The 67,642-nt window shown below is 49.2% G+C and overlaps 2 protein-coding genes across 2 annotated transcripts; one reads left to right on the plus strand and one right to left on the minus strand.

The window, feature by feature from the left end:
- Window positions 1–8,176: 8,176 nt before the first annotated feature.
- LOC135278548 (ribosomal RNA processing protein 1 homolog) lies at window positions 8,177–9,226 on the minus strand. The gene is made up of 3 exons (XM_064385114.1): window positions 9,067–9,226; window positions 8,744–8,951; window positions 8,177–8,426 (listed from the first exon to the last, which is right to left on the minus strand). The coding sequence occupies exons 1-2, from the start codon at window positions 9,088–9,090 to the stop codon at window positions 8,748–8,750; spliced, it is 228 nt and encodes a 75-aa protein (XP_064241184.1). The 5' UTR covers window positions 9,091–9,226; the 3' UTR covers window positions 8,177–8,426; window positions 8,744–8,747.
- A 24,378-nt stretch (window positions 9,227–33,604) lies between these two features.
- On the plus strand, window positions 33,605–60,155 carry LOC135278283 (cyclin-dependent kinase 11B-like). The gene is made up of 23 exons (XM_064384839.1): window positions 33,605–34,138; window positions 34,933–34,970; window positions 36,345–36,448; window positions 37,379–37,517; window positions 37,670–37,863; window positions 39,213–39,340; window positions 39,539–39,708; window positions 40,522–40,593; window positions 40,924–41,046; window positions 41,326–41,451; window positions 42,027–42,168; window positions 44,350–44,413; window positions 45,225–45,273; window positions 46,515–46,624; window positions 47,452–47,569; window positions 48,404–48,503; window positions 48,930–49,126; window positions 49,457–49,591; window positions 54,384–54,675; window positions 57,439–57,505; window positions 58,997–59,168; window positions 59,623–59,667; window positions 59,807–60,155. The coding sequence occupies exons 1-23, from the start codon at window positions 34,063–34,065 to the stop codon at window positions 59,903–59,905; spliced, it is 2,760 nt and encodes a 919-aa protein (XP_064240909.1). The 5' UTR covers window positions 33,605–34,062; the 3' UTR covers window positions 59,906–60,155.
- Window positions 60,156–67,642: the final 7,487 nt, after the last annotated feature.

Below are 67,642 nucleotides of genomic sequence, written 5' to 3' on the forward strand. Positions count from 1 at the left end.
CCTGCTGGGGTTGGTGCTCCAGAGCAGGCAGCAGGAAAAGCCCAGGCAGCAGCAGCAACAGCTGAGTGCTGACGGGCAGAGCGCAGAGCGAGAGCCAACTGAGCGCTGGCAGCAGGCAGAGTGTCTGCTGTGGTGGTTTCCAGGTGCTGGACGTTCCACCTGGAACACTGTGGGGGCTGTGATGTCACAGAAGTTTCAGGGCTGCTCCACACTGGGAGGTGGGCATGGTGGAATGATGAAATCCTTGAATGGTTTGGCTAGGAAGGGACCCTAAAGATCATCTGGTTCCAAGCTGAGCAGCCTCCCAACACAGCAGGTTGCTGCGGCCCCTGTCCAAGCTGGCCTTGGATGTTGATGGGCATGGGGCATGCACAGCCTCTCTGCGCTGGTCCCTGTGTCAGGGACAAGCACCCTGACAGGAAAGAACTTCTTGCCATCATGGAATGGATTCCAGCTCTTGCAGTTTCATCCCATTCCCCCTTGTTCTGTCACTTCAGTTGCTGACAAAGAGTCCTCTCCCACTTCCCTGTAGGTCAGGATGTTCCTGCAGGGTCACACATGTGGCTGAAGCTGCAGCCAGGAGAGAGAGAAGCCAAGCTGCCAGAGAGAGGCAATGGGGAAAGTGACATGAGAGATGAGAGAAGAAGGAAAAAGTAGAGACATGCAAGGCATTGGGTTGGGTGGGCTGTGGCATTCATGCCTTTTATTAGAGGCCAGGTTCTCTGGTGCACTCAATGACTGTGTGATTGCGGCGTGTCCACAGTGAGCCCGTGTGAGCGAGCTGCACTCCCAGAGGCCGGAGCACACTTGCTTCAAGTGCTGATGAATGAGGCCAGAGATGGGTCTTTGTGTGGAACTCCAAACGCTGTGCATTGCCATGAAGAGTGTTTTCCTGGGTTGACTATATGATGCTTTTATCCCCAATCGTCTTGTTCTGTTTACGCTGAATAATATGTTTTAAACCTTTAAGACTCTCTTCCAGACAGTGAGGACGGGAGGGAAGAAGCGCACAGTTTGTTTTCAGACTGCTCTCACTCCTCCACATTCCTGCTCCTGGACTGTGTTGTCTGCGGATGGACAGACAGCCGGACAAAGCTCCTTTTTTCCCTTTTTCTTTTTTTTAGTTAGTTTTAGCTGGCTGAGGTAAAGAAGTTCTCCAGATTGTGATTTTTTTCCTTTTTTCTTGGACCTGTTCAAGCCTGCTCTGCACTGAACACCCAGAAGAGCACCGGCAGCTCCACCTGTAGCCCCTGGCCAGGCCTAGGCCGCGGCGTTTCCAGCACCAGAGACTGATCAGAGACTGAGTGAGCCAAGCTGCAACCAGGAGAGAGGACTGTTCTGAGTTTGCTTTCCTTGGATCAGTGAGAAGTTTTATTGTTTAATATTGTTTGGTTTCTATTGTTTAATAAACAGGTTTCTTTCCACTTTTCTCCAAAGAAATATTTTCTCCTGAACCGGTTGGAGGGTGGAGGGGCAATTGGATCTGCTTTTGTAGAGAAGCCCCTTTGGGAGTTATCTCCCAAACTTGCCCTAAACCAAGACAAATACAGCTAGTGGCGCCCAACGCGTGGCTTGAGAAAGTGGAAAAAAACCCTTTATTGATTGTAGGTTTGTTGTGCTTGGTGTGTAGTAGGTTAAAGTACCCAGTAGCCATGTTATTTGAATTTGTAATGTCTCTTGGGGAGGCCTTTATGTGGCTCTGGTCTCTAGACCTTTTTGAGGTTTCAATACCTTTCTGGTCACTAGGATTATTGTCCCTATCACGTAGTTTTTGCGGTAAAGGGGCATGGATTAGATTAGCTATTGTGTTAGCCTTGGTGATAATGATTTATAAGGCGTTTACAAAAATACTGGCGTCTGTTTACGATATGTATGGTTTATGGTTTCTTCGTCTTACCCTGCATCCCAGTTCTAGCAGTATGTTTTGGGAATTTATTAGTAATTGCACCCAGCTGGTTAGAGGAGGAGCAGGGAATGAGGCTTTCCAGCCTTTCCTTTCCTTCTTCTCCTTTGAATCTGTTATGTCACTTGTAGAGAATGTTCAGTTTCCCCTGAATATTAAAGAGACCATCTTTCTGGCATTTAATCTAGTAGGCTTCCTCTATATGGTCTGCAGCTTCTCTAGAATGAGGGCTGAGATGTCTAGAAGAGCTGATGAGACCCCTGACCCAGAAGTAGACCCACGTGTGGAGAATCCTGAGTGGGGTGGAGAATGGGAAAATATGAGCCAAATCCTGAAAGAATTCTCTGACCCTATAGTCTGGGACTTTCCCCATGAACAAATTCAGAACCCAGCTGAAGTGGGGAAATATCTGAAAGAGAAGTATCTCAATGATAGCCCTAAGGAGAAAAGGATCATTGCAGTGAGCTGGGCCCTAGCATATGCTTATCGTACACTGCTAGATACTCTAGGGCAGCAGACCGAGGAACGGGGGCAGGGAGATACATCAAGAGCTATCCCAATCGCTCAAGTTGCAACCAACACCCCAAGCTCAAAACCAGCAGCTAAACCACATAGTGAACCTAAGCCAGTGGTTAAACCAAACAATAAGCCTCAACCAATAGCTGTTGCTACTAGCACTAAAAGTAAGAAGTGCACAGACAAGACCGATCTACCAATAGATGATAATGATGATGATGCAAAAGAAAGACCCTCAACATTTCCTAACATAAAATCAGGAGTCAAAGCAACTAACACAAAATCAGAAGCCAATATTAAGTCCTTCTCCCTAAAAGACCTGCGTGGCCTAAGGAAGGATTACACCCGACGATCTGATAAATCCATAATTAGCTGGTTAGTCTGTCTTTAAAATGCTGCAAGCGAAGCTACAATTCTGAATAACACAGAAGCGAAGCATTTGAGATCCCTGTCACATGATCCTGTCATTGACCAAAGCATGATGAGGGGGGCTAACCCTCACAGCCTCTGGGTACGGGTCTTAAACAGTGTAGCGCAAAGATACCTGTGTGCCGATGATCTCTACATGCAGCAAACACAGTAAAAAACCATAGAACAAAAGATTCAACGCTTGAAAAAAATAACAATAAGAGAAATTATATTCTCAGATGACATAACAACTAAAAATCCAGACTTAGTACCATGCACATCTGTGATGTGGCGAAAACTAGTACAACTTGAACCACATGAATATGCATCTGCTCTAGCTATCATAAAGCGAGATAACACGGATGAGACTGTGCTTGACATGGCAAAGAAACTCCGAGCTTATGCAGATGCTGTGCATAGCCCCACACATGCCAGAATCGCAGCGGTGGAAACACGTCTGCAGAGATTAGAAGATAAGATAAAAAAGAATCATAAGAAGCTTAGAAAAGAGATTAAAGAAAACCTTCTCCAAATCTCAGCAGTACAGATCAGAGGTTCTAGTACCCAATGCAGACGTTCCCCAGATGGAGAAAGAAAGTACACCCCACGAGCTGAGCTGTGGTTCTTTCTGCGTAATTGTAGAGAAAACATGAAGCTATAAGATGAAAAATCCACCGCTGCTCTGGCCCGAAAAGTACGTGAATTAAAAGAAGACAAAGCTCAGAGAAGAAGTTCCACCACAAGGAAAGCAGCTCCAGTTACCCATAGCCAAACTGCCAGGTATGATAATAATAATGACATGTCTAATCCCCTTGAAAAAACCTCTAAGACATATGCCCAAAGAAAGAAAGATAACCAAGCTTAGAGGAGCCCTGCCGCTAGCCAAGTAGAAGCTAAAAAAAATCGTGTTTTCTGGACAGTATAGATTCGTTGGCCTGGCACATCAGAACCACAAAAGTATAAAGCTTTAGTCAACACTGGTGCACAGTGTACCATAATTCCATCAAGACACGTAGGGACAGAATCCGTTTCTATCGCTGGTGTGACAGGGAGATCACAAGACTTCACTTTAGTAGAAGCTGATGTGAGCTTGACTGAGAATGAGTAGAAGAAACATCCTATTGTGACTGGCCCAAAAGCCCCATGTATCCTGGGCATAGATTATCTGTGAAGTAGGTATTTCAAAGACCCAAAAGGACTGAAGTAAGCATTTAAGATAGCAACTATAGTAACAGAGGGCGTCCAGCAATTGAATACCTTGCCTAGACTGTCTGAAAATCCATCTACAATAAAGCTTCTAAAGAGAAAAGAACAACAAGTACCAATTGCCACTTCCACAGTACATCATCGACAATATAAAACCACTCGAGATGCTGTAATTCCCATCCATAAGATGATGCGAGAGCTAGAGAGCCAAAGAATAGTCAACAAAACCCACTCACCCTTCAACAGCCCCATCTAGCCTGTGCATAAATCTAAAAGAGAATAGAGACTGATGGTTAACTACCGTGCGTTAAATAAAGTGAGTCCACCACTGAGCGCTGCTGTACCAGACATATTAGAGCTCCAGTATGAGCTTGAGTCCAAAGCAGCGAAGTAGTATGCCACTATCAATATTGCCAATACATTTTTCTCCATTCTGCTGACAGCAGAATGCAAGCCTCAGTTTGCCTTCACCTAGAGAGGTGTGCAGTACACTTGAAACCGACTGCCCCAGGAGTAGAAGCACAGTCCTACCATCTGCCATAGACTGATCCAAAGTACACTAGAAAAAGGTAAAACTCCAGAACATCTGCAGTATATTGATGACATCATTATATAGGGGAAGACAGCAGCAGAAGTGTTTGAGAAAAGAGAGAAAATTATCCAAATTCTCCTGAAAGCCGGCTTTACCATCAAGAAGAGCAAAGTCAAAAGACCTGCTCAAGAAATCCAGTTTCTAAGAGTAAAGTAGCAAGACGAACAGCGTCAGATTCCCACTGATGTCATCAACAAGATAACAGCAATGTCTCCACCATCCAACAAGAAGGAAACACAAGCTTTCCTAAGTGCCATAGGTTTTTAGAAAATGCACATTCCTGAATATAGTCAAATCGTGAGCCCTCTCTATCTAGTCACCCATAAAAAGAACACTTTCCACTAGAGCCCTGAACAGCAACAAGCCTTCGTCCAAATTAAGCAAAAAATCGCTCATGCAGTAACCCTTAGCCCAGTCAAAACAAGACCAGATGTGAAAAATGTGCTCTATTCTACAGCCGGGAACCATGGTTTGTCCTAGAACTTGTAGCAGAAAGTCCCTGAAGAGACTCGAAGCCGACCACTGGGATTTTAGAGTCGAAACTACAGAAAGTCTGAAGCCAACTATACTCCAACAGAGAAAGAAATTTTAGCAACCTATAAAAGAGTCCAAACTGCCTCAGAAGTAATAAACACCGAAGCACAACTCCTCCTGGCACCCCGACTACCAGTACTGGGGTGGATGTTCAAAGCAAAAGTTCCCTCTACCCACCATGCCACCAGTGCTACATAAAATAAGTAGATTGCTCTCATAACACAGCGTGCCCGTATTAGAAAGCTGAATCGCCCTGAAATTCTAGAAATAATTACAAACTAGCCAGAAAGTAAAAACTTCAGTCTCACTGATAAAGAAGAACAAGAAGTGACACATGCTGAAGAAGCTCCTCCATATAACCAACTGCCAGCGGAAGAAACACAATATGCTCTTTTTACTGATGGTTCCTGTCGCATGGTAGGAATGAATCGGAAGTGGAAAGCAGCCGTATGGAGCCCCACACGACAGGTTGCAGAGGCCACTGAAGGAGAAGATGGATCAAGCCAACTTGCTGAACTCAAAGCTGTTCAACTGGCCTTGGACATTGCTGAAAGAGAGAAGTGGCCAAAGCTCTACCTCTACACTGATTCATGGATGGTAGCCAACACTCTGTGGGGATGGCTGGAGAGGTGGAAAGAGGCTAATTGGCAGCGTAGAGGAAAACCAGTTTGGGCTGTTGAAGAGTGGAAAGACATCGCTACCAGGGTAGGGAGGCTACCTGTGAAGGTCCGCCATGTAGATGCCCATGTCCTCAAGAGTAGAGCTAATGAGGAGCACAAGAACAATGAGCAGGTAGACCAGGCTGCAAAGATAGGGGTGTCCAAGACAAACCTAGATTGGGAGCATAAGGGAGAGTTATTCCTAGCTTGATGGGCCCATGATGCCTCAGGTCATCAGGGTAGAGATGCCACCTATAAGAGGGCACGAGACCGAGGAGTGGATTTAACCATGGACAGTATTTCTCAAGTTATCCACAACTGTGAGACGTGTGCTGCCGTCAAACAGGCCAAGCGGATGAAGCCCCTATGGTATGGTGGGCGGTGGTCCAAGTACAAGTATGGGGAGGCCTGGCAGATTGACTACATCACACTGCCCCACACACACCAAGGCAAGCGCTACGTGCTCACAATGGTAGAAGCCACCACAGGATGGTTGGAGACCTACCCTGTGCCTCATGCTACTGCCCAGAACACCATCCTGTGCCTGGAAAAGCAAGTCCTGTGGAGACATGGTACCCCTGAGAGGACTGAGTCAGACAACGGGACTCATTTCAAGAACAGCCTTATCAGCACCTGGGCCAGAGAACATGGCATTGAGTGGGTGTACCATAACCCCTACCATGCACCAGCTGCGGGAAAAGTGGAAAGGTACAATGGGCTGCTAAAAACCACCTTAAAAGCCTTAGGTGGGGGATCTTTCAAAAATTTGGAGCAGCATTTGGCAAAGGCCACCTGGTTAGTTAATACCCGAGGCTCTACTAACTGAGTGGGCCCTGCCCAATCTGAGCCTTTGCATAGAGTAGATGGAGACAAAGTCCCAGTGGTACATGTCAGGGGTTTGTTAGGGAAGACAGTTTGGATCAATCCTACCTTGAGTACAGACAAACCCATTTGCGGAGTTGTTTTTGCTCAGGGACCAGGTTGCACATGGTGGATAATGCAAAAAGATGGAAGAACAGGATGTGTACCTCAGGGAGATCTGATTGTTGGGTGAGAACTATGTATAAATATCACTGTTTGCTGAATGTTACCACCATTGTCTGTGTATAGCTGTATATTAGATGTATAATATATGTGTTTGTAGAGTAAGAATATATATTAGTTTTAGTAGTAAGCCGATGATATGGGGATAAGGGGTGGAATGTCCTGGGTTGACTATATGATGCTTTTATCCCCAATCGTCTTGTTCTGTTTATACTGAATAATATGTTTTACACCTTTAAGACTCTCTTCCAGACAGTGAAGAGGGGAGGGAAGAAGCGCACAGTTTGTTTTCAGACTGCTCTCACTCCTCCACATTCCTGCTCCTGGACTGTGTATTCTGCGGATGGACAGACAGCCGGACAGAGCTCCTTTTTCCCTATTTTCTTGCTTTTAGTTAGTTTTACCTAGCTGAAGCAAAGAAGTTCCCTGGACTGTGATTTTTTCCTTTTTTCTTGGACCTGTTCAAGCCTGCTCTGCACTGAACACCCAGAAGAGCACCAGCAGCTCCACCTGTAGCCCCCCTGTCTGGGCCTGGGCAGCAGCATTTCCAGCACCAGAGAGACTGATCAAAGACTGAGTGAGCCGAGCTGCAACCCAGGGAGGTGGCTGTTCTGAGTTTGCTTGTTTTTTTGGATCAGTGAAAAGTTTTGTTGTTTAATATTGTTTGGTTTCTATTGTTTAATAAACAGGTTTCTTTCCACTTTTTCTCCAAGGAGATATTTTCTCCCAAACTGGTTGGAGGGTGGAGGGGCAATTGAATCTGCTTTTGTAGAGAAGCCCCTTTGGGGGTTATCTCCCAAATTTTCCCTAAACCAGGACAAAGTCCAAGGGACAAATTTGTGCCAATGAACTTCACACCTTGAACTAGGAGGATCAATTCTTGTTGTGCTCAGCAGAGTCTGGGGACAGAGAGGGTTTCCAAAGGAAATCTTGGTCCATGTGGGGCTGAGGCTCCCTCCAGGCTGGCTCCAGCCCCTCAGGGTGCCCACAGCCCAGTTCCCCCTCCTTAGCCCTGGGGCTGCCCAGGGAAGAGCCATGGCTGAAGCTCTGCAGGAGCACACAGGCTCAGCCCTGCTCCAACATGGGATTCATGGGCCAGGGCACGCTGGGCTTTGCCCCTACAGCTCCCAAGTGTGTCCAGAGAAACTGCAAGGAGAGGCTCACCTCTGTCAGTGGGACCCCTCTGTGCACAGGGACCCCCACTCCTGGGGAGGCTGTGCCAGGGACCTCCAGCCCTGGGAACCTGGAGCAAGTGGAAAGCACAACTTGTCAAAATGCTGCCTGTGCCTGAAGCAAATGCAAGGAGAACTGAGATGTGAAAAATAAAATTTGTTTATTACAGAAGAACAGAAGCAAAAATACAGAAGATATTTACATTCTAAGAATGTTTGTAACAACAACAATTGATAGAACATATATAGAGAAAAACCTACCTAGCAAAACTATGTGAAATGTATTTACAGAAGTCCAAAATAGCCCTAAAATCTATATTCTAAAAAACAACAACAAAGTGTAAAACATATATACAAAAGGGTGGTGCCTCTGTCGGTGATGTCCATCGCACCTGGAAGAAAAGCAAATGGCATGGTCACTCCAGTCAGGCACAGAGGGCTCTTGCATGTGCCCCCAGGCTGGCACATGCTTACCCAGCAGCAGGACTCTGCTACCAGAACTGAGCCTGGCTGGGTCTGGCATGGAGCTTGTGTGGAGCAAAGCAGGCACAGGATGGGCTGTGGATGGCCACCAGAATCCAGTGGCCTGGCTACAATGTCCCTGAGCAGGGAGCACCCAGCCCAGCCCCAGCCTGGCAGCAGGAGACCCACTCTGCCTGTCCTGCTGCTGGCATTGCTCTTCATGCCAAGATCATGGCCGCTTCCTCACCTTCTTAATCAATATCCATGTCCTCAATGGACTCTTCCATATCCACATCCATCTCTTCGTCCTCATGCACATCCACGTCCATCTCTTCTTCATCATCCTCATCCACATCCATCTCTTCCTCTCCAGGGTCTTCTCCGTCTATTTCCATCTCCTCCTCCATATCAATCTTGGTATCTACCTCCATCTCCTCCTCTCTGTCTGGGACAGCCTGCAGAGGTAGGTAGCAAAAGCTCAGAGCGGGTCCCTGTCCCACTCCATGCCCACAGAGCTCCAGCCCACCCGGGCAGGTGGGGGGTGTCCACCTCCATGGAATGGCACCATACCTTCCTCAGAAGAAAGGGGAGCATCCTGCAGGGCTGGATGATGAAATCCAGGCACTCAGGAGCTGTCAGGAATGATCGAGGTGATCGGGGTATCGGGGGGATAAGAAGAGTGAAAGGCGAGGGCAGGAGCAAGGTGCAGAGCGTGTCAACACAGCGGCCAAGGGTTGTGTTGTGCCCTTTGCTGGGCGCTGGACGTTCCAGCTGGAGCGTGGGCTGTGACATCACAGTTCCCAGGCTCCATCTGAAGTGGACAGTGGAGACCATGGAATGATGGAGTCCCTGAACGGTTGGGCTTGCAAGGGAGCCTGAAGAACAACATCTTGTTCCCAGCTGAGCAGTCTTCCCCCAGAGCATGCTGCTGAGAGCCCTGTTGCCAAGGATGGGACATGCACAGCCTCTCTGCACAGCCTGGGCCAGTGCCCCACCACCCCCAGTGGAAAAGAGCAGCTTCCTTAGATGCAGCTTCCATCAACCTGCTGCAGTTGAAAGCCATCCCCCCTTGTCCTGTCAGCACAGGCCCTGCTGAACACTCTGTCCCCTTCTTTCCTGCGGGACCCTTCCAGTCCTGCAGAGCCGCAGTGAGGCTGCCCAGTGTCTCCTCTCTCCAGGCTGAGCATCCCCAGCCCCACTTGCCCAGCAGTCAGTCACATCAGGGCCAGTCAAGGCTGAAGGGTAGCAAATAGCATCAGGAACTGAGAGATGCAAGCTTTAGACCCAGGTGTCCTGGCTTGTAAAATAAGCATGTATTCTATTTTTGCCATCTGTTGGGGGTTAGGCAGTTTTTCTTATCTCTTTCAAGAACAATGACACTGCCTGGAAGATAATCTCCTGCTAATGGGCTATTGAATTACTCACTGTGGCTGGTAAGATTAGTTACATCATCCCATTGGGAGATGCTCCACCCAGAGGGAGGAGCCAAGCATCCCTGCCACCATAAAACAAGCGTTTCTGAGACCACAGACAGCCTTCTTCGCTGGATTTCCCAGAGGAATCAGGAACCAAGGCCCAGCTGCTCCTTCGCCGCATTTTCAGAAAGGATCTACACCCTTCTGCAGATCGCCGCTCCAGGAGGAGCAGCCACCATCTGGCTGGACTACTATCAACACCCTGACTTCTCAGGGTGTCAGGTTTTTCTCACTCTGCCAGTGGTTTTTTGCTTGTGCTAAATTACATTGTTATTTAGGGTTTTTTTTCTTCCTAGTAAAAAACTGTTATTCCCATTCCCATATCTTTGCCTGAGAGCCCTTTTAATTCTGAAATTGTGATAATTCGGAAGGAGGGGGTTTACCTTTTCCATTTCACAGGAGGCTTTTGCCTTCCTTCACAGACTCCTGTCTTTTCAAACCAAGACAGATTTTGGCGCCTGAACAGGGGCTCGAGGGCATTGAGAAAAAAAAAAAAAGGGATTAACAGTTCTTAGGTAGTTTAATTTTTAAGTACCACCATGTGGTCTAGTTTTCCCTGGTTTGGGTGGCATGTGGTCGCAAGTGTATTCTTCCCATTTACAGGCCCTTATCTAAATATGGGTCCTATAACTAAAGCCACTGTGTCTGTTATCAAGTTTGTCCTCTGGGTGAAGGATTCATGGATCTTTAATTTCCTCTGGATGGCAGGTACATGGATTCAGAGCTATCACACACTAACTGCATGTTTTTGGAGTTACTTTAATAATGGTACCTACTGTGTAGAAATGACACGGGGGGAAACTTTCTCCCAACCTTTTAACCATCTTTTTGGGTCTGCTCCACCAGTTTTCGAAGGGTTAAGATCCACTCTAAGTGCTAATGATATCATACAATGGATGGTGTTGCTGATATGCCTGTTATGTTTAGCACTCAGAGATAAGAGAAGATTAACCTGGATAACTACCCTGACACCTACACCAGAGACTAGGGATGCTGCTGCAGAGCCTGACACTACCCCAGAGACTGGAGATGCTGCTGCTCCAGAGCCTGACCCTGCCCCACAGCCTGCCTCAGAAACGAACCACCCAGATTGGGTGAGGGTGCTGGTTAAGGAGATGCAGGAGATGCAAGAGATGCTGAAGGAGTGCATTTCACCAGCTGGTGAGAAGCCCGCCTTTTGCCTTGAAGAGGGACAGTCTAATAGTACAGCTGTGGAACCCACAAATGTTACAACTGTCCAGGCTCCAGCTGAACCACAAAGGCAGTCACAGCCAGCAGCAGTTGCCCCGGTAGAAACAAGGAGGTCTGAGATGAAAGCAGAGCACCCAGATAGAGATAGGAATGGAGGAACCTCACAACCCACAGGGGAGCCAGGAGTTGCGATCATCACCGAGTCCCTGACGTACGAAAGTCTCCGTAATCTGCACAAAGACATTGTGCGACGAGGGCGTGAGGCTTATACTACCTGGCTACTCCGGGTCTGGGACCTTATGGGTACAGGCGTGCAGCTGGACGGTGGTGAGGCAAGGAACTTGGGACCCTTAACCCAGGACTCAGGTATGAATCAGATTTTTGTAAGGGAGCCAGGATCCCTTTCTCTCTGGGAGCGGCTTTTAATGAGTGTCAGAGAGAGGTTTGTCCACAGGGAGAGAATGCAGGAGCACCACCATAGAATGCGTTGGAAGACCCTGGAGGAAGGGATCCAACAGTTAAGGGAAGTGGCAGTATTAGAGGTACTCTTTGGGAGGGATGGACAACATAATAATGACCCCGACAAGGTCAGGTGCACAGGGCAAATGCTGTGGAGTCTGGCAAATCTGGGGCCATCTCAGTACACCACTTTCATTGCAACAATTGATGCTGACACTAACCGAGAGACAGTGGGCTCTGTTGCCAACAAACTTAGGAATTATGAGAGTATGATTAATGGCCCAATGCAGGCTCATATCTCAGCTGTGATTAAGGAGTTCAAAGAAGAGATGAGGGAGGAAATGAGGAAGGTTAATGCAGCACCCGTATGAGTCACAGGCCCCAAAGTCAGAGCCCAACATTCCCCAGCTAGAGAGAGAGGGTACACCCCAAGGGCTAATCTGTGGTTCTTCCTGCGTGACCACGGGGAAGACATGGGGAGGTGGGATGGGAAACCCACTTCTGTCCTGGCAGCACGGGTCTGTCAACTCAAGGAGGGAAACTCTAACCAGGGGAGTTCCACCAAGGTGAAGGTAGCCTCAACCTCCCATGACCAAGCTTTTGGGTACGATCTGTCAGATCCCCTTGAAGGGACCTCTAGTATGTATACCCAGGAGAGGAATAATAACCAGTGTTAGAGGGGCCCTGCCTCTAGCCAGGGAGAGGCACGGGAAAACCGGATCTTCTGGACAGTGTGGATCCGATGGCCTGGCACATCAGAGCCACAAAAATACGATGCCCTAGTTGATACTGGTGCGCAGTGTACCCTGATACCATCGGGACATGTGGGGGCAGAGCCTGTTTCTATTGCTGGTGTGACAGGGGGATCACAGCAATTGACCCTGGTGGAAGCCGAGGTGAGCCTGACTGGGAAGGAGTGGCAGAAACATCCTATAGTGACTGGCCCAGAGGCCCCGTGTATTCTGGGCATAGACTTCCTCCGGAACGGCTATTACAAAGACCCAAAGGGACTCAGGTGGGCTTTTGGCATAGCTGCTGTAGAGGCAGGGGACATTAAGCAATTGAACACCTTGCCTGGACTGTCAGAAAACCCGTCTGCAGTAGGACTCCTGAGGGTGGAAGAGCAACTCGTGCCAATTGCGACCTCGACAGTGCACCGCCGGCAGTATCGGACGGATCGAGATGCCGTGATCCCCATCCACAGAATGATTCGTGAGCTGGAGAGCCAAGGGGTGGTCAGCAAAACCCACTCACCATTCAACAGCCCCATCTGGCCTGTGCGCAAATCTGACGGAGAATGGAGATTGACTGTGGACTATCGTGCCTTGAATGAAGTGACTCCACCGCTGAGCGCCGCTGTACCGGATATGCTGGAACTCCAGTACGAGCTGGAGTCCAAGGCAGCGAAGTGGTATGCCACTATTGATATTGCTAATGCGTTTTTCTCCATTCCTCTGGCAGCAGAATGCAGGCCTCAGTTTGCTTTCACCTGGAGGGGCGTGCAGTACACCTGGAACCGACTGCCCCAGGGGTGGAAACACAGTCCCACTATCTGCCATGGACTGATCCAGACTGCACTAGAAAAGGGTGAGGCTCCAGAACACCTGCAGTACATCGATGACATCATTGTGTGGGGGAACACAGCGGCAGAAGTGTTTGAGAAAGGTAAGAGGATCATCCAGATACTGCTAGAATCTGGCTTTGCCATCAAGAAGAGCAAAGTCAAGGGACCTGCCCGAGAAATCCAGTTCCTGGGAGTGAAATGGCAAGACGGACGGCGCCAGATTCCCACTGAGGTCATCAACAAGATCACCGCTATGTCCCCACCAACCAGCAAGAAGGAAACACAAGCTTTCCTAGGTGCCATAGGTTTTTGGAGGATGCACATTCCCGAGTATAGCCAGATTGTGAGCCCTCTTTACCTGGTTACCCGCAAAAAGAACAATTTCCACTGGGGCCCTGAGCAGCAACAAGCCTTCACCCAGATCAAGCAGGAGATCGCTCATGCTGTAGCCCTTGGCCCAGTCAGAACGGGACCAGAAGTCAAAAATGTGCTCTACTCTGCAGCCGGGAACAATGGTTTGTTCCTGGAGCCTTTGGCAGAAGGTGCCTGGTGAGACTCAAGGTCGACCATTGGGATTCTGGAGCCGAAGTTTCAAAGGGTCCGAAGCCAACTACACCCCAACAGAGAAGGAAATCTTGGCTGCCTATGAAGGAGTTCAAGCCGCCTCAGAGGTGATTGGCACGGAAGCACAACTCCTCCTGGCAGCCCGACTACCAGTGCTGGGGTGGATGTTCAAAGGAAAGGTTCCTACTACCCACCACGCCACCGACGCCACATGGAGCAAATGGATTGCCCTCATCACCCAGCGCGCCCGTATTGGAAACCTGAATCGCCCTGGGATTTTAGAGATAATTACAAACTGGCCAGAAGGTGAAAACTTTAGTCTCACTGACAATGAGGAGCAGGTACAAGCGACAAGAGCTGAAGAAGCTCCACCCTATAACCAACTACCAGCAGAGGAAACACGTTACGCTCTTTTCACTGACGGTTCTTGTCGCATCGTAGGGATGAACCGGAAGTGGAAAGCAGCCGTATGGAGCCCCACACGACAGGTTGCACAAGCTACCGAAGGAGAAGGTGGATCGAGCCAACTTGCTGAACTCAAGGCCGTTCAGCTGGCCCTGGACATTGCTGAAAGGGAGAGGTGGCCAAAGCTCTACCTTTATACTGATTCATGGATGGTAGCCAATGCTCTATGGGGCTGGCTGGGAAGGTGGAGAAAAGCCAACTGGCAACGTAAAGGAAAACCAATCTGGGCTGCTGATATATGGAAAGACATTGCCTCTCGGGTGGAGAAACTAACGGTGAAAGTCCGTCATGTAGATGCCCATGTCCCCAAAAGTCGGGCTAATGAGGAACACCGAAACAACGAGCAGGTAGATCAGGCAGCGAGAATAGAAGTGTCAAAGATAGACTTAGATTGGCACCATAAGGGGGAGTTGTTCCTGGCTCGATGGGCTCACGATGCCTCGGGTCATCAGGGCAGAGATGCCACCTACAAGTGGGCACGAGACCGAGGGGTGGATCTAACCATGGACAGTATTTCTCAGGTTATCCACGACTGTGAGACATGTGCTGCCATCAAACAGGCCAAGCGGGTGAAGCCCCTGTAGTATGGGGGGCGGTGGTCCAAGTACAAGTATGGGGAGGCCTGGCAGATTGACTACATCACACTGCCCCAGACATGCCAAGGCAAGCGCTACGTGCTGACCATGGTGGAAGCCACCACTGGATGGCTAGAGACCTACCCTGTACCTCATGCCACTGCCCGGAACACCATCTTAGGCCTGGAAAAGCAAGTCCTATGAAGACATGGCACACCTGAAAGGATTGAATCTGACAACGGCACCCATTTCAAGAACGGCCTTATCAACACCTGGGCCAGAGAACATGGTATCGAATGGATATATCATATCCCCTATCATGCTCCAGCTGCTGGCAAAGTTGAATGGTGCAACGGACTCCTTAAGACTACCCTGAAGGCACTTGGTGGGGGAACATTTAGAATCTGGGAAAATAACCTGGCAAAAGCAACCTGGATGGTCAACACCCGAGGGTCCATCAATCGAGCTGGCCCTGCCCAGTCTGAACCCTTGCACACAATAGATGGAGATAAAGTCCCTGTGGTACATATGAAGGGTATTTTAGGGAAAACTGTCTGGATTAATCCCACCTCAGGCAGAGACAAACCCATCCGTGGGATTGTTTTTGCTCAAGGACCTGGTTACACTTGGTGGGTAATGCAGAAAGATGGGGAAACCCGTTGTGTACCACAGGGAAACCTGGTCTTAAGTGAAAACTGAGTATAAGATTTCATTGTGACACAGATGGAAATAGAATAAAGGGTGGATAATGTCCTGGCTTGTAAAATAAGCATGTATTCTATTTTTGCCATCTGTTGGGGGTTAGGCAGTTTTTCTTATCTCTTTCAAGAACAATGACACTGCCTGGAAGATAATCTCCTGCTAATGGGCTATTGAATTACTCACTGTGGCTGGTAAGATTAGTTACATCATCCCATTGGGAGATGCTCCACCCAGAGGGAGGAGCCAAGCATCCCTGCCACCATAAAACAAGCGTTTCTGAGACCACAGACAGCCTTCTTCGCTGGATTTCCCAGAGGAATCAGGAACCAAGGCCCAGCTGCTCCTTCGCCGCATTTTCAGAAAGGATCTACACCCTTCTGCAGATCGCCGCTCCAGGAGGAGCAGCCACCATCTGGCTGGACTACTATCAACACCCTGACTTCTCAGGGTGTCAGGTTTTTCTCACTCTGCCAGTGGTTTTTTGCTTGTGCTAAATTACATTGTTATTTAGGTTTTTTTCTTCCTAGTAAAAAACTGTTATTCCCATATCTTTGCCTGAGAGCCCTTTTAATTCTGAAATTGTGATAATTCGGAAGGAGGGGGTTTACCTTTTCCATTTCACAGAAGGCTTTTTGCCTTCCTTCACAGACTCCTGTCTTTTCAAACCAAGACATATGGTCAGTTTCCATGGCAACCATAACCAGCCCCCTGTTGCTATGGTCAGTTTCCATGGCAACCAACCCCAGCCCCCTGTTGCTATGGTCACTTTCCATGGCAACCATCCCTAGTCCACTGTTACTATGGTCAGATTCCAAGGCAACCATCATCAGCTACCGTTGCTATGGTCAGTTTCCATGGCAACCATCACCACCCCCCAGTTGCTATGGTCAGTTTCCATAGCAATCATCCCCACCCCCCTGTTGCTATGGTCAGTTTCCATGGCAACCATTCCCAGCACCCAGTTGCTATGGTCAGTTTCCATGGCAGCCATCCCCAGCCCACTGTTTCTATGGTCAGTTTCCATGGCAACCATCCCCAGCTGCCGTTTCTATGGTCGGTTTCCATGGCAACCATCCCCAGCCCCTGTTGCTATGGTCCGTTTCCATGGCAACCATCGCCACCCCCCGTTGCTATTGTCGGTTTCCATGGCTAGCATCACCAGCCCCTTCTTGCTATGGATAGTTTCCATACCAACCATCCCCAGCCTTGCGTTGCTATGGTCGGTTTCCATGACAACCATCCTCAGCCCACTGTTGCTGTGGTCAGTATCCATGGCAACCATCCCTAGCTCCCTGTTGCTATGGTCAGTTTCCAAGGAAAACGTCTCCAGCCCTCCCTTGCTATGGTCGGTTTCCATGGCAACAATCGTGAGCCCCCTGTTGCTATGGTCTATTTCCATGGCAGCCATCCCCAGCCCCCTGTTGCTATGGTCAGTTTCCATGGTAACCATCAACACCCCCCAGCTGCGATGGTCAGTTTCCATGGCAACAACCCCAGCCCCGTGTTGATATAGTCGGTTTCCACAGCAACCATCAATACCCCCCAGTTGCTGTGATCAATTTCCATGGCAACAACCCCAGCCCACTCTTACTATGGTCAGTTTCCACGGCAATTATCACCAGCCCCCAGTTGCTATGGCCAGTTTCCATGACAACCATCCCCAGCACCTTGTTACTATGCCAGGTTCCATGGCAACCATCACCAGCCCCCCGCTGCTATGGTCAGTTTCCATGGCAACCATCAACACACCCCAGTTGCCATAGTCACTTTCCATGGCAACCATTCCCAGCCCCTTGTTCCTATGGTCAGTTTCCATGGCAACCAACCCCAGCCCCCTGTTGCTATGGTCAGTTTCCATGGCAAACATTACCAGCCCCCTGTTGCTATGGTCAGTTTCCATGGCAACCATCCCCAACCCATTGTTGCTATGTCAGGTTCCATGGCAACTATCACAGCCCCCGTTGCAAAGGTCAGTTTCCATGGCAACCATCAGCAGCACACTGTTGCTGTGATCAGTTTCCGTGGCAACCATCCCCAGCCCCCGGTTGCCATGGTCACTTTCCATGGCAACCATCACCAGCCCCTTGTTGCTATGATCAGTTTCCATAGACACCATCCCCAGCCCCCCTTGCTATGGTCGGTTTCCATGGCAGCCATCCCCACCCCATGTTGCTATGGTCAGTTTCCATGACAACCATCCCCACCTCCGGTTGCTATGGTCAGTTTCCATAGCAACCATCCCCCCCGTTGCTATGGTCAGTTTCCATCGCAACCATCACCAGCATGCCTGTTGCTATGCTCGGTTTCCATGGCAACCATACCCAGCACCCCGTTGCTATGGTCAGTTTCCATGGTAACCACCCGCAGCCCACTGTTGCTATGGTCACTTTCCATGGTGACCATCCCCCGCCCCTTGTTGCTATGATCAGTTTCCATGGCAGCCATCCCCAGCCCACTGTTGCTACGGTTAGTTTCCATGGCAGCCATCCCCAGCCCACTGTGGCTATGGTTAGTTTCCATGGCAACTATCACCATCCCCCTGTTTCTATGGTCGGTATCCATGGCAGCCATCCCCAACCCCCTGTTGCTATGGTCAGTTTCCATGGCAACCATCCCCAGATCCCGTTTCTATGGTCGGTTTCCATGGAAACCATCCCCAGCCCCCTGTTGCTATGGTCCGTTTCCATGGCAACCATCGCCTCCCCCCGTTGCTATTGTCGGTTTCCATGGCTACCATCACCAGCCCCTTCTTGCTATGGGTAGTTTCCATACCAACCATCCCCAGCCTCTCGTTGCTATGGTCGGTTTCCATGACAACCATCCTCAGCCCACTGTTGCTATGGTCAGTATCCATGGCAACCATCCCTAGCTCCCTGTTGCTATGGTCAGTTTCCAAGGAAAACCTCTCCAGCCCTCCGTTGCTATGGTCGGTTTCCATGGCAACAATCGTGAGCCCCCTGTTGCTATGGTCAGTTTCCATGGCAACCATCAACAGCCCCCAGTTGCGATGGTCAGTTTCCATGGCAACCATCACCAGCCCCCTGTTGATATGGTCGGTTTCCACGGCAACCATCAACACCCCCCAGTTGCTGTGATCAATTTCCATGACAACAACCCCAGCCCACTCTTGCTATGGTCAGTTTCCACGGCAATTATCACCAGACCCCAGTTGCTATGGCCAGTTTCCATGGCAACCATCCCCAGCCCCTTGTTACTATGTCAGGATCCATGGCAACCATCCCCAGTCCCCCGTTGCTATGGTCACTTTCCATGGCAACCATCACCAGACCCCAGTTGCTATGGTCGGTTTGCAAGGAAAACATCACCAGCCCCCTGTTGCTATGGTCAGTTTCCGTGGCAACCATGCCCAGCCCCCGGTTGCCATGGTCACTTTCCATGGCTACCATCACCAGCCCCTTGTTGCTATGGTCAGTTTCCATGACAACCCTCCCCACCCACTGTTGCTATGGACAGTTTCCACAGCAATCATCACCAGACATATGTTGCTATGGTCAGTTTCCATAGCAACCATCCCCCCCCGTTGCTATGGTCAGTTTCCATCGCAACCATCACCAGCCAGCCTGTTGCTATGGTCAGTTTCCATGGCAAGCATCTCCAGACCCCTGTTGCTATGATGAGTTCCCATGGCAACCATCTCTCGACTCCTGTTGCTATGATTAGTTTCCATGGCAACCATCACCAGACCCCTGTTGATATGGTCAGTTTCCACGGCGAGCCTCACCAGCCGCCTGTTGCTATGGTCAGTTTTCATAGCAACCATCAACACCCCCCAGTTGCTATGATTAATTTCCATGGCAACCACCCCAGCCCCCTCTTTTTGTGATCACTTTCCATGGCAACCATCACCAGCCCACCGTTGCTATGGTCGGTTTCCATGGCAGCCATCCCCAGCCCCTTGTTTCGATGGTCGGTTTCCATGGCAACCATCCCAGACCCCTCTTTTTGCGGTCAGTTTCTATGGCAACCATCACCAGCCCGCCGTTGCTATGGTCAGTTTTCATACCAATCATCCCCACCCCCCTGCTGCTAAGCTCAGTTTCCATGGCAACCATCCCCAGCACCCTGTTGCTGTGGTCGCTTTCCATGGCTACCATCACCAGACCCCTGTTGCTATGGTCAGTTTCCATGGCAACCATCACCAGCCCCCTGTTGCTATGGTCAGTTCCCAAGGAAAACATCACTAGGCCCCTCTTGCTATGGTCAGTTTCCAAGGCAACTATCCCCAGCTGCCTGTTGCTATGATTAGTTTCCACGGCAACCATCACCAGCCCCCTGTTGGTATGGTCCGTTTCCATGGCAACCATCAACACACCCCAGTTGCTATGATCAATTTACATGGCAACAACCCCCAGCCCACTCTTGCTGTGGTCAGCTTCCACGGCAATTATTACCAGCCCCCTGTTGCTATGGCCAGTTTCCATGGCAACCATCCCCAGCCCCTTGTTACCATGCCAGGTTCCATGGCAACCATCACCAGCCCCCCGTTGCTATGGTCAGTTTCCATGGCAACCATCCCCAGCCCCCAGTTGCCATAGTCACTTTCCATGGCAACCATTCCCAGCCCCTTGTTCCTATGGTCCGTTTCCATGGTAACCATCCCCAGCCCCCTATTGCTATGGTCAGTTTCCAAGGAAAACATCACCAGCCCCCTGGTGCTATGCTCAGTTTCCATGGCAACCATCCCCAGCACCCTGTTGCTATGGTCAGTTTCCATAGCAACCATCCCCCCTCGTTGCTATGGTCAGTTTCCATCGCAACCATCACCAGCCCGCCTGTTGCTATGGTCAGTTTCCATGGCAAGCATCTCCAGACCCCTGTTGCTATGATGAGTTCCCATGGCAACCATCTCTAGACTCCTGTTGCAATGATTAGTTTCCATGGCAACCATCACCAGACCCCTGTTGATATGGTCAGTTTCCACGGCGAGCCTCACCAGCCGCCCGTTGCTATGGTCAGTTTTCATAGCAACCATCAACACCCCCCAGTTGCTATGATTAATTTCCATGGTAACCACCCCAGCCCCCTCTTTTTGTGATCACTTTCCATGGCAACCATCACCAGCCCACCGTTGCTATGGTCGGTTTCCATGGCAGCCATCCCCAGCCCCTTGTTTCGATGGTCGGTTTCCATGGCAACCATCCCAGACCCCTCTTTTTGTGGTCAGTTTCTATGGCAACCATCACCAGCCCGCCGTTGCTATGGTCAGTTTTCATACCAATCATCCCCACCCCCCTGCTGCTAAGCTCAGTTTCCATGGCAACCATCCCCAGCACCCTGTTGCTGTGGTCGCTTTCCATGGCTACCATCACCAGACCCCTGTTGCTATGGTCAGTTTCCATGGCAACCATCACCAGCCCCCTGTTGCTATGGTCAGTTCCCAAGGAAAACATCACTAGGCCCCTCTTGCTATGGTCAGTTTCCGAGGCAACTATCCCCAGCTGCCTGTTGCTATGATTAGTTTCCACGGCAACCATCACCAGCCCCCTGTTGGTATGGTCCGTTTCCATGGCAACCATCAACACACCCCAGTTGCTATGATCAATTTACATGGCAACAACCCCCAGCCCACTCTTGCTGTGGTCAGCTTCCACGGCAATTATTACCAGCCCCCTGTTGCTATGGCCAGTTTCCATGGCAACCATCCCCAGCCCCTTGTTACTATGCCAGGTTCCATGGCAACCATCACCAGCCCCCCGTTGCTATGGTCAGTTTCCATGGCAACCATCCCCAGCCCCCAATTGCCATAGTCACTTTCCATGGCAACCATTCCCAGCCCCTTGTTCCTATGGTCCGTTTCCATGGTAACCATCCCCAGCCCCCTATTGCTATGGTCAGTTTCCAAGGAAAACATCACCAGCCCCCCGTTACTATGGTCAGTTTCCATGGCAACCATCCCCAGCCCCCCGTTGCTATGGTCAGTTTCCATCGCAGCCATCCCCAGCCCCTTGTTTCTGTGGTCGGTTTCCATGACAACCACCCCCACCCCCTGTTGCTATGGTCAGTGTCCACAGCAATCATCACCAGACAGCTGTTGCTATGGTCAGTTTCCATTGCAACCATCAGAAGCCCGCCTGTTGCTATGGTCAGTTTCCATCCCAACCATCACCAGCCCGCCTTTTGCTATGGTCAGTTTCCATAGCAACCATCCCCAGCCCCTTGTTGCTATGGTCAGTTTCTATGGCTACCATCACCAGCCCCCCGTTACTATGGTCGGTTTCCATGGACACCATCCCCAGCCCCCCGTTGCTATGGTCAGTTTCCATGGCAATCATCACCAGACACCTGTTGCTATGGTCAGTTTCCATAGTAACCATCAACACCCCGCAGTTGCTACGGCCTGTTTCCATGGACACCATCCCCAGCCCCCCCTTGCTATGGTCGGTTTCCCTGACAACCGCCCCCAGCCCCCCGTTGCAATAGTCAGTTTTCATGGCAGACATCACCAGCCCACTGTTGCTATGGTCGGTTTCCATGGCAACCATCCCCAGCCCCTTGTTGCTATGGTCAGTTTCTATGGCTACCATCACCAGCCCCCCGTTACTATGGTCGGTTTCCATGGCAGCCATCTCCAGCCCCCTCTTGCTACGGTCAGTTTCCAAGGAAAACATCACCACCCCCTGTTTCTATGTTCAGTTCTCATGGCAGCCATCCCCAGTCCCCTGTTGCTATGGTCGGTTTCCAAGGAAAACGTCACCAGACCCCTGTTGCTATAGTCAGTTTTCATGGTAACCATCACCAGCCTCTTGTTGCTCTGTCAGGTTCCATGGCAACCATCCCCAGCCCCCCACTACTATGGTCGTTTTCCATTACAGGCATCACCAGCCCCATGTTGCTATAGTCAGTTTCCATGGCAACAATCCCTAGCCCCGCGTTGGTATGGTCGGTTTCCATGGCAAGCATCCCTAGCGCCCCGTTGCTATGATCAGTTTCTATGGCAGCCATCCCCAGCCCCCTGTTGGCATGGTCAGTTTCCAGGCAAAACGTCACCAGACGCCTGTTGCTATGGTCAGTTTCCACGGCAGCCATCCCCAGCACCCTGTTGCAATGGTCGGTTTCCATGGCAACCATCACCAGACCCCCGTTGCTGTGGTCAGTATCCATGGCAGCGACCCCCAGACCCCTGTTGCTATGGTCAGTTTCCATAGCAACTATCACCAGCCCCCTGTTGCTATGGTCAGTTTCCATGGACACCTTCCCCAGCCCCCTGTTGCTATGGTCACATTCCATGGCAAACATCACCAGCCCACTGGTGCTATGGTCGGTTTCCCTGGCAGCCATCCCCAGCCCCATGTTGCTATGGTCAGTTCCCACGGCAATCATCACCAGACACCTGTTGCTATGGTCCGTTTCCATAGCAACCATCCCCACCCCCCTGTTGCTATGGTCAGTTTCCATCGCAACTATCACGAGCCCGCCAGTTGCTATGGTCAGTTTCCATGGCAACCATCACCAGCTCCCTTTGCTATGGTCGGTTTCCATTGCAACCATCACCAGCCCCATGTTGCTACGGTCAGTTTCCATGGCAACCATCCCCAGCCTCTCGTTCCTATTGTTGGTTTCCATGGCGACCATAATTTGCCCATCGTTGCTATGGTCGGTTTCCACGATAACCATCCTCAGACCCCCTGTTGCTATGGTGAGTTTCCATGGCAACCGTCAACACCCCGCACTTCCTACGGCCTGTTTCCATGGCAACGAACCCCAGACCCCTCTTGCTATGGTCGTTTTCCATGACAACCGCTTCCAGCCCCCCGTTGCAATGGTCAGTTTTCATTGCAGACATCACCAGCCCACTGTTGCTATGGTCAGTTTCCATGGCAACCATCCCCAGCCCCATGTTGCTATGGTCAGTTTCTATGGCTACGATCACCAGCCACCCGTTACTATTGTCGGTTTCCATGGCAGCCATCTCCAGCCCCCTCTTGCTATGGTCAGTTTCCAAGGAAAACGTCACCAGACCCCTGTTGCAATGGTCAGTTTTCATGGCAACCAACCCCAGCCTCTTGTTGCTCTGTCAGGTTCCATGGCAACCATCGCCAGCCCCATGTTGCTATGGTCAGTTTCCACGGCAATCATCACTAGACACCTGTTGCTATGATCAGTTTCCATAGCAACCATCCCGACCTCCCTGTTGCTATGGTCAGTTTCCATGGGAACCATCCCCAGCCCCGCGTTGCTATGGTCGGTTTCCATGGCAGACATCACCAGCCAACTGTTGCTATGGTCTGTCTCCTTGGCTACCATCCCCAGCTCCCCGTTGCTATGGTCAGTTTCCATGGCAGCCATCCCCAGCCCCTTGTTTCTATGGTCGGTTTCCATGGCAACCATCCCCAGCCCCCTGTTCCTATGGTCACTTTCCATGGCAACCACCACTAGCACCCCGTTGCTATGGTAAATCTCCATGGCAACCATCCCCAGCCCACTGTTGCTGTGGTCAGTTTCCATGGCAGCCATCACCAGCCCCCTGTTCCTATGGTCAGTTTCCATGGCTACCATCACCAGCCTCCTGTTGCTATGATCGGTTTCCATGGCAACCATCACCAGCCCCCTGTTGATATTGTCAGTTTCCATGGCAACCATCCGCAGCCCACAGTTGCTATGGTCAGTTTCCATAGCAACCATCCCCAGCCCCCGGTTGCCATGGTCACTTTCCATGGCAACCATCCCCGGCACCTTGTTGCTATGGTCGATTTCCATAGAAGCCATCCCCAGCCCACTATTGCTATGGTCAGTTTCCATGGCAACCATCACCAGCCCCCTCTTGCTATTTTCAGTTTCTATTTCAACCATCCCGAGCTCCCGTTGCTATGGTTAGTTTCCATGGCAACCAGCCCCAGCCCCTTGTTGCTGTGGTCAGTTTCCGTGGCAACCATCACCAGCCCCTTCTTCCTATGGTCAGTTTCCAAGGAAAACATCTCCAGCCTCCTGTTGCTATGATCAGTTTCCATAGCAGCCATCCCCAGCCCCCAGTTGCTATGGTCAGTTTCGAAGGCAACCATCACCAACCCCCTGTTGCTATGGTCAGCTTCCATGGCAACCATCATTTGCCCCCGTTGCTATGGTCGGTTTCCATGGCAGCCATCACCAGCCCCATGTTGCTATGGTCGGTTTCCATGGCGACCACAATTTGCCCACCGTTGCTATGGTCCGTTTAGATAGCAACCATCCCCAGACCCCCGTCGGTATGGTCGGTTTCCATGATAATCATCCTCAGACCCCCTGTTGCTATGGTCACTTTCCATGGCAACCACCAAAACCCCGCAGTTGCTACGGCCTGTTTCCATGGCAACCATCCCTAGCTCTCTGCTGCTATGATCAGTTTCCATGGCAACCATCACCAGCCCCCTGTTGCTATGGCCAGATTTCATAGCAGCCATCCCCAGTCCCCTGTTGCTATGATCGGTTTCCATGGCAACCATCCCCAGCCCCCTGTTGCTATGGTGTGTTTCCATGGCAGCCATCCCCAGCCCCTTGTTCCTATGGTCAGTTTCCATGGCAACCATCCCTAGCCCTGTGTTGGTATGGTCGGTTTCCATGGCAAGCATCCCAAGCTCCCCGTTGCTATGGTCAGTTTTCATGGCAACCATCCCCAGCTCCCCATTGCCATGGTCGGTTTCCATGGCAGCCATCACCAGCCCCATGTTGCTACGGTCGGTTTCCATGGCAACCATTCCCGGCCCCCTGTTTCTATGGTCAGTTTCCATGGCAACCATCAACACCCCCCAGTGGCTATGATCAATTTCCATAGCAACAACCCCCAGCCCCCTGTTGCGATGGTCGGTATCCATTGCAGCCATCCCCATCCCCTGTTGCTATGGTCAATTACTATGGCAACCATCACCAGCCCACTGTTGCTATGGTCAGTTTCCATAGCAACCATCCCCAGCCCCCGGTTGCCATGGTCGCTTTCCATGGCAACCATCCCCAGCACCTTGTTGCTATGGTCTGTTTCCATGGAAGCCGTCCCCAGACCATTATTGCTATGGTCAGCTTCCATGGCAACCATCACCTGCCCCCTCTTGCTGTTGTCAGTTTCCATGGCAACCATCCCCAGCTCCCGTTGCTATGGTCAGTTTCCATGGCAACCATCACCAGCCCCTTGTTGCTGTGGTCAGTTTCCGTGGCAACCATCCCCAGCCCCTTGTTGCTGTGGTCAGTTTCCATGGCAACCATTCCCAGCCTCCCATTGCTATGTCAGGTTTCCATGGCAACCATCCCAAGCTCCCCGTTGCTATGATCAGTTTCCATGGCAACCATCCCCAGCCCCCTCTTGCTATGGTCAGTTTCCAAGGAAAACATCTCCAGCCCCCTGTTGCTATTGTCAGTTTCCACGGCAGCCATCCCCAACCCCCTGTTGGCATGGTCAGTTTCCAAGGAAAACGTCTCCAGCCCCTTGTTGCTATGGTCAGTTTTCATGGCAACCATACCCAGCCTCTTGTTGCTATGGTCGGTTTCCATGACAACCATCCCCAGCCCCTCGTTGCTGTGGTCAGCTTTCATGGCAGACATCACCAGCATACTGTTGCTATGGTCAGTATCCATGGCAACCATCCCTAGCTCCCTGTTGCTATGGTCAGTTTCCAAGGAAAACATCACCGGCCCCCTGTTGCTATGTGTGAGAGTCTGTCCGAAACTTCCCTCATTTTTTGCCTCTCGATCGTCATGAAAGCCAAGACCACCGGAGAAAGGGAAAGATCCTGTTCTGAAAATCCAGGTCTGTCTGGTCCACCAAGCCAGATTATTGCCTACGGGTGTGTTTGCTCAACTCATGGAACACTGCACCCAAGAAGGGGCAGTGTGCTCTCCTTCGCCTGCATCACCTAGCAACGCTAGTGCTGGAATTTCTCCACCCTTCTGACTTGGCTGGACTTTCTCTCTGGAATGACCTTCCTGGAGGTCGCCACAAAAGGACCCTCCACTCACCGTACATCAACCACCGTGACAGATGGACTGAGATGGGAGAAGGTTCTCCCCTCAAGGACTGAGACGTGCGACCCCTACATGGAAAAGCTCCCCTCTTTTGCCAAAAGGACTAAGACTGAAATCCCCACCGTAGGGTGAAGGAAGGCGTGTGTGGGGACCGGAGCAAGTTTTGCAAGCGACCACTGGACCGAGAAGACAATGGTTCCTGCCTACGACATCTGCTGCTGACAACGCCTGCTCCTGATGGACTACTGATGGACTCCTTGTACCCTTTATCAATAGACTATTTTGAAATGGGTCCCCTTCCCCCTTTTCAAAAGGACTATAAAAAAGGTTAGAGCTGACTGATACCTTGGAGATCTCCCCTGACGTGAAGACGACAGGCCTCTTCGTCGACCGGACTTCGAGGGACTTTGTCATCCGCACGTCTGGTAGCTATATACCTCCTTGCCCTCTCTCTCTCTTCTTTTTCTTTTCCTTATTCTTTTCCCTTTCTTCTTTCCCCCTTTCTCTAACACATCTTTGCTATGGCTATTTAATAAAAGTACATGTATTTTGATTTTACTGCAAATCCCCTTGTCGTGTCAGTTTTTGCACCCTGAGATCAGTGAAAAAAGAACCTCCACGAATCACGTCCTTAGGACGGATCGTGTCAGCAAGTCACGGGCTGTGCCAAGTTCTGCGTGGAGAACGATCACGTGTGACTCGTTTGCCTCTGGTACACTCTCCTTTTAGTGTTGTTATTACCGTTTGTGTTCTTTTTTCACTGCTCTTTCTAGTAAATTGTTCTTATCTCAACCCGTGATCTTTACCTATTTGTGCTCTTCTCTCCATCCTGCCACAGGGAAAGTGGTGGGGAAGTCAGTGAGGGGCACGTGCTCTGAGGGGTATCAGTGTGAGCACTCAACTAGGGAATACCATTCCTACACTGCAACAATGTGGAAAACTCAGTTTCCTAAGGTACTTTCCTTGGCTAGTCCTACAGGAAAATCAGCCTGCTGAAAAGCAACTGCTGTCATTGAACTGAAAGCCATTCTAGGTGACACCTGTTTTAAAGCACAGATTTAATAAAGTTACACAAGCAGCAAAAATTAAATATTGCCAAATCGTCTTTATAATAATATTTTAAATTATTTTAAAATCCAAGATGGGAGAAACTCCTGTGAATTTTTCCAATGCCACAGTGGCAAATAATACAAAGAATGTAAAGCAAATTACAACTGAATATTTTCAGCCCCTAAAAAAAAGTTAAGCAAAACAGCAGAAAGAGCTACATTTCAGCTGCATTTCCAAAGCAGATGGTTGATTTTAATGCTTAAGGCTACAGAAGGGGAAATGAGAGAATCTGTGTGTTGAAAAAAAAAAAAAAACAAACCATAATGGAACTGTGCACATGCATTCTGCTCCTCCTTGAAACGGGAATTGTCATATTCAAAATATCACTGAAAGTTGAGGCCAAAATTTCAAGCGACTTGATGTCAATCAGCTGTGTTGAATCTTTCAAGAGGGCATTGCTGGTCTGGCTTCACAGGCACCTGAATGAATTATGAACAGAAAATCTGTGTGTTCCAAATTATACTTTCTTGGATAAGTCAGATTTTCCAAAGATTCAACAAACAGGTTTGGGTTTGGTTTATTTTCTCCCTCTAAAAAGAGCTAAAAGAGTTCATGCACTCGCTTAGTCAGGTCAAGGTCCTGAAGGGTCACTCAGCCAGTATTGAGGTCACAGACAGTGGATTCCAGAAAGATGTCCTTGATTTTCAGACTTTTCACAGACAAAATACCAAGAAAGAAAAAATTGAAATCAATTGAATTCAGACTGCTTTGCTCTCCATGAAACCACAAACCCACACTCTACCCTTCTCATCAATACAAACACAGAAACACTGGCAGCCTTGGTTGGCAGAAGATGGAAAACTGTCATTTCCAGACACTCACTGAGAGCAGGCAATGTGAAAGCCCCGCCCTGGGTTTCACAGCCACTCCCCTCCTGTGCCCATCCCTTCAGGGCAGGCCCAGCATCAGGACGAGCTGTGGGAAGAGCTGGTGACAGTGGCAGGTCCCTCTGCCCAGGGCAGAAGGCACAGCACCTCTGCTCCTGGCTGGAACAGGGGCTGTTTGCCCAGCTAGACCTGGTGTCCCAAAAAGAGGAGGGGCCCTGGCCCCAGGGCTCTCCCCAGCCCTGCAAGAGGCCAAGCCACCAGCAGCTCTAGCAGGGCTCTTGCAACTCTTTACTCAAGGAAAAGGAAATCAATTGGTATTTCCCTCACACACTCCCTAGACACTGGTTTCTCTCCCTCCTAATGCCCTTCCCCTTCCCCTTGTGCCCCCCGTGGGTGACACTCCTGTGCTGGGGGCACAGCCAAGGGCCCCTGCAGTCGAGGGCCATGGCAGCAGTGCTGCCTCTTCCACAGGAAATCCTGCTGCAGCTGCCACACCTGCAGCATATCAGATGCCAAAGGCAGAGCGGGCAGCAGGAGCATCTGCTCTCTCACAGGACCATGCCCTCAATCTTCCTATCCAAACATCTGGATACACAGTGACTCCACAGCCCGAGGTAATCCAATCGGGGACACTCCCCTCTGATGTTCCAGCCCAGAAGGTAGAACTAATTTCAGTCACCCGAGCTTTGGAACTGAGTAGAGCAAAATGAGTTAACATTTGAACTGATTCATTATACACTTTTGGAGTGCTACGGGTACATGGGATTTCTGGAAAGAAAGGGACCTTTTGACCTCTCAAGGCACATCAATCAAAAATGGAAAAGAAATCTTGGACACACTTGAAAGTATCCAGAAACCAGAGGAAGTTGCCATCAGGCAGTGCAGAGCACACCAAGTGGATAGGACCAAATTTGAATTGGGGAAACATTTAGCCAACGAGGCTGCAGAAAAAGACATGTTAGAAAACAAAGCTTTATCTTTAATACCCTTGCCAGAGATACCTCTCCCAGTAGAAAAAACAGAGTATAATGCTAGGGACTGTCAATTAAGTGAAACTGTAGAAGCGTGATTTGATCCACAAGGCTAGGCACTTATCCCAGCTGGGCAAAGAGTAGTCCCAGAATCACTCCTCTGCGAAAAAATGGATTGCAAACACAAAGCTACTCATTGGAGTATTGAAAAACTCTTGAAACATTTGCAAAAATCTGTAATTGGGTCTGAAATGGCTCAGATTGTACAATCAAGACTCCAAAAGTGTATAGTTTGTAAAAGAGACAACTGTAGCACAGCTTGCAATGTAGTGCTAAGAGCCATAAAATCTGGAGATGTTCCAAGGGAATAATGCCTGATGGATTTCATTGAATTTCTCAGAAAATGGGGGTATCAATCCCTCCTACATCTGGTGGATACCTTTTCTGGGTGGCCAGAAGACTTCCCTTGTCATACCAACCAATCTAGGGAAGTGGCTAAAATACTGTTGAATCAAATAATACCTAGATTTGGGGTACCTTTGGGAATGTCATAGATAGAGGTTCCCACTTTCTTGCAGAAGGGGTACAAGAGGTTAGGAAAGCCTTGGGAATAGCTTGGGATCTTCATGCTCCTTACAGGCCCCAAGCTAGTGGCAAAGGAGAGAGAATGAATTACACAATCCAATTGAACTTGGGTAGAATACGTCAGGAAATCTCCTTGACATGGTTCCAAGCCTTACCCATGGCTCTGCTTTGAATCAGGATTCAGACATGGGGCACCAGCAAAATCTGGCCCTGTAAGCTGCTGTATGGTTGACCCTACCAAGTACCACACATTTCAGGAAACACACACATATAAGGAGAGGTTGATTTGAATAATTACCTCATTTCTCTCAGCAAAACTCTACAGGACTTACAGCGAGCAGTGGCGATCTCCAGACCAACAGGACTGGACATAGCAGTGAACAAGTTCCAACCAAGAGCTTGGGTGTACTTGAAAGGCTGGGGAAACTGCTCTGCTACAGCCAAAGCAGGACCTTCCCGAGTTCTGCAGACAATATTGCTGCATTGAAACAGACAGGGTAAAATTGGGGGTACACTGTGAGCAAGGGTGCTCACAGTGTACCGGAATCAAAAGAGCCAAAGCCTCTTAGCTCAAGAAAACATGTATTTGGGATTTGAAGAAATCCTTGTAAAAATCTTTGCACTTTGTAACATCAGCTGAGCCTGCCCCCAGCCTGGCTGATGGGACCCTGTCAGCAAAGGAAGTGCAGGAAGCCTGGAGAGGAGGCAGCGGTGCTTGAGGAGGCTCTGTGCCCTGCCAGCTCAGCACAGGACTGGGAATCCAACCACCTGACTCCTGCACTCCGTGGGAGCATTCCCTTCCTGGCCAGGCTGCGCTGAAGCTGTGCTGTGCCCGGCGCTGTGCATTGCCCTGGCGCTGTGCGTGCCGCACGGACAGTCCTGTTTGTGGCTCCGCACTGCCCGAGGCTCTCCCCCCTCACACAGGGCCCCGCCCCGCCCCGGGCGCCCCCTGGCGGCTGCCCGGCCCCGCCCGCCCCGCGCAGGCGCGCTCCCTGCCCATGGCGCCGCCCAGCGGCAGCCGCCCCTCCCTGCAGGCCCGGGCCGGGCTCGGGCCCTGCTGCTCGTCCTGGCCCTCGGCTCCCTTCTTTCCAGAGAGAGGAAGGCTCCAAAGGAAGCATTTCCAGCTGTGGCCCTCTGCTTTACTCTGTGGGGCCGAACGTCTCCCCTGAAGGTGGCCCTGGTGCGTCCATGAGTGCTGGTGCGGGAAAAGGCCCCTTCCTTCTGCCGCCAGCCGTCATCAGTGGCTCAAAAGCAGCACCCAGCTCTGGAAGGAGAAACAGCCCGTGGCACAGTGGTGCCATCCCTGCCCAGACGGGGCTTTCTGCCACAGCAGCAGCAGCAGCAGCAGGGCTTGCCTTGGCTTCACCTGGAAAGCCAGAAGCCTCTGTAAGTCAGCAGGTTGCCAGGCTGCATCAGCTCCTGGTGGGGATGAATCCTGCTAGCTCTGACCATTTCCAAAAGGTTATAAAGGCAGCAGTACAGACATACATGCAGAGCAACCAGCATCCCATAAATGTGTAAAACTGTGTGGGTTTTGTGGCATTCTTAGGGCTGTCATGCTGACGGTGCCTCCTGCACAGCTTGTGTGCCATGCCATTGCTGGGCCAGCCTTGTCCCCAAGCTGTCACCCCCAGACTCGTTCTCTGGCTGCTGTTGCATCTCAAAGCACGATTGCCCAATTGCTGAGTTCCAGCTCTCAGGCTGGAGCACCAACCCGTGCTGTTGCATGTGAACGAATGGTCTGTGTCCACTTCATTGTGCTGGCAGAAGCCACTTTTGCTGAGACATAGGACATAGAAAGTAGAGGAAAAAATCAGTTGGGAACTCTTGTATCAAAAATCAAGGTGACTGTGACATTGTGGAGAGGGAGAGAGAATGATGCATCTGACTCCACCTTATCAGAAAGCTAATTAATTACTTTGTTATAACATACTATATACATTGCATCTAAACTGAATCTGCCACACACTCACCCTTGCTCACAGCTGCACAGAACTGCATCCACTCTGATTCTCTCGTGACTGTCTCGTGACAGTCCCAACACACACATTCTCGTGGCCCTGATAGGCCAAGGGAACAAAACATCCTCACTTTGGGTAAACAATCTCCATATTGCATTCTACTTTGGCACAACACAGTCATAAGGATTGTCTTTTCTCTTTCTCTGATGTTCAGAAAATGTGAAACCCGGAAATATTCCTGGGAAGAATTGTGCCTTGCTTTTCTCTGTGAAGAGAATATGGCAACACTCTTGGGCTGGGCGCAGGCTGCTGGAGCTTTCTGTTGCTTTCCTTTGAGGAAACAGCAGTGTTTTGTGAATGGTGGGCAGAAAACGGTATGCCTGGCTCTGGGGAATGTTTTGTAAGCAGTGCATGTTTGAAACTATTCCCTGATCTCTAGCCTGGAGGAAATTAGGGTCACCCAGCAACATCTTAAAGCTTCAGGATTATGACACCAGTAAGGCACAAATGTGGGGTGTGCAGATCCACAGGCATTCCTCATCTAATCAGACATTTCTTGAGAATTGTCCTGACTTCCAGTGTGACATGGAGACGGAATTTGCATCAGGACAATATGCAGCCTCCCAGCTGTCACATGTGGTGTCTGACCAGCTGCTCTCTCCACTCCACTTGCTGGGCTCATGCCAGAGGTGGTCCTGGGGCTGGGAAACACCTGGACTTGTGTAGAGCCCTTCCAAAATGCTGCCATGGCTGCAAGAGCAGGCAAACAGCAAAAGCCCAGATCTTTCTCCGTTCTTTTTAGTTTTTAACTGAGACCTGGTGGTTTTTCCAGGCACTTTCTGTTTGTGCTCAGGAAGGTATTTTTAGGAGGGAGGAAAAAAAATTGGTTTCAAGGGCAGAGGAGAGGAGGGGGAAGGAAGCTTCTGAACTTTGGAAAGCTTTGGTTGCTCTGTTTTCCTGAGCCTGCCTTGCTAAGGTGTGCCCACCAGCTGAGCTATTTGGTCTCTGCCTCATAACTCCCTTTTAGGTGGGACTTTCCCATTTTGGTGGTTTTCCTCCCCCCACCAGCTTCTACATTGTCCCACATTGGGATTTAAGGTTCTTTTCCTTCCTTCTGTGTGTCCATTGGAGTCAGATCCCTGTGACTGCCAGATGCATACTGCAGGGAAGCTGCCAGAAGTGAGGCACAGGCCCCAAAGGCTTCTTTGAGGTGCTGTAATTGTGCAGCAGCAGTGTGCTGTGTGTGCAGCAGGTTGGTTACTTGGCTTTTTCCCCCCACTTAGGTGTCATTCTTCCTTCAGCAAGCCCTACAGTTTGCTGGTTGATGTTAGCCATGCAGCAAATGGGTGGGAATGACAGGCATTCCAGCTGAGTGAACTCTCCAGGATATTAGCAAAGCACAATTTCATCCACAGCATATAAGCAAATGTTCTTGGTTTTAATCAGAAGCACTGCTGGGCAAAAGGGCACATTGCCTTTGGCTTCCTCACATGCTGGCTCTTTCTGAGTGTTCAGCTTGGCATACAGGGTGAATGGGCTTGGTGCCTGTTCTGTGTTACTCTGGGATCCTTTGAGCTGTGGGTTATGGATTGCAAGGGGGTTTTGTGCTGCTTTGGGGCAGAGGAGAACTTTCTGGGCTTTTCTGTTGTGTTAGCTGTAGGGAAGGTTTGGTTGCCTTGCATGAACTCACAGAGCAAGCCAGAGCAGCTGCTATTGTGATGTCAGCAGAGGGCTGCCACGTCACAGCGTTGTCACCAGGAGGTTTTCCTGGTGCCCACAAGGCCTCAGCGTCCAGAGCAGCTCTTGGCGTGCTCCTTGCAGGAGGATCACCTCGTCTGAGCTGTTCTCAGATTACGGCCGGTGTTCCTTTTGTCTCTGTATTTTCTTGCACAGTCCTTGGACTGGTGCAAGTGTCCTGTTTTTACCCTTTTTACTTGCACAGTCTCAGGACTTGTGCAAGTGTCCTGTTTTACCCCTTTTTTACTTGCACAGTCTCAGGACTCGTGCAAGTGTCCTTTTTTTCCCCTTTTTACTTGCACAGTCTCAGGACTCATGCAAGTGTCCTGTTTTTCCCCTTTTTACTTGCACAGTCCCAGGACTTGTGCAAGTGGGGTTTTTTTCCATTTTTGTTTCCTGGCCTACGGACTCGAGCAGCCCTGCTCAAAGGATGGAGCGAGTCCGTAGAGCAGTCAGCAGCGCCTTTTCATTGGCGGCTTCTCGGAAAGCTTTTCTTCGTTTGGCTGGTAAATAGAAGTTTTTTTTTCCCTTTGGGGCAGCACGTTGGGACACAAATGGCATAAAGATGCCATATGTTTGGTAAAGCTCCTGTCAAGAGCTTCAGCTGGAGAAGGGGGTGTCTCTTGCCCAGCAGGGTGTAGGAACCTCCAAAATGCAGACTGGGAGAGCCTTGCATGCATCCTTCTAAAAACTGTGCAGGTCTCTGCAGAACTGAGGAAAAGCATCTTTGGATTGCATTCAATACTTAAAGGATGTGCCAGTCTAACTGGACCCCCTCTGTGTGCTCCAAGAGCCATTGGCTCTGCGCTGCAGGGCAAACTGCCGAGCACTTTGTGTGTGCTCCTGAAGCCCAGAGCTGGGCCTGTGCTGTGTCCCAACAGAACTGCAAGTGCTGAGAGGGGTTTGGTGGAAGCTTTTGTAGGGAATTGTTTACAGCAACTGTGTGGGACATGCTTCATGCAATTTACAAAACAAAAAAACAAGTCCAGGAAAGAGAGGAGAAAAAAGCTGCTTTAGCTGTAGGCTGGACAATGAGCTCCAATGTAGGCACTGCCTGCTAAGGAACAATTTGCATCTTCACGGCCAAGTTTCTAGTTCCTTAGTGGCAAAGCTGAGCAAAAGGTAGACACAGCCTAGGGTATTGGCCTGCAGTCTTGCTTGCTGTGTTAAAGAAGTGCTGCTCCTGGAGGGATGTTGTGAAAGGAGAATGCTTTCTGCTTGGGGGGACTTGTTCTGTGGGATTCCTCAGCACAAAGAGTTTTCTAACAGCACCTGGTTCATTTTCCCTTGCCCCCGGCAGCTCGCCTCAGAGGTGGAAGGAGTCCAGCGCGCGCTTCGGTGAGTGGGACGGGCACCCTTGACATTCCTGGTGTCTGAGGAGTGTGGAGAAAGCTGTGGGCTTGGCCTGTTGCAGTAGAGTGCCAGCCTGGCAAGCTGAAAGAAAGGCCACATCAGCGCCTGTATGAACACTACCAGAAGGATTCCATCCCTTTCCTCCTTTTCCACTGAAGAGGTTTTAACTAATGGAAGTCAAGCTTTGCAGGCAGGAGGCTGCATGCTGATTGTAGCCAGCCTGAAATATCTCCTGCAGAAACATGCTCAATCCTGTCTAAACATTAGCCTTATCAGCCCTTTTTAATTGAGTTTTAATGCCTGAGCATCTCACTTTTACCCAAATTCATGACTTGTGCTTAGGACAGCTGGGAATAGAGCTCAGGAGAAATCAGGCTCTAAATGACAGGTTACTCCCTGTCCCTCACACTGCTGCCTGTCTGCAGAGCACCACAGCAGCAGCAGAACCTCCTCTGGCTCGCTCTCTTCCTCCAGAGGCTAAAGGGGACACAAAGGACAACAAACCTCCAGGCGTTGTCAGTCCAGGGCCTGAGCATCCTACAGCAATCAGTGGCAGCTTTGGTTGGTTGAGTGCAAAGCTTTGGGGCAGTGCAGAGCTGCAAGTTTCTGAGCAGACAGCCCTTGCCCTTTGAGGCTGAGGATGCTGTGGGCTGGAGTCCTGCCATGAGCTCGCACTTCAGCCCAGCCACTGACCCATGAGAAATGGCATCTGAAAATTGACATGCAGGCATCATTTTCCTGGCATTCTCACAGGGACTGTGAACTTCCCTTGGTGTCAGAGAAGCGGTAGCATGATGTCCTTTAGTGCTACTGGTGTGGAAGTCAGCCCCTCTGTGCACAGAGTCTGTGCAGGCTCCCTGCTGTCAGCAGAGAGAGGTCCCCAGGTGCAGTTCACAGCCTTGTGGGGTGCCGAGGAGCCGCTGTTGCCTGCAGGGACCCACCCCTCTCCACGCCCTATCTAGGTAGCTACAGGCACTGCTTCCACTGCCTCCTTAACTTTGACATGACCCAAGTGTGTTGAAAAGACTCCTGAGCAGCTCTGCATGGCAGAGACAAAATCTGTCTGTGAAGGGCTGGAATGCAGTTCCTGTTGGCTGCTCTTGAAGGCCTGAAATCCTGAGGGGAAGCCAGTTGAGCAGAGCTGAGCAGAGAAATGTTCCCTGCTTCTATTCAGACACTTCCAGAGCAACTCCAGGGTTAGTTGGGACATAAACACCACATCAATACCACATAAACAGCCCCACACAACAGCTTTTGTCTTCAGGAGGGCTGCTGCTTGCTGCTTCTAGCAGCTCTCAGGAGCCAACTTCCTTGCTCCTGATTGCTTGTTTGTGCTTTTTCCCTGCCTATTCCTTGCAGGTCCCGCGAGGAGAGGATCTTGCCAGTCAGGACTCCTGGGCCCAGACAGGAAAGGCGGAGCGGCAGGAGAGCACGGACAGAGTGCACGGTGCCCAGGAGTTCAGGTGTGTGTTGAGCTTTCTCGCTTTCTCTGAGCAGGGGTGGGCATTGCTGGGCTTTAGGAGGCCCAGTGTCAAAGAACAAATTTGGCTTTCTCATTGTTGACTTGCTCAGCACAGATGAGGGAAGGCAGCCCAGGGCAGGTCTGGCTGCTGAGCAACCTAGAGCACAGCTGCTTTCTGGGACTCACTCCTTAAACCCTGACAAAAAGCATTCCTAACTAGACCAGAGTAAAAGCAAGGGAGGGTCAGGCTGGGCTTAAGGAGAGCACAGCATTGACCTGCAAAGGCAGTCATGCAGCAGAACAAGTGTCTCAGAGAGCTTGGGCAGATTCCAGCCCTAGACATTCCAAAGCCCCAGCTGGATGGGGCCTTGAGCAGCCTGTCCAGATGCTGACCCCAAGTGCTTGGAACTGAAGACTGGGCTAGAGGCTTCCTGGGATCTCTGCCAGCCTAACCATCCTTTGATAATTGGATTGGAAAATCGTCCCCACCTACTGCCCAAGCTATGGCTTGCAGGCTCTTTCCTTGTTTCACTAGTGAAAGCAAGAGTAATTGTGGCAGTACTCATCTAGACTTAGCAAGCATGTCTTAGCCAAAGAAGAACTTTTACAAGTCCAGTATCCACTGTAATCAGAAAGGAGTGTAAGAGCTAGCAGGCAGGAAGCTGTTACGCTGAGAGTACCTGAGCTTTCTGGAAGTGTTCTGTGGCTTCTGGAAGCTTGTTTGACTTCCTCAGCGGTGACTCCTTCACCTGCAGGAACAACAAAGAGAGATGCTGGTCTAGGGAGGGAATTGCAGCATTCTCTTGAGGTGGAAGTAGAGGGCTGTTGGAAGCCCCTGAGACTGCCTTGTGTGGGACATGGTATGCAGTCCTGGTCTTGCAAGGAGACTGTTTTGCAATTAAAGGCTTGTTTGTCTGTCTGCTTGCCGTAGGTGGAAGGAGTTGGCTGCATTTGAGAGAAAGCGCCACTCCTCACTAGAGAGGGTGTCTGAAGTGGCAGCACCGACAGCGGAGGAATGGCAGCCTCAGAGGGATCTGCTGAAGGAAGCGGTTCCTCTGGCAGTGCCAAAGGTACGCTCACCTTGTTCCTAGGCAGCACTTGTGGGAGAAGGATTTGTCCTAGCAAGACTCCCCCAAATGCTGCTTCTGGCAGTAAGCCAAGACCGAGCCTGTGTTGTTGTTGTTGTTGTTCCTCTTGAAAAATGGTGCCCCCCCACTGCCAGGTTTTCCGCCGGCAGCGGCCAGCCCACAGGGGCCTGGAGAAGCTGCTGCAGGAGTTCTCCCGCCAAGGGCACACCCTGTCCCAGGTGTGCAGAGAGAAGGCGGTGCTGGCGCAAGAGAACGCTGCTCTGGAAGCCCGACTGGCAGCCACGGAGCGGGACCTGCGAGGCCTTTCAGAGCAGCTGGCAGAGGCCAGGTAAAGGCAGGGAGGAGACCCTGGGTGGGACATTACTGAAGGTCTGTAGTTACAAAGGTGGTGAGCATTATGCCAGGATTTACTGCCTGCTGTGTGCTCTCCAGATGTTTCTTGGGCAGAGAAGCAAAGAGATACAAGCAAAAAGGGAAGGATACTGTGATGTGAATATTACTTTTCTGCCAGCTCAAGCTCTCAAAGCTTTTTTTGGGTGCCTGCTTGGGACCCCTTGCACATTCCTGTGACTAGTGCAAAGCAAGCCAACTTGGCACTCAGTTGAGGACCAGGGACACTGTGCAGATGTTTGCTGAATCCAGAAGTTTCCCTCTGGTTTTGCTTTCTCCTTCAGTGCATCTGACCATCAATCTTTTCTTGCCAAGTTGTTTGACACAGGGTTTTTGGAATTCAAGGCTCTTAGATGTGAATGATGTGAGTAGGACGCTGATACTTCAGGTGAAGCTGGAGGGTCATGCTGAAAATCTTGAGAGCCTGCAGAGCTGACTCTTGTGAAGGATGGTGCAGAACCTAGAACTACTTACAAACAGCAGCAGCAGCAGAAGGGAAAGGTCTTGTGACTTCTTGACAGTGTCTGGGGATTCTTGCTGAGCACTGATTCTTAACCACTTGTCCAGTCACCTCTGTAACCTGTCAAGGATCTTTTTGGCTGATCCTTCTTCCTTTTTAAAGAGTGCCCAGATATTTGGGCACTGCTGGCTTAGTTAGCCAAAAATAAAGGTAGCAAGTGGTCTTGTTCATCCAATTCCAGTAATTTAATTGACCGGATATCTGTCCCTCCTCCTAGAGAGTTCTTGTGCAGATAGAAACCTACTTCTGGTTTCCTACTCATGCTGCTAGAAGCCAGAGGTTTTGCTATATGGTTTGGTGAATTCCTTTAGTCCCTTTTACTTAGAGAGTGCCTGGCCAACAAAGTACCTATACGTCCACTATGAATGGCATGAAGCATTGAGGAGTCAGCCAGGAGAGCCCTGTTCTGTCCTGCACCTGCGGAGTGACTTGGAAGTGCTGATGAGATCAGGGCTGTGAGCAGAGGCTGGGCTTTTGTCCCTTTGCAGATACTTGGTGGGCACACCCGTGTGTGATAGGTCAGGCAACAGCAATTTCAGCTTTGGTTGCTGAGACCAAACTGAGCTGGGCTAGGTCATGAGGAAAGGCTGCCCAGTCACCTGGAGGGGCCTGCTTTGCTATGTAAAGTGGCAAGATAGTCCTGCTGTATCTGAGTTTCCATGCAAGCCATTTTGTGTACTAAGGTGTAGGGATCTTAAAGCACATCTTACTGGAGAAGCTGCCCCTGTGTGCCAGGAGCAATTGCTCTTCATCTTCACGCCTTGTAGGTCAGAGAAGGAGAGCCTGCAAAGCAGCCTGCTGGAGGCTGAGCAGCACATATGGGAGCTGGAGATGGCCAGGAGCCCTGTGGAAGCCCAAGTGCACAGGGCCAGGCAGGCCAAGGAGGCGATACTGGGTGAGAGCCTGGTGCGCTTTGTTTCTGCTGGTGGCCCTGCCCCGTGCAGTGGCTGCGAAGGCAGCTCTGTGCCCAGGGCTTCTGAGCAGTGAAGCAGCTGAGGGCAGGTCCCTCCTTGCCTGAAACTGGAAGGGCTTAAGGCCAGCAGATTGCTCTGCTTGTGGAGTGTCTGACTGCTGCCGTGTGTCATGTTTGCAGAGGATGTGAGGGGCCTTCGTTGTGAGCTGCTGGCTGTAAGAGCTCTCAGCCAGCAGCAATGTGAAGACATGGCTGAACAGCTCCGCTGGGCACAAGAACAGTGCTGCAAGGCTCTGAGACTCTGGCAATCTGCCCAGGAAGAGGAAAAAAGGAACCTCATGCAAAAACTGGTAAGAAACAAGAGGCCCCTGAAGATTTCAGGCAGGTTTGGTGGGCTGGGTCAGCAGAAGAGCAGCCTGAGTATGTGACATGGCCACAAGCATCTGCTGTAGGCCAGACGTTGCTGGGCCAGGCAGCAGGGGCCTTCAAGGGCTCATACTTGAAGGCCTGTGAAGAGCCAGAGGACAATGCTGGGACAGTATATGCAGCCACAGGTTGAGGATGGGCATCAGCCAAGTTCCCCAGGAGGCTGGGTGGTCGCCACCCAAAGCATGGCAGCGAAGGGGCAGGATCTTCCCCACAGCCTTGTGCCATGCAGCAGGCAGCTGCTGACCTTGCTGCCAACTGCAGTCCCAGCAACTGGGTTCCTTGCTTTCTGTCCTCCCATGGTGGACAGATGTCTTTGGGCCTGAATCATACGCAAGAGGCCCCGTGCTGCTGGTATTTCAGCTGGTGGCCTGCCTTGTGACTGGATCATGGAGGTGCTGGCCTCATCCTCATCCTGCAGTCCATGTGCAGCTCTTCCTTGATCAAAGGGCAGAGGGAATGTGAGCACAGAGCCTCTGAGAACAGGCAGAAATGCTGAGGAGAGAGGGGCTAGAAAACAGGCAGCCATGAGAGCAGGGAAGGAAGGTGGCATCTCCTTCCTTCCACCTGCTGACACTCCCTCTACATTTTGGGTTAGAACAGCATTGCTGGAGGGCACAAAGTCATGACTCGTGCACTTTCCAGGTGGGGGGGTTGTTGGAGGGATGAAGCTTCCATTTCTCTCTATGGGGAGCATTGCTTGGACTTCATCAGGAATTGTCTGTTCCCCTGATCAGGAGAGACAACTGGAAGAGCAGCATGTGGAGGCACGGAAGCAGCTGGAGGAACGGGCAAACTTCCTGGCAGAGGTAGAGAGGGAGCAGGAGAAAAGGCTGCTTGAGATGAAGGGGGAAATTGGCATCATGCAAGCTGAAGAAGAAAAGCTACTAAGCAGAGGCAGTCAAGAGGCACAGAGTGTGGAAAGAGAGTTTGTGTGCTGTTTTGGACTCCTCTGGGCTCCCTATGGGCACTGCTTCCCTGGGCACTGTCTGTCTGGGTGGCATTGTCTCTTAGCTGGCCCCACAGAAATACGAGCATGAGAACAAAATGCTTTTGGAAAGCGAGAGCACATCAGTCTTGGTTGCCACACAAGTGGAGTGTGGGAAGTTTAAAGCCATCTTCTCTTCCTTTGTGGGCAGGTGCTGCAGGAAGAGCAGCGTCAGAAGGCTTGTGTCATCCACAAGGTGTACCAGCTGCAGAGAGAGCTGAAGCAAAGTGAGCAGCTGAGGCAGAAGCTGAATGAGCAGTGGCAGAATGAGCAGGTGAGCCTGAGTAGGCAGGCAGCAGAGGGAAGGGCAGTGATGGGGGCAGGAACTGGAGATCTGAGGAAAGGGGAGGCAAGGACTACTGCCCGCACTGGAAGCACAGAGCCTGGCAGGCTCCAGTGCTGAGCAGCAGGAAGAAGAGCTGGGATGGAAGGGTTAGAGCTGGGTAAAGAAGTAGAAAGAAGTGGCTGAATAGAAGTGCTTTTGAGACTGGAAAAGAGGAAACGTGAGTGTGATGGCAGGTGCCAGTAAGATTTCTCTTGATGGAATATCAAGGTCATGCTGCAGGCTGAGCTGCAGGAAGCTGAGAGAAAGATGAGGGCAATGGAGAAGAGGCACCAAGAGGAAATGGAAAGGATGCACAAGGTCCTGCTGCAGTACAGGCTGGCTGAAGAAAAGCAGGTGAGTGAAAGAGCAGGAGGCACTGCAGTCATGCAACAAGTGGTCTCTGCCCTTGTTGCCTTTCCCCTGCAGAGCAGCAGTGGATGGGGGCAATGTCTCTGACCGCCGTGCTCTGTGGGCTCCATAGCAGCTGGACAGAAGAACACTTCCTGGGCTGCTGAACCTCAGCTGCTGCCCTGGGCAGCAGGGCTAGTGCTTTGGCCTGTGGGCCAGCAATCCTGTGAATGTATTTCTGCTGGCCTCTTAGTGCTCCCTTTGTTTTTTGAGGGGTTTGTTCAGGTAAGCATGGTGACCCACACAGATTCTGAGCAAGTTGTCCCTGTCCATGGTGACTGCAGTCCTCAGAACGGGCTGAAGTGTAAAGTTGCTCTTTTCCTTTCACGCTCTCCTCTACGGCTGGCTGTGACAAGCTGTAGTCTCTGACTGCTTGTGTGGGTTTGACTTGAGGAGGAAGAGTTGACAGCTCAGCTTGCAGCCTAACACCAGTGCTGTTCCTAAGGGCTTGCCTTTGAAATGCTCTGTCTGGGGCATCTCTGCCAAGCACCTTTCTGACACAAACAAATTTCTTGTCCCAGGTGGATGCAGGATCTGCCATCGAAGCTGCTGGTGCAGCAGCATCCTGCCAAGAAGCCTCCTCTCCACAGCCTGAAAACCAGAGCATGAGCAGCTCGGCCCGCTCAAGCCAGGAGAGAGAGAAGCAGTTCCTGAAGCTGCTGAGTACGTGCTGGGGATTTCTTGTGTGACCGAGCAGTGTTTTATGGTGTGTGTGCCTCAGCATGGGCTGGAGCACATGTTCCTCCTGCCTTTGGTGTCAGACAGACATTGTGGATCTCTACAGAAGCCAGTGTTGTGCTTGGGGGCAGCCAGACAGCACTTTGAGGCATTCCTTTTGCCTTTGAGGGCAGCTGGGAGTGGGTGGGCTTTGCCTGAGCTTCCCTGTGCAGTGAAGACAAAAGCAGGGATTGTTTTGCAAGCAGCAGAAGGCTGCAACCCAGCCAATGACTCCGTGAAGGTGTGTGTGCTAGTCTGGCCAAACTGATGAGAACACTTGGCTTCCTGGATTCCCTTTAGACTCCTGACCTGTCATTGGAGACAAAATTTTGTCATTGGAGACAAAATACTTCCCAGAACTTGATTGTCTGTGGGGCTGGTTTAATGCTGGTGTTGTTTTTATAACTGTTAGTACTTCTACTGTTCCTTCTTCAGTTTGGGCTTGATAAGAATTCTACATTTTGGTTAGCCTGACCTTCTGGATGAGAACATCAGTTGATAGCACAAATAAGAGAGGAAGAGGTCTTTTCAATGTGCCCTAAAAGCTAAAATTCTTAGAACAATCCCGAGGTATCAGAGAAGAAGAGTTGTTTTCAAAGTGCCCCAAAAGATGAAAACCACCACACTTTTTTTGACAATCCCTGTTTGATATTTTAGTTGTATGCCTAGGAAGATGCATCAAAGAGACACATCCATGTGGCATTTCCAGATAGAACTGCCCTGCAGGCAATTCTCAGGAGGAAGCCTGCAGCCCCTCTGCTGCATGTTCCTCCAGTACCAGGCACTTTGTCACTGCTAATGCCCAGCTGATAAACACTCTTGGAATACTAAGCATTGGCCTCAATCCCTGCACAGATTCCTGCACTCGAGGAAAGCACACCAAGGCCTTGGTGACTCTGCAGTACAGCTGAGTTGCTTCTTACAACTAGTAAGGGCTGCCAGTGCAGTGCTGTCAGAGACTAACGGGTCAGGCACAGAGCAGAGCCCAGTTTACTCAGTGTCTGCCATCAGCTGTTGGGACAAAAGGTGGATTGATTGACTCCTCCGTGGGTCTGAAGAGAAAGACAACCATGTTCTGTCTTGAGTGGGGTCAACAGCTTGTAACAGAGCTGGGTGTGCCTCTGGCTTCTTGACAGTGGCTGTCAGTGGCCGTTCGTGGGCTTTGCCAAGCTTTTTGTCATACCTGCCCTGCCACTGACAGCTGCTGTGCCTGCAGGGGCTGGAGACTTCCTCAGCTGTGGGGTTGCAGCTGCCGCCCCGTTGCTGCAGCTTTGCCTGGGCTGGTGAGAGGATCAGCATCTCCTTTGTGCAGGTGTCTGTGTCACGGCAGCGCCTGAGGAGCGGCGCTGTCCTTGTGACCCGTCTGGGCTGTGCCCTTTGGGAAGATGGGGCACGTGGGTGCTGTTCAAGGGGCTGAGTCCAGTGCCAGTGGCTGCTGCAGCCCGGGCTGAAGACCAGCACTTGTAGTTCTTCACTGAATGAGGAACAGGCAAAGTGGTCTTCAGAACTTAGCCTGCTCCTAAATGAAAAGGGTTCTAATTCTTAGAGCCATTGTTCTTGGATGTAGCATGAGCTGCTGTTCTCTGAAAATGTCAAGGCATTCTTTAGGCAAACTGCTGAGAGGAAAGGGAACATCCCCTCCTCTCCTGGAATTCACTTTGCAATATTCTTTCTGGTCTGCAAAAAGCAGATGTTGATAAAAATTCATCCCAGATCCCAGGGTGCATTGAATCTTTGGAAGTATGTAATCTTGTGCTGAATCTCCCAAGAGAGTGTTTCTTCCCAAGAAAATGAAGGCTGCTGATTTTTCAGCCCTCCTTCCCATTTGTAGATGACAGCCGCTTGCCTTGGTGCCTGTTCTCTTCTGATTTCTGTCTGCTCTGATGGTTTTTCCATGGGCTTAGTTTCCTGTCAAGGCAACCCTGCAAAGGAGTGTGGGAGAATCAGACTCTGTGCAGAGCTGCCTGTCTTGCTGGGGCTGCTGTTGTTGTTGTTGTTGTTGATGTTATCGTTAGCCAAAAGACCACAAATTGCTCAGAGCCCCAGAGAGTGGAGCTGGGTTTCAGATCTCCTGCAAGCTCAATCTCTCTGTTTTGAACTTTGCTTCTTGCATTTTGTTTCTTTCAGGGTGTGTGGTGAGTGTGGAAGATCCAGAAAAGAAGTACACTGGATGGGAACATCTTGGCAGTGGGTGAGTGCAGCCACGGGCCACAGAACCACGGGCCAGGAATTTTGGTGGTGCAATAGCATGTGGGAAGTCAGGCAAGCTGCAAGCATCTTGAGAGCCTGGCTCCAGATTGTCCCTGTCTCACTACTGAGGCAGTACAAGGCATCATCAAAGATAACTGGATGCTGACAATGTCTTGGCTGCCTCAAGGAGCAGGACCTGGAAGCCCTCCTGTCCCTCCAAGATGGGGCACCAGTTTGCCTATTTTCCCAGGAGACATGGTTTTGTATGATTCAAAGTAATATGGCCACACTCATGAAGGAAGGAAAAGCTGAGAGAGCAGGTTTTGTGTGTTGTTTCCCACCAGACAGCTGTCAGATAACAGCTCTCAGTAGCATTCCTTAGTAGTATTTTTCTGGAAACAATATTCAGTGGTCAGGAAAATAAGAAAGGCTGTATGGCATTTCCTGAGTTTGGCAGGTAGGATGAAAAGAGAGCAGTGAGAAGGCCCAGCAGCACTGTGTGTTTCATTGCCTGGAAAGGCACGTCACAGGCACAGACACAAGAAGGAAAAGGCAAAGAAAACCCCCCAACATGCATAAGCTAGTGTGTCCATTGGAGATTTCTAGCAGCCCTTTTTCTTCCTGTGGGAGCCAGCTTTTCTCTTGGACACTCTGCATGGCAGAGGGCTGCTGGGCTGCTGTGCCTTGGCTGAAGAGTAGACAAAGCCCAGTGTTTTAGAGACACTGCAGGCAGCAGAGAGCTCCTGCCTGGGGTGCCTTTTGCTCCTCAGCACTGAACAACTTCTCTGTTCTTGCCACTGTTCTGATTCTAGGGGCTTTGGAGCTGTTTATAAGGCCTTCGACACTGCCACAGGACAAGCGGTGAGTGCCCATGCAGATCTTGCAGTTCTTGAGTGCTTTCCCCTGTGATGTGATCTGTGGCCAGAGCTTTGGCCTGCCTGTCTTTGCTGCAGAGGCTGTTCTGCAGAAGCAGTCTGTCTAGAGGCAGGCTGCAAAATGCATTTGGGACAGACTTTGTCCTTCCTACCTACCTGAATGAATGCAAGGATGGCCGTGGTGTCTTTCAGAGGACACGCTAGCTTGGACTTACTGGATAAATATGCATAGATTAGCTGATGGCAAGGGCCATCATTCCAGCCCAATTCCTCTTAAGCCCAGGATCAGACACAGATATTTTGTTTTCTATCACGTGATTCAGTTGGAAAATACAATGCAAGCCCTTCAGAAAGAGAGATCTTGTCTGGAGCACAGTTTTGCCTTTCAGTCCTAGGGAACCTAGTTCACATACACACACACCTACACACACACACACAGAGAGAGACACGTGCACAGATGAATGAGAAGAAGTTGATGAAGAGCCTTAAATAATACAACCTTGTGTTGATCCTGTGTTCCACTAGAGAGATGCTCTCTGTTCTGACCAGGCATGGTGGTGTCTTGGAGAGTCTTGCTGCTCTTTGGGGCTAGAAGTTCCAAGTCCTGAATTCTTCTTTTTGACTCTCAGGAAATACATTCCATCTTCCTTAATAGTAAGGAATTAAAGAAGGTAGTTCCTTATCCAGCTGCAGAGCTGTGCTCAGGAACTGCACTTGGAGGGAGGTTTCGGAGGCGTCCGAAAGCCCTGAGCCCTGTACTTAGAACCTGGGGCACATCCATAGTGTACCACAGAAAGGGGTATTCATTTTTAAACCCATTCAATAATTTCAAGTCTAAAGATTGTTCTTCAAAGTTGCAAAAGCCAAACTGAAGAAGTGAGGATGTGCTGGGATTGTAACTTTACCTTGAGTCGCTTTGCAGTTCTTTTTTGACAGCATTTTCCCCATCATGTTTGTATGTGTTTACTCTGGCACACAATTGAATTGGCAGCCATCTCTTCACAGGAGAAAAATTACTTTTGGCTTCCAAAGCGTGTGTAAATGATAATAGTAGTGCTAAACAAAGTCTGTTTGAGAAGCCTGCGAGTGCAGAGGGTGGTGTTAGCGCTTTGTGGTTGATGGTTTAGAGTCCCTTTTTTCCGAGGTGACAAGGCATCCAGGCCCATGAGTGCCAGAGAAAGAGGCTCTGGTCATGTCTGTCCCTAAGAGCTTTTGATGTCATTGTAGGTGGCTGTAAAGGAACTTTATCTCCAGCACCAGGGCTGTGAGGGAATATTAAAAGAAATCCTGCTCATGAGAGAAAATAAGAACGCCAATATTGTCAGCTACTTAGAAAGGTAAGTAGTTCTGGTGATTTTCTGGGAACGTTCATTTCCATACTTGCAAGGCAAAGATTTAAAAGCTCTTTAGCCTCTGGCAGAAAATGGATCTTTCAATGAACATCAATCCACTCCTGCACCAGGCATGGGAGGAGTTTGCATTCTGTCCCCATGAATGCTTCCTGACATAAACAGCTTGAAGATTGATCTCAGAAACGTGGCTCTCTTACTAAGCCAGCAGCCTGTATGTTCACTTGCTGCATGTGGTTTTGCTGGTTTGGGGCGTGATTTTTTCTAAGTGTTGGAGGAGAAAACATGCCAGAGATTATGTACCTTGTGCTGTTCCCACTATTTTCCATAGCCTTGCATGCCAAAAGACTAGGCTAGGAGACACATAATTTGCCAGGTCTGAAATTGTTTTCCTGTTTGTGACTGTCCTTTCTGCAAGGTTTTCCAAAGGGTGTTGGCAGTGCTGCACACCCACTTGCCTTTAGTAAAAGCTGTGAAAACTGTGTCTCCTTGCTCCTGAAAGGAATGCGGCAATTTGTGTCTGAAGATGATGAAGCAGCTGCTGGGATGTGTCCACTTCCAGATTTATCTTTTTCCTCACTAAACCTCCTTTTTCCCCTGCTTGCCACCTAAGCCGTCTCCTTTTCCATGGATGTGCCTTCCTCCTTTAGGTGGCACAGATGGCAGGCACTGGCTAGCCTAGGTGGAGTGTGTCTTCATTTGATTCCGTCTTCATTTACCAGTGACCTGGAAACAAAACTCAGCTGTAGTCTTTTCTTCCCCACAGCAATTTAGCTGTGCACATTCAGCTCCATGCTCTTGCTTTCCTCTTGCAGCTACCTTGTGGATGAGGCTGTCCTGCTGGTGTTGGAATATATGGATGGAGGCTCCTTAGCTGATGTGGTCACCGTGAGAAGGATGGCTGTAGGACACATAGCAACAGTGTGTCGGGAGGTAAGGGGTCCTGCTTGTGCTTGCGAAGGCTTGGACAAGGCTAGTCCTTTGAAAGCACTGCAAAGTGAGTGATTCCATGTTCAGAGCTTTCTTTCTGTGTTGCTCTTCTGCTTCAGAGAAGAAAGAGCATCTGGACTGAACTGCCTGCCAGTGTCCCTGCCCTTCCTGTACTCTGTTCTTCACTCTTATCCACCATCATTGAACTCTCTGTCTCTTTTTCCTTTTTATTTTCTGTTCTGCACTTTGCCTCCCCAAGCCTTTGCCCAGAGCCTTTCTGCACTGCCTTCTTTGCCTGTAAGTGCAAAGGTGCTGCTGTGAGAGTTTTAAACCAGAGGCCAAGCCAAAGAGAGACTCATCTGCCACAGGTCTCCACTCCAAAGGATGGCATGGCACCCAGCATGGTGCTTGCTGCTGAAAACTGACAAAGGAGCTACTTCCAAGTCTGCTGTCGAGGCAGCCGTAGAACCCTTGTCCTCCAGTCTCCCGCCCGACAGTGATCTCCTTGGTATCCAAGGCAGGGACGTTTTCCTCTTTTGGCAAACCATTGTTTGTCGTCCGGACGGGGAGAGCGCATCCGCTGCAGCAGCGCTCATTCTGACTGGCTTTGCAGGGGACAGTCTCGAGCAACGACTGACTGATGTTTCCCCCTCCAAAGCGAATATGCCTTCCCTTGGAAAGATCCTGCTCTCCTAGTGCTGCAGCAGCAAGCTCTTCCTCCTGCCAGCACTCACTGCTCCTTGGAGATCTGTGAATCTTCAGGAGCAGCCTCCTTTTGCATGTGATGAAATCAGATCAGGCTAACTTTTGGCCTCCTGTTTCTTTTTCCCCTGGCAGTGCCTGCAAGGCCTGGCTTTCCTTCATGCCAAGCAGGTGATCCACAGAGACATCAAAAGTGACAACATCCTTCTGGGCTGGGACGGCTCCGTCAAGCTGGGTGGGTATTCCTGCTCAGGCGCAGCGCTGCGGGGAGGCGGTGTGGGGCTGCTTTGGAGAGGCTGCCGGGTGCCAGCAGTGGCTGCTGAGAGTGCAGGGAGCGCTGTGCAAGCCCAGGCCGCAGCTGGAAGGTGCTGAGTGGTCTAGAGAGCAACCAGGTATCCAGAGTAACTTTGGTTTGTGGGTGTTCCTTCCAAAGGGAGAGAGTTACAGTGTAAACGTTCAGGGCAATGAGGAAAAGCCAAGGTTTTGTAGGAGTCATAGGCGGGTTGTCACCTGCACAATTGCCCATGTCCTTGGCTGCAGCCCTGAGGAAGGAGAGCCCAGCTGCTTTTCCAGATTGATTCAGCACTGCATTCTGGGACTGAGAGTGAGGAACCCTTTTCCTTGGTTTCCTACTTGAAGCAGTGTTTGTTTTCCTCCTCAGCTGATTTTGGCCTCTGTGCTGTGCTCAGCCCTGAGCACAGGAAACGGAGGTCGATGGTCGGGACCACTTACTGGATGGCACCCGAGGTCGTGAGAAGAGAGCCTTACGGCCCCAAAGTGGACACCTGGTCCCTTGGCATTGTGGGAATAGAAATGGCCACAGGAGAGGCTCCTTATATGCAGGAGACCAGTGACAAGGTAAGGTGCAAATGTGCTCAGATAGCCGTGTCCTTCTGCTCCGAGTCCATTAGAGAAAATCCCATTCCCACAGCTTGAAGTGCTTCCAGCAAGGGCCACTTCAAAAAAGGTCTCTGGGGCTCACATCAGCTGTCAAGGCAAGACCTGGTGCAGCTTGGAATAGCTGGGGCTGCACTGGAACCTTTTTTCCTTTGGGAGAGAAGGCTCATCTCTAAGTATCTGGTAGGCAAGAAATTGCCACTGCAGACTGGAGCTTCAAAGATGGGGTCTAGGTGAGCCCTGAAGGATATGGAAGAATCACATAGAGTCTCATGTTTCCTTTTGCTTCAGGCCAGCTACCTGATAGGCAAGCAAGGGGTTCCAAATCTGCACCAGCTCAGGCTACCCCCTGGCTTGTGTGAATTTCTGGGCTGCTGCCTGCAGATGGATGTGGACAGGCGAGGCTCTGCCAAGGAACTTCTGCAGGTACAAGGCAAAGCGGCTGCAGGCCAAACAGCTGTTCCCTGCCAGGGTTTGCTCCTCGGCCAAACTCCAGGGAATCAGATGGGCCCCCCACAGAGTAATCTCTGCTTTGGGTGCTTTTCAAATGAAAGCCAAGTAGGCTCTTGATTGCTGAGGTTAGAAGGGCCCAGTGAAGGTCATCTAGCCCAGAACTCCAGCCACTGGCAAGGACATCTTCAAGTAGATCAGGTTGCTCAGAGTCCCATCCAACCGGAGCTTGAATGTTGCTGGGCTTGGGGCTCCTCCCAGCTCTCTGGGCAGCCTGTGCCAGTGTTGCAGCACTCTCCTCACAAACAGTTTCTTCCTCAGAGCCAATCTGAATTGAGTGTCTTTTAGCTTAAAGCCATTCCCCCTTGTCCTCTTGCAATTGGCCCTGCTAAAAGATATGTCCCCAGCTTTCTTAGGAGCCCCTACAACTATTGAAAAGTCTCCTTGGGGCTTGCTCTTCTCCAGGCTAAACAAGCACAAGTCTCTCAGCCCTTCCTCAGAGGAGAGCTCGCACCTTCTGGTCATTTCTGTGTCCCTCTTTTGCTCTCAGGTGCTGTATTCAGGTTTGCCTGGTAGCAAAGGAACTGAAGTATTGCAATGCTGGGGATGGGGCTTGAGGAACACAATGAAAGCAGTCCCTGCCAAGCGGTTTTAGATTGGTCTGTGGGAATGGGGGAGCTGGGGTGGAGCTCACTGTGAGCATCCGAGAGCACCCAGCTTGTCCCGCCTGGCCCACCCTTGGAGGTTTCTGCCAGCCAAACAGGCACAGCTGTGCAGGATTTGTGCCAGCCCCATGTGCTGCCTTGCCCCATCAAGTAGATGAGAATGGCTGTGGCTTTGCTGCCAGGTTTGGTGGCAGACAAGGAGCTGGTGACCAGGCCACTTCCTTGGCTGTGCCTGCTGTGAAGGAAGATGCCAGCCAGCACAGGAGGGAGTGGGGTGTGCTGAGGCAGACACTGCTCTTCCTGCAAGCCAGAGCTGAGCACATCTGCACCCTGCTGCTTGTGTCCTTGCTCCTGGCTTGCTGCTGAAAACCTGCATGTCCAGCTTTCCTGAGATCAACACGTGGGATCAACATTTTTCAGAGCTCTTGGGAGTCTCTTGAGGAGTGCCTTTTGCCATATATCTCTCTTGGACACTCAAAGAGCCCATGTCTGTAGAAAAAAGGAGCTTAAATAAGTCTGCTGACTTTCCTGAAAGGAATAAATCCTTAGGACAGCAAGCAGCAATCCCACAGTTATAGGAGGACAAAAATCCCAGCAAGTGACAACACCATGAGGAATGGACTAGTGCAGTTCTGGGCTGTGTTTGCCTGTGACAGCAGCATGCTGGACATGAAGGCAGATGTGCTGCTGGTGCCCTCAGCCCCATGTCTGTGTATTTCTGGGTGCTGGAGGAATCCAGCTCGACCCTGTTAGGAAATCAGTTTGGAAAAGAATGGTTCCTTTTTCCTTTGTCTCTTTTAATTTGGTTTGTTTTGTTTCTTTTTCCCTTTGGGCAGCATCCATTTCTGCAATCAGCAGAGCCTCTCTTAAGCCTCTTCTGACAGCCTGATTGCTGCCATCCCTGCAGCAAGGGAATGCAGGAAGCAAAGGAAATGAGAAGGACCACGTCAGCACTGGAGAACAGAGCCTCTGAGAGCACGTAGGAATCCAGAGAAGAGAGGGGCTAGGAAAGAGGGAGCCATCAGAGCAGGAAAGGAAGGTGCCATCTCCTTTTCTCCCACCTGCTGAATTTCTGCTTAGGACAGCATTTCTGGAGGGCACAGAGTCACTACTGATGTGCATTTTTCTGGTGGGGGGTGGTGTGAGGCAAGAAGCTTCCACTGATTATTTGGGGAGCTTGTCTGGGACTACATTGAAAGTGTCTTCCTCCCCTCACCAGGAGCTGGAAGGGCAGCGTTTGGAGGCACAGTAGCTGCTGGCACCATGGGCAAACTTCCTGGCAGAGGTGGAGAAGGAGCAGGAGAAAAGGCTGCTTGAGATGAAGCAGGAAGTTGCCACCATGCAAGTGACCAAGAAGAGGTACGAAGCTGAGGCAGTCAAAAGGCAAAGGGTGTGAAAAGAGAGCTTGTGTGTTGTTTTGGACTGCTCTGCACTCCTTATGGGCACTGTTTCTCTGGGCTCTGTCAGTCTGGGTGGCTTTGTCTCCCTGCTGGCCCTTGGTAAACAGTGCTGGAGAGACCTTTGTGCCATGAGGGAAAGGAGCGGTCAGGTGAGAGACTACCAGAATGCAGGTTTGAGGAAGGCAGGAATGGCACTGCAGGCCCAAAGATAATGGGAAAGGCAGAGCTGTGTCTCAGAAGGAGGGAGGTCCCCCAGAATGCTCCCTGCAGAGCCAGGCTGGAGCTGTGGGAGCAGGCTGGCTGTCAGGCTGCTGAGGAGGTGCCTGAAGCTGCTGAGTACGTCCTGAGTGTTCTCTGTCTGATGGACCAGTGCATGGTGTGTGTGCCTCAGCATGGGCTGGAGCACATGTTCCTCCTGCCTTTGGTGTCAGACAGACATTGTGGATCTCTACAGAAGCCACTGTTGTGCTCAGGGGCAGCCACGCAGCACTTTGGGGCATTCCTTTTGCCTTTGAGGGCAGCTGGGAGTGGGTGGGCTTTGCCTGAGCTTCCCTGTGCAGTGAAGACAAAAGCAGGGATTGTTTTGCAAGCAGCAGAAGGCTGCAACCCAGCCAATGCCTCCGTGAAGGTGTGTGTGCTAGTCTGGCCAAACTGATGAGAACACTTGGCTTCCTAGATTCCCTTTAGACTCTGACTTGTCACCAGCCATTGAAGACAAAATACTTCCAAGAAATTGATTGGCTGTGTGGCTGGTTTAATGCTGGTGTTGTTTTTATGACTGTTAGTACTTCTACTGTTCCTTCTACAGTTTGGGTTTGATAAGAACTCTACATTTTGGTTAGCCTGACCTCCTGGAGGAGCATATCAGTTGACAGCACAAATAAGAGAGGAAGAGTTGTTTTCAAAGTGCCCCAAAAGAAGAAAACGACCACACTTTTTTTTTTTTTTTTTAAATCCCTGTTGGATATTTTAGTTGTAGATGCATCAAAGAGACACATCCATATGGCATTTCCAGATAGAACTGCCCTGCAGGCAATTCTCAGGAGGAAGCCTGCAGCCCCTCTGCTGCATGTTCCTCCAGTACCAGGCACTTTGTCACTGCTAATGCCCAGTTGGTAAACACTCTTGGAATACTAAGCATTGGCCTTAATCCCTGCACAGATTCCTGCACTCGAGGAAAGCACACCAAGGCCTTGGTGACTCTGCAGTAGAGCTGAGTTGCTTCAAATAGTAGGAGCTGCAGAGAGGCAGAGAGGACTTTTATAAGGTCACTTCCAGTGAGGTTTATTTGAGCGCCCCAAAGGGGAACCAGAGACAAATATGAGCCATGTCCTCTGCACAAGGTTTAAGCGGGGGTGGGTACAGGGTCCGTAGCAAGGGGCAGGGCAAAGGGAATTGGCTCTCAGGGAAGAAGGGGCCATCCACCTCTTCCTGACCCCCTCTCTTTACATATTGTGACTAAACCACTAAATGTGTTTTTTTCAATGGAAGTCTTGCTGGATATGAATGGAGATACTTGGTTGTTTCCAATTGGTGAAACATTAATATGGCTTAAAACTCATGCGGCAAGGGAATAATTCAGCTCTGTGCAAAAAGACATTGTTCAGCTCTAATTGCGTGCTCACACCCAATTCAGGAACAATCATATTTCTCTAGTGTGCATGCAGCAACCATAATGAAGATTTGTTTTCTGAAATGTCTGCCCATAGGTAGCCAAGTGGAATCCAAAGGAGAATTCCTTCAGTCTGAAGGAACATCTATTTCAAACCCTTCAGACTGATTGGCCTGGCTACACTGACACAGACAGACAGAATTTGAAGTTAATATTCAGTCGTTCAGAGAACGGGAAAAAAAAAGCCCTGGAAATGAAGCCTAGATTCTTAGAATATGCTGAGGTAGCAGGGACCTGCCAGGATCCTGGTCCTGCACAGACACCACGAGAATCACACCCTGTGCCCAAAGAGTTGTCCAAACGCTTTTTGAGCTCTTTCTGCAGTGACCACTGGCTTGGGGAGCCTGTTGCAATGCTCGAGCACCCTCTGGGCCATGAATGTTTTCATGATATCCTGATTAAGCTCCCTCAATTCAGCTTCATGCTGTTTCCTTGAGTCCTGACACTCAAGGTCTGTTTTCCTTGCATGGAAAGAACTATGACAGTTGATATTCAGGCTTTTTAACATGAACTATTGGATCATCCATACAGAAAATCAGCTCCATCTCAGAACCCCACCAACACCAGTCAAGTGACATCTCTGGGACCTTCTGAGAGAGACGCTCCAGCAAGACCTGCTCAGGTATTTTGTGCATTTTTAACCTTCTGGACTGTATGGTAAATTTTAGCAGACTTGCTGGTGGTGTAAAAGCTGTGATGTCAATGTGCAGGACCTTCCCTTTTCGGGAAGTTTTGATGGAGCTCCTGAATGGGAATGTCTTTCTCTCAAAGCATTTTAGCTCCAGACTTGAAGTAGGACTTGCTAAGTGCTAGGATGAGAAAGGAGGGATGAGATAGAGCCTGTATTTACCTGCAGTTTACTTGCTAGTTTGAATGCTCTTTTTAGTTAAGAAAGATGTGTTTTCAACCTTGGCCAGTTCAGAAATGCTGCCTTTTCAGAATGGGAGCAAAAGCTGACCCTGCTCCTAGGTTGATGAACAAATTATGTTGTCATTGTTGCAGAAACGGCCTCTGGCTTCTGAATTTATCAGTCCTGTGATGAGGAAGAAGAGGACAATTGGTCACTGGCCCAGTCATGTCCAGGCAGCAGCTGGTGGCCACTTTTCTTCCTTCTTTCTGCCTTCCACATCCCTTTGCTTTTTGGACATGCTTCCAAGTTTTGGCTCCATTTCCCCCTGCACTCATGTGGTGCAAAAACGAGAGAAATTTCAGAGTTCCATCATCCCAGCACCTGCCAGAGTGCAGAGGAGATCCCCAATTCAAACAGGAAGAAAAATGAATTGGGAAGACTGAAGCAGTTGCATCCCTTGGATTTCGATGAAGGTATTAATGTGCTGGTTTCCCTGACTCCTGTTTTCATAACTGTGGTGTAAAGATTTGGTTATTAAGGTGCAATTAAGGTGCAAGCGCACCTCTTTCCACAGTCAAGAGTAAAAATGTTATTGAACAGGAAATGCAAAGTAGGGAGATAGAAAGAAATAAGAGAAGAGAGGCAGGGTGAGGGGAAGAGAGAGACATTCAGTAGGAAGATATCATCCCCACATGGGCCCTCTGTCATCCAGCTGGTCCTTCCTCACCCTTGGTCTTCTCGGTGGTGGGGGTTCCCAAGTCTCTCTGGGGGTACCACCTTTATACTGACCAAGATTGGGGGATCCACAGGGTGGTCACAGCTGTCCCCACGTCTTGGGCTAGAAGCCATGGAAGCAGTGATTCTCCTTACCCACACTCTCTACAGTGGAGTTTCTGTCTGGTGTCCTAATTCCAAACCTTCATCTCTGCTAGGCCAAGGCTTAGTGCTTTTCTTCCTGCCATCTGTGCTTCTCTCATATTCCTCTTCTGGTGGTTCATTATATGGAAACATCCTTCTTTGACAGTGTTTGGAAATAGTTAATTGTGCTCTTGCACCTTGTGACAAGGGAGCTTTGAAAGCTGGCTCTGGATACACAAAGGCACTGCTCTACATCACTGCTCTACCATTACCCCTGATGTATGGTCATGAAAAATCAAGAATTTTTTTTTTTTTCCTGCCATTAGATTAGATTGTATCTCTTGCTTTAAAAGACAACAACAGCAAAGCCCAGAACCTGTGCTGCTGGAACCTTGTCTAAAATGACATTAAGTTTTAGAAATTCTCCCTCTAAGTAGTGCAAAAACCAGTTGAGGACAAAGAAATGTGAAATTGCTTGCTGTTGGGAGAAGCTGATTAAAATGAAGAACCAGGCATTATAAAACCACAGGGAATGGGTTATTTCTTTCCATTTGATTTCTAGTAAACTGACCGTTGACTGAGACACCGCTTTTTCCATCAGCAGATTTCCAAGACTGCATGCTGAATGCACAAACCTGTCACACATTGATTTCAGACTAGTTTACTGAAACAGTCAAATCTCTGTGATTGCATGGTTTTTCACTGAACTCAGCCTTTTCATGGAAACTCCAAAGGCTCAAAACCTGGGGTGTGGTTTCCTGGAGATCTGGATTTGAATGGGGCTGTGAGTTCCTCTCCATCCCAGCTGCAGAATTTCCTTCTTCAAAAGCTGTGGAAGTAGTACAGACTGAAAACAGTGTTGAAAAGCTAAACATAAAGGCATAAAGAACACTTGATTTCTGATGACAGGGACACAGGCAGTAGGGCAGAGTTCAGTTGCTTTGTTAAATCTGTGGCTTGTCTCTTTTGGAGGTTGACCTTGCAGATTCCAAGTTGGGTTTGGCGTGGAGGCAGGTTTAGAGTGTGCAGATGCCTCTTGCAAGTGCTGGTGTGCTTGTAGAGACAGGTGCTTTGAGATGGTCTTCCCACATTTCTTCTGGACATGCACACGGCACCTGCAAACCTTGGGAGCCTTTGGAAGGATTTCTGCTTGAATCCATAAACACATGAGCAGCTTTTATCAGGAGGCAGTAACAAAATTCTGCCCAGATGGTGAAGGAAAAATCTGTTCTGTGTTTCAAATTGGGGCTCAGGCTGAAGCTTTTGTGTGGACTGAGCCATGAGAGCAACTGCACTTTTGGAAATTAAATGCTCACAGCAAAGGCAAGTTGTATTGAACATGCTCTGACTATTGGTATTTCTGTCCAGCTTTATTACTATATTTACACTTCTTTTTATACTTCTGCTATACCATGTAATAGTTTGAACACTGAAATCAACAAAAGCAAATGGAATATCACATGACAGCTCTTTCCTCAAAAATTAAAGCTCAGGTGGCCTAAAGATTGGCAAGAATGGCTGAGTTTGAACAAGATTACTTTGTGTAAATAAGGGCAATGGAAGCTCACAAGGAACATAAAGGATCCTGTGGGTCTTTGATGCTTGGCACAAAACCTCAAGTGGAAAGCAGAGATTACCAAGATCCTGAGTGTTCCTTCCTGTTTCTGCTGACTTTTCCTTATGGCAGCTCTTTTTATTATCATCGTAGCTCTTCAACATTTCTTTGGAAAGAGGGCTTTGAGGTTATGTGTGCAATGCTTCCCAAATGCCTTTGGAAAGAGCCAAAGGGCAATTCACAAGTGCAGAGCTGTTTCCAACCCCATCCTGCCATGTTAATCTGTTTTGGCTGCAGGTCATTGGAGCCTTAGTGCCAGTAAGCCAAATAGAATGGAACTGGCTTTCCTGCTGACAAGAGTGCAGGCACTCCTCCAAACTTTGGGCCCTGGAACTGGCAGGGAATTGGGGATAAAACATGGTGTGAGAAGAACTCAGCTTCCTTCTTCATTTCTTGTTAGAACCTCAATGTTGGTCTCTCTCAAGCTGTTGTCTTTTGTGAAGCTGCATCTGTTGCTGCAATAATTGAATGGCTCTGCAGATGACACCTCATGCTTTATATATGACAAATTATATAGCTGGGGCTAACACTGTGGGAATGCACAACCTGTAGGATAAAGTGGCCATTCCCTCTTTCTAAACCCCAGGACAGGCTACTGTGGAGAGGGTTGTGTGTGCCCCATTAATAAATGTTACTGCTTCTTCTAAATAATTTATTGTGAAAAGAAAGCACTGAAGGACTTTTCTCAAGAATGTCCAATGGGGATCCTTTGGCCTTTTAACGATCTCCTGACGAAGAGTGTCAAAATTCTGCTTTTCTGCAGGAACAAGAAAAGATCCTTCCATTGCCTCCACATGCTCTGCAACAAGCAACCAAGCAGACTACTTGAGGTGAGCCAAATAGCAATTCACTCTTGCCACTCTCAGTGGGGTGCAGTGTCCATCTCTTTGCTGTGCTGAAAGGATGAGTTTGAGCAGGTTTTGTTGGGCCTCCAAGGCTCAGAGCAGAGATGAACACCGAGGTGGGTTAGGCCCAGACGGGCCCTCCCTTCCTGCAGTGCAGCTGCACAGGCTCAGCTGCAGCAGTGCTGCTGCATCCCCTCATGGCATTTGCAGGAGAGGAGGGAGAAGTGTGTGTGTGGTATAAAGCCCTGGAAACTGCTCGCAGCTTGTGTCAGGGCAGTGGTGTTGGCAGGGGCAGCCAGGCCTCCTGCAGCTCTGGGGCTCTGGGGCAGCTGCGGCCTTTGGAGCAGGCGCGGCAGGGCCCCGGCTCACATTGCTCCGGGACCGCCCAAAATGGGGAAAGGCATCTGTGGTTTTCTTTTCAAAATTATCCTGCTAGTCAGGTGTATCAGGCCTGGCATGCATCCTTGGCACAAGTTGTTGTCTGTCCTACTACTGAATTTCAACTTGTTAGCAATTTACTGCTTGTCAAAATTAATCTCAGGGTGGTTTGAAGGAATTGATTCCAACGTGGAGGGAGTTTTTATCATCCAATAAGAACCAGACCTTAAGGCCCAGAGGAGCAGAAGCATTGGTGTGAGAGTGTTGGCAAGTGACATCTATTATTCTCATTGCCACTTCATCTTGGATTTGTATCATGAGCTTGATAAACCTCACACCTGCTGATTTGAGGGAGAAGGAAATGAAGAAGGTTTGACTCCCATCAGTGGCTTTGAGCATTAATGAGTTTTTCCCTCCTTAGGAGCTGATGTGCTTTGAGTATTCTTCTTGTAGTTTCTGACTTGTCTAGAGTTTGCTTTTGTGGCTTTGTTTCCTTTTGTGTATTAGAAATGCCTCAGTTCCCAGGTCAGTGATGTAACTTGCTCTCCACTAGAAGAATCAAATATTATCATTGACTCTGCTTTACCATTAGCAGAAAAGAATGTAGCTCAAAAATTCACTCATCTCCATAAATACATTCCTTTACAAAAATATTTTGCAGATGAATTTTTGCAGTCATATGTAACTCAATTAAGTTTTTCCTACAGAGGAAGAGATTATAATTTAGTTATGTCTTCTCTTCCTGAAGCTGCTGTGTTTGTTTTTCCTTTGACATTTGAAATGAGGGCACATAATTTCTAAATGTGCTCCACCTGCTCATGAAGGAAACCTCTACAATGTCAGCGATTTTGAACTAGAAATGGGCCACATAGAAATGTGGCAGATTCCCAGAGTTACCTGACTACATTCTCTTGATGCACATGAGCTTGAAAGCAAAAACTGTCAGGCCCAGAGCCACTGACTCAAAGCTTGGTTGTCTGTGTTTGAGATTTCACTGTGCTTGGTGTCAAATTATATGTGTGTTTTATGGATTAGAAACACACTCAAATGTTCTCTTAGAGTTCACTCAGAGAAAAATGGTCTCATTTTTTCCTTTAGAAAATACAGAGCAATTGTCTCCTTGGAGCAACGCCAGCACTACAAGGACGACTTCAATGCAGAATATGAGGAATATTGGAATTTATATTTTAAGATTGACAAGATCATCAAGAAATTCAGACAATTTCAGGAGCAATGGAAGTCTCTGACTCCAGGCTCCAAAGCTTATCAGGTAAAGAAGGATAAAACCACGAAGACTGTGCTTCATCACAGCAGTGTTTTGGATTCCCTGGAGCTGCTCAGTGAGACAGAGGGAAACTGTGGAACTGGCAAATATGCTCAGACACTGCTTGGGCTGAGTCTGATTTTTGCAAGACCCTGCCCAAAAGCCCCTGTTTGAGCTGTCTATGAAGAAACAGTTGTCCACGAGAGGTGTCCCAAGCAGAGTCTTAGAGCATGGACTCCTTCTGTTGCCTATTGAGAGGCTTAATTACAGATCTTGGGTGATGCTGGGAGATGGAGATTTATTTTGCAGAGCTCCCAGAAGAGTGGTGGCTCACAGAGAAGAAAATCTCTATAGAGTCAGACTGAATGTACTTTTAGTGTTTTACCAAAGCGTGCATTTTATGGTGCCAGTGAAACATTCTTCATGATTTGTTATTTTTGTTTCTTTGTTTTTCCTGCAGATGCTGCATTATCGAATCCTAGCAGATTATCAGCAGTTACAACAGGTACGTGTGACACCAGACCTGCAGGGCCATGGCAACTGCTAAGTTTGCCTCAAGGCATTTTTAAAGCAAAGGACATCAGATTCTAAGCTCTGCAGAAGTGTTTGCGTGCCCTGATTTTCTTTTGCTTTCTCCTTCACAGGGTAGCCCCAGCTACTCTGAAATGAAGAGTGGGTGCCAGTACCTCCACAAGAAGCTGGCCCATATTCAGAGCCGCATTTCTGAATTTGACCAGCAGTGAGTGGAGTACTGGCACCAGACATCAGCTTCAGCATGGAAGATCTCTGAAATCAGGATTTTTCATTTCAACTAGAAGATTAGATTTTTTAGGATTCTTTAAATTAGTACAGAAGAGTAGGTTATCTTAGCACTGAGCAGTAGGTGATTTCTTATAAATGTAGGATTAGTTCAAAGAAGTTTAGTAAGTTTAAGTCAAAGTTGAAAGATGATAGTATTGAAATTTAACAATAAAGAAATCTCACTATTGGTAATTCCTTCTCTCCTTGTTGATTGTATCATTTGCATTGGGTTTCTTCTGGTCACTTGTTTTCTTCAAGTCCTAAGTTTGTCCACTGAAATAAATTGATCAGTAGAGGGTGGAAGCCCACTACCTCTACTATGAAGTTGAGCTCATTTTAAGAAAAGATGGTAGTGGATGGAAATTCTTTATGATAAGTGTAGGGGTGGTTTTTGACCTTTCTTGTTAAATTCAAACTCTTTGCCAAAGTTGTCAAAGGCTTAGAAGTTGGACAAACCTGTCCCCAAATGACCTTGTTTTGGAGGGTTGCAGAGGAGTGCACATGGGCTGCTCTAAGCTGTCAGCTGAAGCAGCTCTCAGGACTGCTTGGAGATCATGGCCTCCCCTTGTCAGTGAGCCAGGAAAGATCCAGATCTCTGTAAGAGTTTTCTAAAACACTTGGAGTAATGTTGGAGGCAAGGTACTTCAATGGATTTTAAATGGAAATTCAGTTCAAGTGTCCCTATGGAAATGCTGTCAATTTCTTAGCATTTTTAAGACTAATCTGTCTCAAGCAGCCTTTCTAGAGAGACACAGATCTTGATTCCAGCACAAACCTATGGGGACTTTGATGTTTGAGACTTTTCCTAAGTTTCCTCCATGTATTCATTCAGCTGACATGGTAGAGCTGTTGCCAGCAAGGCTGTAAGCGTCTTTAGGGAAAGGATATGAAATTGATTGAGGGAGGATAATATTTGGGAACACTCAAAGGTGGCTATGAATGCCCCTTTCTTCCTTGCAGAGCATTCCACAAATTCCTCCATTGTCTCCAAGCCAATGATGTTGAGTCCCTGTACCTGAGAGCCCTTGGGGTGTTTTGTGATTGAACACCTGAGCCATTGTTGCCCTTCTGCTCTCCTTCAAGCCAAGTTCAAGAAAATGTCACCTCCTAAACCCTGAGACTTGGGTCCATTTTTGCCTTGCTCAGGGGTGCTCCTCCAGCTCTGCAGTGCAGCAGCCCCAGGGACGCTGCCGTGGGGGGCATGGGGTGAATTGTGCTGGGCTGCCTCCCCTGGGCTTGCTGGCTGCTGCTGCTTGACAGAGCGTGCCAGAGTGCTGCTGCCCAGGCTGGGCTGAGACTGAGGACTTTTCATGGTTACCCCTTCATGATATATCTTTCCCTTGATGGGATTTCTTCTAACTCACTCTAGACTGCATTAGAAAGTTTTATTTCCATGCTTAACAAATTGAGGCTTCAAATTCTCATCTATATTTTCCCCTCCAGTCCCTTATGTGTTGGGGCTGGCTTCCCTTGGGGACAGGTGTATCAATGTACTGATCCCATCCCCTTTTATTGCTGCAGGAGTGCTTAGGAACACTTCAAATGGTCCTTTCCACTTTTCTTTAGGTGGCTTGTTGCTGTGCTTTCTGACATAAGACACAGTCCCCAGGCTGATGAGGATGTACCTGAGTATCCAAAGTCACCAGGGTTGGTCACAGCAGAGACTTGTGGAAAAATGAGAGCACTTTCCAAGAAGATGATAAGGGACTGAAATTATCATTTCCTATCATATGATTTTCTCTAGAAAGCATTGGAACTTTATAGTGCCTTCCATAGAGCATTTCCTATGGGCTCACTTTTTCTTTAGAAGCCACTGGAATTCTGCACCTCAAGAGAGCAAGGGGAAGCACTGGTGGCCACTTCAGTGAGTTTTCCTGGCCACTTTTATTCATTTCTGGTTTTAGACTCTGATTTGTTCTCTCAGTCTTGCTGCTGGGAATGACCTCCATGGGCTGAGTAGGTCCCATTTAACTGGGAGTGTTTTAGATAACTTTTGTACAGTTTCAGCTCTGAAATGAGAATCTCTATGGATGACATTCCAAAAGGAATAAATGAATCCTAATCTTAGTAGTTTTTCTTTTATTACTACTTGAGGTAATTCTTTGAGTTGGTTTGTTTTTTGGTTTTTTGATTTTTATTTTTTTTACCTTTTTGTTTTGTTTTGGTTTTTTGGGTTTTTGTTTGTTTGTTTGTTTGTTTGGGTTTTTTGCTATTGTTGCTATTGTTGATTTTGGGTGGTGGTTTTGTTTTGGGTCTTTTGTTTGTTTGTTTGTTTGTTTGTTTGGTTTGGTTTTGTATTTGAAAGTTTGTGGGGTTTTTTTGTTTTTCTGTTGGGGTTTTTTTGTGGCAAGGAAAAGCCTCTGGCCATACAGAAAATGGGTCCACAAACTGTAGAAGGGTTCCTGGCTGAACAAGGCCATGGCATTCTCCTGTGAGAATTGGAAAATCTGGTCTGCAGTTTACACAGTTACTCTGAAGACCATGTACTGTCCCCAGAACGAGACAGACCATGTACTGTCCTCCAACAGATACATCAAGGAAGAAGGAGCATTGTGCCCAGATGAAACCAAATGCCAAACACACACAAGTGGGAACTGCTAATTTGGCACACCTTAGCTAAAGATGCTTATGGTGTGACAGCCAATCAGTAATTAACATGCATGTGTGAATGCAGCTACTGAACCAAGGAGCATTAAGCATTAGTGGCCTGAGACAGTGTCTAGAGAAGGATAAATGTGCCAAAGTTGCTTAAAAAAGGGGAGCAGCATGTAGCCACATGGGCTGTGAGTGTCGTTCCTCGGCCAACTCTCCGTGGGACCCTCTTCCCTTTGGTGCCTGTGAACAGGGACTCTCTTTGCTGAAATGCAGTTCGCTGAAATGCAGTTCCCCTAAACGCGGAAGACTCCGAGCATCAGGTTCCCAGGCATAGCAGGAATCTATGGATGCACTAATGGAGCACTAACATTCTCACCCTGCTCTACTTACTTTACATTTGAATACAGGCTGGTAGAAGGAGAGATCTGGCTTTGATTTCTCCCCAAGTTACCTGTTGCACTTTCAGGTTAGGAGTACATGTAAAATGCAGCTAATCACTCTCTCTACCCATGAATATTCCACCAGTGGACTGACTTACAGAAACATCCTTTTTCTCTTTGTACCTTCCTAAGTGGTGCCATAATGAACAGAAGATTTGCAGAAATCACACAGAAAATCACCAAAACTGCTGAAATTAACACTCAATTCCATGAGAAAGGCTTCTGAGAAAATGCTTGACAGGATCACTGAACAAACTCAAGCTTAGAAGAGAAATATTCATTTTAGCACTGATCAAGGGGAAAGAAAAAGAAATGCTGTAAAAATTCCAAGTGGAAGATAAGGAGAAAGACAGGAAGCTGAGGAAGAGCAAGGCCCTGTCAGATGAGCTGTGGAAGGTAACTTTGTGCCCCAGCGCTGTCAGAGGACGTTCCCTGTCATTGGTGCAAGCAGCTGGAGACAGAAATACTGCTTGATTTGGGGGCCACAGTCTAGGTAAGTGCAGAGGTGGTTCAATAACGTGACATGAGGGAGTTCCCCCAGGGCAACTGGGATGCCTGAAAGAAGTGAACAGCTCAGCACAGCCTGGCCTGCTCGGCTGCTTTTCCTTCTGATCCTCCTGGGGAGGCTCTGACATTTCCTCTTCCCTGATGGAAGTGCAGCTGCTGCCAAGGGAAACGTCCCCATACTGACTCAGTGTTCCCTTTGCTTCCCAGATGTCCCATCTGCTGTCCCTGTCCAGGAGAGCTGCTCTGCACGGGAGGAGGAGACCGAGGGAGAGCCTGGGAACATGGGGGGCTGCAATCCCTGCTGATCTGGTTCTGTTTATGGATGGGTAGAGTTAGACTTGGATAGTTACAAGTGTAGGGATATTTACATACATTGACTGATATTTGTGTAGGTATCTGTGTATGTATATTGTTATATTGATGCATGGATATTGATGGGTTTACACCTGTAGTTATATTTACATACTTGTACATTTTTGTAGCTGTGTAGTTCTATTGCTGGGGTTGTATGGATTTTTTTATTGATCCATTGATATTTGTATATTTATAGATATGTTTGTTATGTGTGTATTATAAGTCATATATGGAATGAAATACGTAATACATATTTACATCTATATATTCTTATGGATATATATGTATTTACTTCTACTTAAATATATATGGAGTTGCATAGTTCTAAAATTGTATTTATTTCATTCTGGATCTGAGATTCTTTAGAGAGGGATATTGATATTCCTGTGCCGGGGTCGGCTGTTGCTTGTCTCTGCCCCAGCACGGGAAAAAGTGGTTCTGGGTAGGCCGCGCTCTTGAAGAAGGAGTCTGGACTCTTGCTTTTAGGTCTTCAGTCGAGTTTATTATTTCTTATCTACAAAGATTTTCTGTCTGTCCAGCCGAGGTCAGATCAGCAAGACAGCCAAAGGCACTCTCTCTCGCCCACGAGGCAGTTGTCTCTTTTATAATGAAAATTACGTATTCGATATTTACCTTTACTTCCCAATACTTTCTGCCCTTGTTGGCAAGTGTACTCTTTCTATGAACCAATCCACACATGCCAACATCATCTTGAACATGGATGCCAAGGAGAAGAAAGAAGAAGGACAGGGCACGCCCAAATTCCTCCATCTTGGGACTCCTGATCCATGTACAGAATTCTAGACCCCCCTGTACAATACATAAAACCCCCCTGTACAGTGCATTCTAACTTAAGTTCTAACAAGTGAATAACATCCCCTCACCATTCAGACATGAAATTCTCTCATCTCCTCACCTTCAGGTGTCATTTCTTTAAAAGGATCAAAGTCAAGCCACCAGGTACTTTTGGCAACATTCCAGGGCCTCCGAGCCCCCCAAGGGTTGTCTCGGTAGCTCTGGACATCCGGAGTGATGTACTGAGTTCCCACATTCCTGTATTTGTATATGGGCTGTACAGTTGTAGTAATATGTAAAAAATTTAATTGTTAAACTTCAATTCATATTTGTGTATAGTGAGTTGTAGAGTTGCAATAAACTAATTTTTTAAACTGAAGTTGATATTTGTATATATTTACAAAGCACAATTATCTCAAAAAGAATTAGATTTAAACTTAAATTGATATTTGCATGTTTATACATTGGCAGCACAAGTGTAGCAATTTAAAACAAATTTCATTTTTAAACTAAAGGGTTTTTTGCATATTTGTACATTACTAGTGCAGGTGTAGCTATCTGCAATAAATGTAATGATTCAATTGAAGGAACTGTAGATTTGTGCTACCCAAAGCCAGGAGCAGATGGAAATGCTGCAGGATTTGGGCCATGGAAATCCCCGGCCATGCCCAGCACAGGCCCCACCTGCACTCAGGCTGGGCAAGGGCAGCGCAGATTTGGGATGGCAGCAGAGCCACACGTTGGCTCAGAACTCGCTGCCAAGGTCTGCTGAGAAAACTCCGGGGCTACACTGAGAGCAGAACTCCAAGCAGGAGCCACCTGGGGAGGACAAATCCACCCCCCATCCCACGGGCAGCTCTTCAGGAAGAGCTCCAAGTGTCCCCCTGAAGCTCATCCCAGAGCCCAGAAGCCAACAGGGATCCTGAGCCAGCTCCGCTGCCTTTGGCAGCACTTGGGCAAATGAGCTGCAGCAAGGGGGAGGCAGCAGTGACTGTGACTGCTGCAGGCTGGGGATGAAGGAAGGGCCATGGACACAAGTGCTGAGATGCTCCAAAATCCAGAAAGAGGCTGGAGAACCGGGAAGGAACAAGTTCTGACAAGCACTGAAATGATGGAAGCCCTTTGTGTGAAGTTCCCTGAAGGAACTACCAGGGATATGGATGCTATAATAAGTAGTACCAGAAGACACAAATGCAGTAACACCAGGAGATGGTCTGTATGACCCACAGGCAATGGCTGAGAAAAAGACCAAGTCTATATTTTATATTTTCTGTTTATTATAGTATCTATATTAAAATATATAGTATGTAGTCTACAGATGACAAATTACATATATAATAAATTCATATGTGTTGTGTGATACATTTTGGTATATTTTGATAAATGTTTTTATTTTGTACAGATTTGATATATTCCTCCAACTTGGGAGAGTGAAGATGTACAGCAGTCCAAAACCTTCTGCCCACACAGCAATCAGCCCCGGCTGTGTGCATGCACACCCACCCACTGTCCTTGCTCTCCTCAGCACCTCGGGGCTGCTGTTTGCACAGAATTGGGATGAATTTAACTCAACAGAGCCACGAGTGGGGTGTCCAGCTTGTCATGAACACTCATGTGGCAAGGAACAACAGAGCTCTCAAATCACATCATCACAGGTCCTTTCATTCCTGCTGGGCACTGAGGAACTCCTAAAAGCACAAAGACACAGAGAAGAGGTGGAAAAAATTGGCATCATGCTACTGCTGGTATCCTCATGGAGGAAAATCTGCTGGGTTTCTTAAGGTCAAAGCTTTCCAAAAACTAGGAAAACTGCTCAGCACCATGAGCCCAATTGTGAGAGGTTTCCTTGACTTGGCAAAGCTGGGATGTTAACAGTGGACTCTGTCCTTGGCTCAAATCACCTGCCCTCACCTGCAGACAAAAGCACCACCACCAGCAGTAGCTACATCAGTCCATTTTATCAAAAAGCTGTGTTAAATACGGGAGACAAAAGGAAAACATATCAGACACTATGGATTAATGACAGGACCCTGTGAAACAGTTGCAAAGCAAAGGGCAGCAGCTTCTCTCTGGGACACTCCCTGTGCTCCAGGGCAGTCGGGCTGTCCAGCTGCCCAGGACCCGGCGCTGCGCGAGCTCTGCAGAGCTGCACAGCGGGGAGGCAGCTTCGGGCACCTCAGCCCCTGGCCAGGAGTGGCTTCGTGCTCTGGAGGGCTCCCTGTGGGCAAATGCAGGCTGCTGGCCTTCTGCTCTTGGCCCTAGCCTGGCCTTGCAGGGCTAATCCTCTTCCCTGTCTCAAATGTGCTAAAGACAGACTTGTTTGTTTCCAGCTCTGCACAGCAATGATTTGCACCACAAAATACTGAAGGACTGAAGCCTGAACTTCAGACCCTGCCTGAAGCCTCAACAACAGGACCTGAGCCAAAGCTGCCCTCTAGGTGACCCTTCCAACCAAATGTGCTGTGTATCTGCTCCTTAACCAAGTATTGCTATCAAAAGGATCAATGCATCCATTCACTGGGGAAACACGTCTGCACCTTTCTGCATTAGGAAAATGGACAAGGCCACACCTGGCCCTGGCTCCTCCTTGAGCCCTGGGCAGGCTCAGGCAGAAAACCAAGAGGAGAATGAAATCAGATGTCCCCCAGAAGAAGCTCTGTCACGTTGCCTGTCCAGCACTGTCAAAGCCGGGCTGCTCTCACAGCGCACTCGGAAGCCTCGTGGCCAGCAAAGGTGGAGGCTCTGCAGGATTTCCCAGTTCCCGGCCGTGGCTCTCCAGGGCTTGGCTGGGACAGCTTCCCCCAGCTGATGTGCCGCTCTGGATGAAGGGGAAAGCATTGGGGTATCTGCTGATGTATCTTTCTTAACCACTAGAGGCAACCTTTTGTAATAATGCTGGGGTGCATTGCTTGGCTTCTCCTTTTCTGACTCTTTCTTGCACTTTTGCATTGCAGTAAATGACACTATTCCTCCAGCTGGTGTCTGTGT

The sequence above is a fragment of the Passer domesticus genome, chromosome 11 (assembly GCF_036417665.1).
Source record: "Passer domesticus isolate bPasDom1 chromosome 11, bPasDom1.hap1, whole genome shotgun sequence".
NCBI lineage: Eukaryota > Metazoa > Chordata > Aves > Passeriformes > Passeridae > Passer > Passer domesticus.

Excerpts from the sequence above, each read along its gene's own strand:
- LOC135278283 (XM_064384839.1), top strand. The coding sequence starts at position 34,063 with ATGGAGCGAGTCCGTAGAGCAGTCAGCAGCGCCTTTTCATTGGCGGCT. Across the intron at positions 42,169-44,349 it reads GCAGTTCCTGAAGCTGCTGA|GGTGTGTGGTGAGTGTGGAA; the intron begins GTACGTGCTGGG and ends TGTTTCTTTCAG. Across the intron at positions 48,504-48,929 it reads GGACGGCTCCGTCAAGCTGG|CTGATTTTGGCCTCTGTGCT; the intron begins GTGGGTATTCCT and ends TTTCCTCCTCAG.
- LOC135278548 (XM_064385114.1), bottom strand. The coding sequence starts at position 9,090 with ATGCTCCCCTTTCTTCTGAGGAAG. Across the intron at positions 8,952-9,066 it reads TCCCCTTTCTTCTGAGGAAG|GCTGTCCCAGACAGAGAGGA; the intron begins GTATGGTGCCAT and ends CTACCTCTGCAG.